Raw genomic sequence first — 72,089 nt, forward strand, 5'->3', positions numbered from 1 at the left:
CAAGAGTAGGGGGCCTCTGGGATCCCCATAGCTGTGCAATATTACGTTTGGCGATCATAGCCCCTAGGGTCACCCATTGAGTTTAAGCCACATTATGGTCGGTGGGCTCCCAAACATTTAGCAAGCAGCGCCTGGCTTCTGGCAAGAGAGCCACACCCGTGACCTCCTGAATAACCTTGTGGACGTTCCTCCAATAAACAGCAACTTCCCTACACTCCCAGATGATGTGGAGAAACGTACCCAACTGTCCGCAACCCTGTTGGCACAGACCCTCTTCAGAAAAGCCCATTCGAACTAAATGGGGACCCGTGACATATACTCTGTGAAATATTTTGAGTTGAACGAATCTGAGTCGTGCCGGAATCACGACCTCCTTGGGAGAGAATATCTCCGATTGCCAGTCCTCATCATCAAGCTCTAAGCCGTCACGGGTCCACTGATCTCGCAATTTCGACAGTAGGTCTTCCCTATGGTTAATCAATTTTTTATACATCAGGGAGATGGTACTGTCCGGCATATGACCATCCAACACTTGGTCCTCCAGTGGGGTAGATTCCGGTATCTCCTCCCTAACCGGGAAGACTAAAGTCAATGCATGACGAACCTGGGCATAACGGAAATACTCAGACCCACCCAAATCAAACTCAACCTGCAGGGCCGCAAACAACTTTACCTTCCCCTTGGCCTAGAGGTCTCCCACCTTGTTGATGCCAATAAGATCCCACTTGTCAAACCCCTTAGTGTTCCACAATTTACCAAACCTATCAGATCCGAAAAGCGGGGTCGCCAAGGTCAAGCGATCTTTCCAACCTAATGCACTAGTGGCATCCTGCCAGACCTTTACGGCCGCCTCGTCGGCTCTGACAAAGACCTTACCACTGATTTAGAATATAGCGCTCTATAATAGTTGCCCCCGGCAAGTAACCACCTATCCATGGCGAAACCAGGGTTTAACTCTGGGCCATACATACCATGGTTGATGGCCCCTAACTGCGATGCCCAATAGTACCTTTTGATGTCTGGAAGGGCAATACCCCCGTCGTACCACGTGAGGGTCAATTTGGCAATCGCGATACGAGGCCTGCCATCCGACAACAGTTTCCTCTGTAGACCCTCAACTACCCAAAAGTAACTAGCAGGAACTATGTCAAGCGTGTTCTGAAGGGCGTACAAAAAACGTGGAAGAGACATCATCTTAAAAAGGGCCGATCACCCAAGCAACGAAAGCGGAAGCTTCCGCCAGCCCGCAACATCTCGTTTCAACCGATTCAAGGGAGGGAGAAGGTTTTGCTCATACCGAACCAGGGGGTCCATCGAAACATAAATTCCAAGATATTTAAACCCCTCTTGCGCTATCTGAATGGGACAGTTACGCGGCAAAACAGGAGTATCACCACAGAGGACGTAAAGATAGGATTTAGCCCGGTTGATTATCAGGCCCGAGTTTTTACCGAAGGAAGTCAAAACATCACACAAAACTATCAGAGACTTCCAAGCGCCCCCCTTAGGTCCCTATGGGGGTGTCTATCGAGCAATCCGGAAACCACAGCGTTGAAATCCCCACCCAGTATCAGAGATCCCCCGGGGAGATTGAGCAAAACCCGTCCTAAATCAGCAAAGGCAGTAGATTGTAGGCCAGAAGGAACATAAACAGAGAATAGTGAAAGCGTGCGGCCCTCCCACCGTCCCGAAATAGCCACATAGCGTCCCTTATCGCCAAGGACCGCGGAGTCCACCTCAAGTGGGAAAGCGTTCTTAATAAGGATTCCAGCACCCCTGGACCTAGAGGAGAACACAGCATGGCACCTAGACAATACCCTTTCCTGTTAATGGCATGACATGTATTCCCTACCAAGTGGGTCTCCTGTAGTAGAACAACATCAGGGGAGTGACGTTTCAGGAGCTGCAGTACTACCCCACGCCTAATCTTATTCCCCAGCCCATTAACATTCCAACTCACCAGGCAAATGGCACTGATTCCTGCCTCTCAAGTCCTCCCTCTGCTCCGCCAGGCTGACTCTCTGGTTCCTGTCGGGCTGTCAGAGTGTCCAACCAGTCGGCCACCACATTGGGCTTATCAAAGAAGTGGACCCGTTCGTTATATTCGATCCTCAGCTTGGCCGGGAAAAGCATGGCATATTTGAGTCCCATATCTCGTAGTCTCCTTTTTACCCCCAGAAAACCGAGTCTCTGTTTCTGGACCGCCTGCGTGAAGTCCGGGTAGAAACTGAAAGAAGAATTCTCAAACTTCAAGGGTCAACCCGCCCGCGAAGCCTGTAGGATAGCATCTCTGTCCCGAAAGTTGAAAATCTGCGCTTTCATAGGCCTCGGCGGGGCTCCCACTTTCGGTCTGCCACCCGGGATCCTATGGGCCTGTTCCACCGTAAAAAACTTGCCCAGTCCCTTGGGGGCTAGATGTTTGATGATGAGGTCCTCAACAAAAAGGTCAGCCGCTTGTTCCTCCGTCTGTTCCGGAACACCAATTTTGCAGACATTGTTCCCCCGAGCCCTTCCTTCAAATTCCTCCAGGCGACGGATAGCAATGTCATTGGAGGATTTCAGGTTACGGACCTCGGTCTGCAGGTTAACAACATCAGCGGTTAAGCTCGACGTTTTCATGTCCAATGATTTGACCCTTTCATTGGTTTTTGTAAGGTCCGTACGGATCAAATTTACATCGATCGCCACTGTATCTAGCTTATGAGCAAGGGTCTCCATTTGCTTTCCGAGGGAAGACTTGATACCATCGATGGCGGCCATCACATCCTGTAAAGTCGGTTCCGTTGCCGGAGTCGATGAATCCCCCGCTTCCTCCAGTGGTCCACTAGGTCCACTGGGCGACCCCTTAACCTGAGCATAGCGATCCATCACGTTGGTTTGGCTATAGCCACCTCGTCTGGTAGTTTTCAACCTCTGTTTGTCCCCCTCCGATTTGTTCGCCATCTCAGAATAATCCTAGGTATTATCCAAACAGAGCAGGGGGGGACACAATCAGGCCAACCAGAAAGCGGTAGTCAGCAACCAACTGTAAGGGATGTCGACCAAGATGTTAGAGCAGCATGGAGTGGAGAAAGCGAAAGTCCAAAAAGGCCCTCGGGGAATGAACAAAAATGGACAAAGGAGAGTTTATAGTGCAGACCAAGGCCAAAACTCTGATCAGGATACAGGCTTTTGAAGCAATTGAGGCATACTAAGGCCCGGGATCCAACCCAGATGACAAAAATGAAAGCGAAAGTGGAACCAGACCGACTGCCTCAGCTGCCGTAGGCCGTTGTTGTTCAATTACGTCCTGGGCACCGTGCCAACTCAGGTGCCGGGGATCCAAGAGGCGAAGGCCGCAAACTTTCCAGCGCCACAACTCCGGTCTCCGTGGTCCGATCGGGAAATAAATTTCAGTTTTCGCTTCTCCTGTGGTTCATCCACACGAAGACGTCAACAGCGAACACGATAAGTGACAGGATATATTCGGGAGGTTACGTGGGTCTCGGGAGCCCTGTGCTCACGTGGCCATCTTGGTTGCGCGTAAAGCTCCTCGCTATTTTGTTATCTTGATAACTTTTAATTTAGAAATGGTATTGCCTTAGCCTTCTCCCATTTGATTTCCTTTACTTCCCCCTGCATCTCCATCCAACTTGCACTGCTCCTAAGGATTCTTCCAGAAAGCAGTTCCTTGGTGATCGTAGCTCACAGAAGATACATGTGTTGGTGTGAACCTATTAAAGTGTAAGGCAGCAGATGGTTGTTTGTCTTGTTCTAATGCCAAAAAGTAATTGTTATTGGTCCCTAACGTGAGATACCAATCAGAAACAAAGATTCATAGAGGTTTAACATACAACATTGTTAAGGTCCAAAAGACAGTTGTTAAAGCACGACTTTGAGGGCATGACAGAATTGCAGAATGTAGATGCAGGTTAAAGTACACATGCCCTACAACTGTCCCATAATTCAATGTAATATATCTCTCCCAAACAATCACTAGCCTGAGGCAATTGAAGACAACGCTGAAGGAATTTCAAGTACCAAAAGCAGAATCCTTCTGGGAAGATTTCCTCATCATCTGGCTGGCAGATAATCTCAACTGGTGAGCCAACAAGTGCAGAGCCAAAACAGAATAACACAGGTGAAGCGTGGAGTTGAACCACAGGAAGCCAAGGATCTGGCTCTAAGTGTTGCTTTTAAAGATTGTGGGGTGTTTGAAACCTGCAGTAGATAACCACATCTCAAAATCGTTTAATACTGGTGTACATCCTCAAATCCCATTGTGCCCTATTGCTCAGATGGGACTTACAATCTCATCTTTTGGGATGCCCTCATGTGAACGGGACTGACTATGCTAGTAATGAAGTGCTATCAACTGGGTAGCACATATGTGACAGCCACTGACTGCTGACTCCTGCCACAACAAACACAACATCATAAGTGACAATTACCTAAGCAAGGAGTTGATGGGAAGGCCAATAGTAGAGTGTAAGGGGAGGCCAATAATGCCCAAAGACCAGATGTGGATAGGAGTAGAGGGGAGCACTTATGAGAAGCCATGCAATAGTAATGTTATTATCTAAGTGTCTCTTGTCCTCATCCTAGTTATTATTTATGAGGGCTAAACGACCTATCTTAGAAAGGAACTACAGGAAACAGATGCTGAAATGTCATCCCGGCCCCATCCAGCCATGAGTCATAAAAGGGCTTGGTATAAGCTCATCCTTCTGATTTGTCCTGTCTCTGATAGAGTTGGGGATAAGGAAAATTAAAGCTTATGAAGTCACTGCTTAGCTTTAACTTGCAACCATGTTGCTCTGGATCTCCCCTTTTTGGTATTGGAGATTTTGAGGTGGAAAGATTTCACAAATAAGGGCTACTATAGATAATTGGGTAACTACTTGCCAATCAAGGAATTAGATCCTGGGCATTCTTCTGCCAACATTGGGAGGCATTACTGTTCAGGAGTTGTTATCACACATATATGCATTTTCATTTTGCCAGAAAGCACAGGAAATGTGGGCTAATCAGTTTAAAAGTGTTGTTTATGCCAGAAAGTTGTTCAGTTGGAGTATTTCTGGCTGGCATTGATCTGATGATTAAAAAGGTTAGTAACCAGTTCCTGTCAACTCCTTCATGCTGGGAAATCATAAACAAAAAAGAGGCATTATACTTACTCCTCTTTAAGTTTTAGATTTCATCTCCTGCTAAAAAGAGATCTAAGCATGATTTCAGTGATGATGAGAGGCTGAGGAAGATTGTATTTGAAACAGTAGCCTTTCGGGAGGACAATATAGCACATTTCTCATTCTCGTACATCCAAAACACTCAAGTGATCCTCACCTGATTCTCTGAGTCTAGGGGATGCAGAGGTGGAGACTTCTCCTACAGACCAGATGATAAAATATATTGGCAAAGATCTATTTCCACAGATTCTAGCTCATATTCACAAGAACATGGAGTTACTTCTGCAAGAGAATCCAGGACCTTTATCTGAAATCTTGCTGTGCTAGTTTAAAAAATCTCTCCATGTGATAAATGTAGTGCAGAGGGAATGGAAAGACACAGAAAAGATTAATATTCCTCAGTTCACTAAATTATGGGATTGCCCGCCGTACAACTATATTATGAGTCTGCTGTGAATTGAATGAACAACCTGTGCAACGGTAAAATGCCACTCTCCGCTAAGTGATGCTTGCTTAGTATTTGGGCTGTAACTGATCTGAACCACATGGAACAGACCTAGGCCTGGCAGTAGCCAAGTGCAATATTGCATGTCAGTGGGGAGAAGAGATGGCACCAAGCCTAAGAGCCAGGAAATGGGACATGGACTGGTGCATGGTGGCCTAAAAAGTATATTAGAACATAATTGGGAGAATATCTGGGGTAAATGGAATGACTATAGAGGGGGTCTTTGAGGTTCACTTGCTCTAGAGAGTGCGACCAGGGTTCACCCTTAAAACTGTATTGCTGAAACACTGAGGCTGGGGCATGGAAGAAAGAGAATGTGTCCAATGTGTACTGCAGTTTATTTGGTACCTATCCATTTAAGATGATGATGAGATGAGGTGTATTAACCCCGTTTTATTAAAAAGACCTATATTCCTTAGTTCATGACTAACTTGTACGTCTTTGGGAAGATGGGGAAATCAATCCCTGCCTGTGGATTTATTGGTAGTAAGTCTTGTATGAAGAATCTCAAATGCCAGTTGGAAGAACTGCCTATCTTGCAAACAAGCTAATGCGTTACATACCACCTTGCTCCCTTCGCCCCGAAGGGAAGGGCCTGCTCATTGTCCCACGCATAAGGCGAACCATGTTGGGAGGAAAATCTTTCTCCTACCTGGCCCCCAAACTGTGGAATCAACTGCCTCCTGAGATCTGTCTCACTACTAATTACCTAAGCTTAAGAAAGAAGCTCAAAACGCTACTTTTCTAATTTTGTTACTCACTCCAACTGCTGTCCTCAGCGTGGAGATTCCCCATTTGGGGTGATTCAGGCACTTTATAAATGATGTAAATAAAATAAATTAATAAGAAAACATTGTGAAAAATAGATCGAAAAGGAAATATAGACTATTCCCTGAAGGGAGTGTAGGGGGCTCATTTCTGGGCATGGGGGCATGGGGGCATAGGGGCAGGTATTTATGGAACCTTTACTGCTCCATTTCTCATTTCACGATTCAAGCAACTATTCAATGTTTTTTGAAAGTGGGGCAAAATATTCAGTTCTGCTGGAGATGATAGAGAGAAAAATTGAGTTCCTCACTGACATTCCCTTTGATATAAGAAATCCTTCTGCTCTAGCAAGTGTATATCCTATTTAAGCAGAAAGAATACTGTTGTTTAAGGACTGTCATATAGACTTAGCTTAAAAACTACTGGTCTCAGAACACTTTTTCGTGAACTCACTTTATCTGTTCAGTGTTGGAAGAGATGATGCAATACATTTTCAAGGAAAATAAACATTATTCTTGCTTTCTTCAACAGTCTTTATTGGACTCCAGCACAAACATTTTTTATCAACTGTTTAGTGGGCAGAATCATTTTCTCAGTCCAACATAGCCAGAGGAAAGTCCTTTATTACTAAATGGCTCCAAAAACAAATGCAAGGATCTCCTGGAAAGCCTGTATTGTGACTAAGAAAAGAACGTTGCAATTTACCAGTTGGAAATTAAGACTTTCAATCAGTCATTTGTTAAGCGCACTACATACCCGCGAGGGTCTCAAGGCACTGGGGGGGAGGTGGGGGCCGCTACTGATCGAACAGTCAGATCTTTAGTATCCTCCTGAATGTCAGCAGGTCTTGGGTCTGTCGTAGGCTCAGTGGGAGGGTGTTCCATGTCTTGGTGGCGAGGTGGGAGAAGGATCTCCCGCTGGTGGTTGTTCTTTGGATCCGAGGGAAGGTGGCGAGTGAGAGGTTGGCGGTGCATAGCTGGCTTTTGGGGGTGTAAAAGAAGAACCGTCTGTTGAGGTAGGCTGGGACGGTCTTGTGGAATCCCTTGTGTGCATGGATGAGGAGCTTGAAGGATATCCTCTTGTTGACGGGGAGCCAGTGCAGGTTTCTCAGGTGGGGGGTGATGTGGCTGTGTTGTGGTACATCGAGGATCAGTTGTGCCGAGGCGTTTTGGATGCGTTGTAGTCGATTGATGAGCTTGGTCGGGGCTCCCGCTTAGAGGGCATTTCCGTAGTTGAGTCTGCTGCTGACAATGGCCTGGGTGACTGTCTTTCTTGTATCTGTCGGGATCCATCTGTGAATCTTGCGGAGCATGCAGAGGGTGTTGAAGCAAGAGGAGGAGATAGCATTGACTTGCTTGGTCATTGAGAGCGTTGAGTCGAGGATGATTCCCAGGTTGCGTGCGTGGTCGTTGGGGGTCGGGGCTGCCACCAGTGCCGTTGGCCACCAGGAGTCGTCCCAGGCTGACGGGTTGGAGCCGAGGATGAGGACCTCCATCTTGTCCAAGTTCAGCTTCAGACAGCTGATCTTTATCCAGTCTTCGAAAGCCTTCATTTCTTCATGGAGGTTGGCTTTGGCGGTGATGGGGTCCTTGGTGAGGGAGAGATCAGTTAAGTGTCGTCGGCATATGAGATTATGTTGAGGTCGTGCTGTCGGGCGACGTGTTCGAGCGGGGCCATGTAAATGTTAAACAGTGTCGGGCTGAGGGATGATCCTTGGGGTACGCCGCAGATGATCTCTGAGGCTTCGGAATGGAACGGGGGGAGGCAGACACTCTGGGTTCTGCCGGAGAGGAAGGAGGTGGTCCATTCCAGAGCCTGGTTTCAGATCCCTGCGGCGTGAAGGTGTGCGCGTAGTGTGCGGTGGCAGACAGTGTCGAAGGCGGTGGAGAGGTCTAGGAGAATGAGTGCTGCAGTCTCTCCGCTGTCTAGCAGGGTTCTGATGTCATCGGTGGCGGCGATGAGGGCGGTCTCGCTGCAGTGGTTGCTATGAAACCCTGACTGGGAAGGGTCCAGGATTCTGTTCTCTTCAAGGTATCGGGTTAGCTGTCTGTTAACGATTTTCTTGATGACTTTGACCGGGAAGGGGAGCAGAGAGATGGGTTTGAAGTTCTTGAGGTCTCTTAGGTCTGCCCTAGGTTTTTTGAGTAGAGCGTTGATCTCGGCATGTTTCCAGCTGTCTGGGAAGGTCGCGGTCTCAAGGGAGAGATTGATGACGTTGCATAGGTGGGGTGCGATGGAGCTGCTTTCTTTGTTGAAGACGTGGTGTGGGAATGGGTCTGATCCGGAGTGGATTGTGCTCATGGTCTTGATGGTGTCATCGAGGCTCACACTGGTCCAGGCTAGCAAGGGGACGTGGTCGATGGTGGGTGGAAGGTCTGTTGTGTTGCTGTCTGTCGGGGACTTCTGGGTGCTGAAGCTGTTGTGGATGTCTGCGATCTTGCGGTGGAAGAGAGTTCCTTCATGATGTTGAAGAGCTCCTTGCTGTCGTGTAGATTATTGTCGAGGCAGTCTTTGAAGGAGGTCTTCTTGGCAGCCCTGATGAGGTGGTGGTGATTGCGGACCGCGTCCTTGTGTGCTGCGTGGCTGTCACAAGTTTGTTCACTATGCCATTTCTTCTCTAGTTTCCGGCAGGCTTGCTTGGAATCTAGGAGTTCTGGGGTGAACCAGCTGGCCCTCTTGCTGGTGTCTCTTTGGGGGGGTTTCTTCAGTGGGGCGAGGGCGTTGGCGCAGTCCTTGATCCAGCGCCTGAGGTTGTGGGCAGCGACGTCAGTGTTGGAGGGTTCGGTGGGTGGGCTGAGAGCAAGGTTTGCATGTAGTTGGTCTTCGGTGATTTTGCTCCAGCGGCGGCGGGGGATCTGTTGGATGCTGTGGTGTGTGGTGGGTTTCTGGAAGGTGAAGTGAATGCAGCGGTGGTCGGTCCAGAGGAGTTCAGTGGTGTGGCTGACAGAGACGTGTGGCCTTGAGGAGAAGACAGGGTTGAGCGTGTAGCCGGCGGAGTGGATGGGCGTTGTGACGAGTTGCTTCAGTCCGAGGTTGGCGAGATGGCGATCAGGGTGGTGGAGTTGCTGTCATTATTGTTCTCAAGGTGAAAGTTCAGGTCTCCGAGTAGGATGTAGTTGGTGGAGGTCAGGGCGTGCGTGCTGATGAAGTCGGAGATGGAGTCGCTGAACTGGGGGTGGGGTCCGGGGGGTCGGTAGACGATGGTGCCTCTGAGGGTGGAGTTGGGGTCTGTGCGGATCTGGAAATGCATGTGTTCGGTGGTGCTGAGCGCGTCATCAGTGCTAGTCGAGACCCTGATGCTGTTCTTGTGGACAATGGCTATTCCTCCTCTGACTCCATTGGTGCGATCTCTGAGGGTGATCTTGTAGCCGTCTGGGATGGCTATGGCGATGATGGGTGCAGAGGAGTTGTTCAACCAGGCCCCTGTCAGGAAGGCGACGTCCGGAGAGGTTGTCTTGAGCAGGTCCCAGAGCTCGACGGAGTGCTTGCATGCGGAGCGGGTGTTCAGTAGTATGCATCGGAGGGGGTTGAGGTCTTTCTTGGCGGGTGGTTCGTCGGCTCTGTGGCTGCTGTATAAGACTATATCAGAAGCATGGGTCCTGCAATTGGCTTGGGGTTTATTTAATTGTCGTGGTAATGCAAAAAACCATCAAGAGCTTTCAGTACTCTATTAGATTTCAAGATGCTGAATCAAGGCTGAATCTTTAGTTTATGTTTAATACGTGCAAGATTTATACTGTCAAAAGTTAATTCCTTTATTGATCCAGGAGATTTCATGATTATGATTGATAAGCATGGAGGCCTTTAGGGGCATGTATAATTTTCATAATTTTCTATTGCAGAGTTAGCATTTTGCATTGAATGCTATATTTTAGAACAAAATGCATAATTGTTTCCATTTTGGAAATGAGGGTGCAAAAAGTGTGTAAAAAGCAATGGTTCGGTGAACAGCAGATGCCGAAGTGCTGGCTGTTTATATAACAGGTGTAACATGAAATTCTTGACATTATATGAGATTACGTAGGCATAACAGAACTTTTACTGAGGGTTCCTTTCCATATTCCTGTAGTAAAATATCTTCAATGCTTCATCACATCCTCTATCTAGAACAACCATTATCAGTTCCATGTACTTCTGTTTCACCAAAAGTCTGCAAACTGAGCATTCAAAAAGATAGTGGCACCAATAATTGTTTTACTTCTTCTTCAGGTTGGACAGTATACCCCTATCTGTACAACTGGCTAATTCATGCACCTTTGGCGCAGAAGACATTGTATATCTGAGGAGGGTAAATGAAGGCCTCTGTCATCATGGATTTTTGCTCAATCTCTTGAAATGCCAGATGATTCCACTCCAAACTTGGATCTTCATGATAGCATGCTTCAGGGCAGACCTTCAGGGGTTATTTCTGCATTCTTTATTCACCTCCCCTCTGACAAAGAAGTGGCACCCGCAATGATTGGCTAATGGTACGGGCAGATATGGCATTTGTGCAGTGCACATTTCTCCATACTTTACATGTAACACACATGTCACAACTTCATAACAGATACATGACATGAATTTGCATTTAACACATGATTTTTATATGGTCTAATAATATTGAAGGTAATTGTTGCATTGACATTATAACTAAGGTGTATTTATTGCAGGACTAGTGAATTCACTGGAACTATGTGTTTAAACGTATTACTTGAGAAATAAATAAACCATTCTTACTTAATAGACAGGTATTAAATACAAAGACGAAAATTCGACTTTCATCATCTGTGAATTAATACATTGAATAACATTTACTGTTTGATAGCTGGATAAGAATCATCCTCATTTATATACAATGTGATTACACTAGAAACGATAAAGAGTTCATGTAATGTGTGCACTTATGTTTCATACATAACATTTAAATGTACATGATTATCTAAAAGATTTTCTGTCTGCCATATGTAATCTGAATCTACATCTCTAGTGTTCATATTCATTTGTGTTTAAATGTGTGCACGCATATTAAATTCTTCATGCTGCATAAACACTGGTTTTAATTTTCTGCTAACATGACATTTTTTTCAGGTAATCTCATGCATTGTTAGTTGAGGAATAATACATTACTGTGCTAGTGACAGAGAGAAAGAGTCTTCGAAGAAGACCTTGACAAAAGATCATGGAGAGCCAGAGCATTAACTGAAAGGCTTATTAGCAATGTTACAACCTGGCCTGTGTATGAGAAGACGATGTTGTTCCCATGTACAGTGTGGGATACTCGGAAATTGTTGCCGTCTACAACTTGATAAGTGTAGAACAACTACAGACCCCTGATGTTGCGTGCAAAGGGGTATTGCCCAAGGAGACTTTTGTTTGTTATAATTTAGTGTTCACACAGTTCCAATGCCATTTTGAATCTATCTTCCTAGATACTTTTCAGATTCCTTGCAGATCCCTTCAGGTTCCGTAAAAGACTTTTTCCATGGGCTTTGAGAGTTTTAGACCTCTATGCTTTCCTTGATTCTTTGCTAAGTGTGGCATAGGCTAACACTTACTTCCCTGTATCAAGAAGTCTCTTGACTGAGCTTCTGAAATGCTGACACCTTATTACTTTATTTTCCCTTGTCCAGTTTTATTTTCCTTTATGGAAATTCCTGATTTATAGAATCTTCCTTTTAGAAGGATTTCACTTTAGTTGATTTAGATTTACCCCTCTATAGACAACAAAACCTGAGACTCTTCTCTGAGCATCAGAATCTTTTACTACTCTTTTGTATTACTGTGACTGAACTTCTTGTTTGCCTTATATTGGTCTGCCTCAATTTCTTCTGTAGATTGGGCCGTCCTGTTACTATTCTGTACATTTATAGAATGGTGTTAAGAGTTGTGTATCTTAATTTGATTCTTAATTTCTAATAAGCCTTCTTAACCCTAGCTACTGATTCAGGGCCTTCATTGTGTAGCCAAATGGGTCCCAATGTTAATTGATATTGATTGTTATAAATGGTAACTCCCATCATCTCTGAGGGGGAAATAAAAAATCCATTAGAGGACCAATGGTAATTGAGTGGGCCAAGAAAAGGCTACATCAAAACCATGCCTTCTCTTGGTTCCATAAGCACATCTACATCTATAGCCTTTAACGGATCATTTACATTCCTATGCACAAATAGAATGCCTGCATCACAGAATTCCCAATTATGCCAGACATAAAACATAATCTTTAATGGTGAATTACCAGGTCTTTGTCAAAGGGCCTTTCTCTTCATCCACAATTTCCACAACTTGTGAGATGGCTTCATAAACATCTGGCAATTTCTAAATTGAGTACGCAGTGGATGACTGTAAGAACCATCTAGGAACCATGGGCCAATTTGGGAGAGCCCATGGGTTTCCCTTGGGGAATTATTGTGGCCCCCAGGGAATTAAATTTCCCCCACAAATGCAAAGAAATGTTAGTAGGGGGTCGACAATCAGTACATGGTTTGACCTCCTTTGGGTGCCTTTATATATTTTTTTCAAATGTGTATTTCCCCTGGGTGGCTGATTGTGCCCCCAGAAGAAAACCCATATAAATAATGTATACTGCACATGCCACTTAAATCTACCATCTGCAGGTTATGCAGCAGATGCTCGTTTGATGTGGTATATGCAGTATACTGCAAAGGAATCAATGTAGTCCCACGCAATGGAAGGGCGTGCACAAAGGTGAATAGACATATTTTAGCTGCCTATTCCTGCATTTGGTTGGTAAAATGGAACTTAATAAAGTTAAATGTTTGCCCAGACAGTATTTCCATGTTTGCAAATCATGAAGTAATGAAGTCATATCCTCAAATAGGAACTGCAATAAGCTGCATAATTTGCTTTTCCTTACTGCATAATTTAGTCAACCCTGTCTCATAATTTGGTGCGCTCCTGCAGCGTAATACCACTGACCATGGTGACAGTACTGTGAGTTTTCACAAGGTGCACGCCTGCACACACATTTGATGGGGCTACTATATGAATGTGTGCTTCTTGAGATCAACAGTAGATTTGTAGCTTTGTATGCTGTTGTATTGGGTATGTGGCAAGCTGAAGAAATACTGTGTTTTTTTTCTTCTTTAGTGTTTTTGGAGAACATGCAGATTCCTATGCAGAAAATAAATATTCCATGTCCCAGTCCAACGTTAATGCAGTGCCAAGCCCAAATTGCATGCAACAACACCATTTTTTTAATGTATTAGACAAAAAATTATTTTGTGCCTATTATTGTTTACTTATTATTTCACAAATTCATGATGTCACACTAAAGCATCAAACATTATTCTTTTCATATATTGCACCCATCAAACTTTCCCAACCTCATGCCCTCATTCCCATCTACACTTACATTGTTAAAACCCACCTCTACTGTTTCTCATTCATTCTGTGTTGCATTTCTTTATTAACATTTTTAAGGAGTTACATCAGAAGAGCAACAACAGCATCGGCCACACAAATACAATGGCTGGGGAGAGCGGCTTAGTAACAACTCGTGTGGTGTTTGTTTCTTAAGAACATTTAGAATTAAGGAGTGTGTAGGAGGTGTGAGGTAGAGGGAGGGCTGGGTAGGTGATGGGGGTAGGTACCTATATCATGGGGAGCATGCAGGTGAGAGTATCTCTGTTGGTATCCATATTCTATCCAAGTGTGAAGGGGGTGTGGTCGTGCAGTAGTGGTGAACTCATAGTAAGTCCAGAGGGCTGTAGTTAATTTCATAGGGCTGGGGCCAGAGGGGCCCCTAGGCGTATTGAGTGGTATGCAGGGAATGCTTGTTAGTACCTGGGTGGGTCTTGAGAGCCATGAGTGAGTGGTCTATGAGGCCGGTCGCCTACGGGGCTGCATTGCCGGGGGAAAGAGCAGGGGGGAGAAGGGGAGTGGAGTGAGGAAGAGGGTGGGAGGAGGTGGGCTAGAGGGGGAGGGGGAGCGAGAGGGGAATGTCAAGGCAAGGTTATGTGGAGCATGGTCACAGACAGGAGGGTGTGGGAGGGGAGGGATATGATGTTAGAGGGGGCAGGAGGGTATGGTGAATTTGTGTGGAGGAAGAGAAGACTGTGACGATGTCAGGATGAATGGATTGATGGATGTCAGGGGATGCAGGGAGGTCGAAGACGGAGAGTGAGTGACACAGGGTAGGCTGTACATGTCTAGGCTATAAGAGATTGATGCGGTGGAAAGAGGGTGGGTGGCTGGCACCGTACGTGTAGGCAGGGGTGCTGGTAGGGTGGGAGTGAAGGGGGAGTGGCGCTAGTGCATGGGAATGTCACTCATGCTATATTTCACACATCGTCGTCTGATGTCCTTGCTGTGGCCCGAACTGGGTTCTCTCTTGTAAGGTTCTCTTCGTTGTTGCCCTCCATGTGCATGAAGGGTGCCCACACTTGAAGGAACTGGTCAGATTGATCCTGGAGGTTGTAAATGACTCGCTTGTGGGTTGGCAGTGAGGATCGAGGCCATTAGTCAGGCCTCCAGCGAAGGCTGGGTGGTTGACCTCCATTGTCATAGGATACAAATTTAAGCCATGGCCAGTGCCATGTGGAGGAGATGGCGTTATGGTTTCGAAAGCTCTGGGGAGTGCCACAGATCATGCAGAACAATGACGGCGGGGGCAAGTGGTAAGTGCAGGGGCATAGTGGCACACAGAACCAGGCTCACATAGGACAAGAAGGTTTGCACCAATGGGCATTCGCCCATCCCAATCCCCGCCGATAAGATACTGTGAGGCTCTTACCTCCACCAGTAGGCAAGTCTGTAGGAGGAGTAACAATTTATGCGCTCCGGTCTGGTTATAAACCAATCCTACTCAGATGTGGGTGTCCCCTAGTTGCAGCTTGGCAAAAGCATATCGTCCACCAGGATCCGTCCACATACCTGTCACCTTGGCCGGCACCTTGGAGGTTTGCATATGAGGATTGCTACCCCACATTTGCGGGTAGGTCCCGAGTCAAGGGTATCACTCCCTGGTACACTACTGTGAATCACCTTTCCCACCCAGTCTCCGCACAGTTTATTGGACTCTAGGGCATATAGGTGTGTTTCATGTAGTAGTGCTATGTCCACCTGTTTTGTTTGGAGGTAGGAGAGAATTTATTTCCTTTTGATATAATACGTAATTCTGTGGATGTATCCATGTTACCACATTGAGTGGGTGGGTGGCATATATGCTGAGGGAACCGGGCAATGACAAGTGGTCACAGGGAAGCAGGGGTGAGTCCCATCTTCTGTGTATGTGTAGGAAGCTGGGTGTTAGAAATGGTATGCAGGAGGGGGGATAGGGTTCCAAGGCAGAGAGGCTCAGGCTTATGCATTGAGAAGGAAATGGGGGAAATAAGTTGTAACGAGAGAGCAGGTAGGAAGACAGGGGGTGAGTGAAGTAGGTAGGGTGGGAGAGGTGCCGGAGGCCACGCTGGTATGATAGGGGAGAAAAGAGGGAGGTTATGGAGGATGGTGCAGGCAAGCAGCTGAGGTGGGATGGTCCGCGGAGGAGACCAAGGCTGGCTTTATCTGAGATGTGGGCCTGGAAGTGGATCTTAAGAGGTATGATGCAGCTTAGTAAGGGAGGGCAGTGGGGAAGTGATTAGAAGGGAGGGACTGCTGGCTGCTATGTGGCACTGGTGATCCTAAACTTTCTAACACAGGTATAAACTCGCTGGAGTGCCACTCTGCGGTAGGGGCCCCATCAGAAGAACTGGGTAAAATATGGGGCCAAACAGAAGGGTTACTGTGCTACATGGGCCAGGGTGTTTGCAGTGTTGGTGAGTGGGAGACCAGAGAGGGTTGTGGGAGATCACCGGAAGGAGCTTCTGGAAAAGGCATGACAGCACACTGGGTGCACCCAGAGACAAGAGGAGAGTCAGGGATATACGTCAGATAGAAGGAAGTCAAAAGAGGTGATGTCCATTACATTGTATAGACCAAGGGTCATGGGAACCACATCTGCAGGTAATATGCAATGCATATATAACTATTCAAACTGTTAACACAATGAGAGTGATACTCAGCTGGTCATCGACTGGGAGATTGCGTTCTTCTCATCAGAGTGTCCACATCTCATTCTCTCTGTGGGAGGGTAGGTCTCTACAAACTCAGTCTGCCCCTGAAGGAGGTTTTATGGGAGAGCGGGACTTGTCTCTGTGTTGCTCCTGTAAGATGGAAGCTACTGTTTGAAGGACAGAGGCCTGTCCACGTGAGTGCGGGCAGACCTCTCAATGTCCCTGATTCGGTGCCTCGTACCACTGGTGTTCCATATTCTGCAGTCCAGCACCAGAAAACAGGAGTCGATTGCGCCTGCTCAAGGGCAGCATGTTGAGTGTCCATGTTCTGTGGGTCTGTGTGATCCAGGAATAGGTACAGGTCCTCTGGGTCATAGAAGTCCCTGGAGTCCCCATCTTTAGTGATACCAAAGCGGGCAGGCACAAAGAGGCCGTATTTGATGTTCCTTTGGAGAAGTTGGGACCTCAGAGAGAGGAATGCCTTGAAGCGGTCACTGGTCTCCCTGGAGAAGTCCACTGCCATACATATGTTGTGCCCTTCATATATGAATGGGCCATTGGTGCGCGCAACAGGCAGCAGCTGCCTTGCCTGATCAAAAACGAAGCAATGAATGGTCGTGGACGTATGGCAGAATCCTTGCAGCGAGTACCAATGCGGTGAGCATGTTGCCTTTCCAGTGGTGGGGCAAAAGAGATGCCGAACAGTTTCGGTAGGGTGTCACTGAGGAACGCTCTGACATTCTAGCCTTTGATTTCCTACGGGAACCCAAAGAAACTGACCTGGTCTCTCTGACTGCGGTCTTCCAAATCGACCATCTTCCGGCAGAGAAATAGAAGTTCTTGGTCCCGGCTTTGTACGGATTCGAGGTGGCCCTCTACTGCTGTCAGCCTTTGGTCCAGTCCTTCCGCTTGTGTATGGAAGCTTGCAGCGTCTTCTCTTATCGACTTTGCTTCCTCCCCCAGGGAGGAAATATTAGTGTCCATCCCTTTAAGATGCCGGCTGACAGCTAAGATTTCATGGAGAATGTGGTCCACAGTCTCACCTTGTGTGGAGGCTTTAGCGTTCTGGGGGTGTCACCAGTAGGAGCAGTGGTGCCCTTCGTGGACATATTGTGTGGTTGCTTGAGTGCTTCCTCGAATAGAAGTTTCCTTGAGGCCTTATTTCCATGCTTGTTGGTGGACATTCACCTCTAGTCCCAGGTCAAGGTGCTATGTTACCGCATAGGCACAGAGAGAATCTGAAGGGCCAAGCCTGTGGAATGTCAGGTCAGTAGTGGCTATGTGCTGGGGGCGATCCAGGCATGAATAGCGGGAGGCACGCAGCGCCACAGCTCTCTCAGGCAGTCAGCCCCTTGTGCAGTCCAGATGGCCAACTTGATATCAGGGATAAGTCTGTGTTGCTATCCGGGATCAGTGCTGGAGCTTTCTCGTCTTCGGTGTCCGGCCTGCAGGTGGGGGAGGGGGGCTGCAGGGCAGTTAGCAGGGGTGCTTACCTCCCTCTCTGCAGCACAAAGCAGGGTTCATTGTGGTAGGGGAATCTGTGTTAGTTCCTGCCATGCCAGGATACCCCCTTTGCACTGGTCCTCACACTCTGCCGGGTGGCAGTCTGCAGGAATAGTGGGGGGAGGTACAACACAGGTAGCTCCCAGGTCCACCCCTCAACTCCCATCTGATGCTGGGGCGGCAGGCAGCGGCCTGCTCTGGTGTGCTGATTTCGGGGCCTACTGGGCTCCCCCAGTGTCTTGTGGTGCCTATGTGGCTTGCTAGAGAAGAAGTGGTGACTCTGCCACCCCTATTGCAGGTGTGGGTGACCGCTGCTCACTTGGGTCAATGAGCTGTGTCCAGCCAAGTCGTGATGAAGGACCCATTGATGTCAGGCCACGGGCCGCTCATTGGGTTTGAGTGCCTAGTTGGAGCAGGGCCCAGAGATCTCCTTCCCCCTGTTCAATGTTATCCCACTGTGTATGTGGGACCTTTTCTTTTTTATTTATTTTTTGTTCCCCCTAACCCGCTTGCCTCATCTCAGGGTCCAGCCTTCATTGGGGAGCTGAGGCAGGGATCTGGCTGTTATTCCTGGCATGCCTGAAGTCATCGGGCTGCGTGTTGCATTTTGGAGCCCAGATTCGGGCACCCGGCTGTGATAGGATCTCAGAAGGCACCTTCTTGGGGGGTCATGTTCAGGCTCCCCTGGCAGTGTTCGGGTGCTTGATGTTGTCCCTGCTATTCACTGATGCACTTTCCGCATCGTGGGCCTGCCAGTGCTTGAGGCACCAGAACGGTACCTGGGAGGCTGGGTCAACCGTATATGCAGTAGCCGAGGCATCATGCATGCCTCTAGGCCCAGTCCTCTCACCCACTTCCTGGGATGCCCGGAGCCTGTCTCGGAGTGGAGCTCACAGATCAGGTGGCCATCATCGATCGTGGCCAAACCATGCCCCTCCCCTCCTATTCCTTTTGCATTCATACCACAATTACAAAAAATGTCACACTCAACAAAAACCACAGAATCAAAAAAGCCACCTACTCAATTCATGTATGTACTCAGCATTAATTGGTACAGAGGATCAATAGAAATCACCACCATGTACACCTGTGATACACATCTAGTGACACCCAAACCAACTAGGTGCAGAAACATAATTGATCGTCTTAACCAAAGAAATATATAGGGACTGAACATACATTTGTTCAAGATTACCTGGGGAAAGCACACCTTTGCATTGTGCAATGCTGTGTGCTTTTCTTGAGTAATACACTGCTCGTTTTACTTTGCTGGCATTGCTGTCTAGCAATACTCTTGTATGGATGGTCACTTTTTTCACACAATACAAAGGCGAACTTCTCCAGAACTATTTGTTCACTGTACTGGAACTATGAGACTAACAGAGAAGTGCAGTATACATTATACTAAAAAAATGACAATTCCCTTTTCATGTATTTGAAGTAAAGAAGCAAAAGTCTCTGAGGGGTTTTAAACCAAAGATAAAGGGTGATTCATATGTTGTATCCAAGGTTGCATAGAGATTGACAAATTTACAATTGTTAATATCAAAAGGAAGGGAAGAGGATAAGGAGTCCATTCGGTTCCCCTATGCAAGTTACTGATAATCAAAAAGAGAATGGACACTAGTTTCTGCAAAAAACCATTCGTTTTTATCGAGAACCCTCATAGACTTCCTGGAATTATCGTAGCGGTATATCTTTTTTCCGCCCCATCAGGAGTCCTGGCATAGTCATTGGGTCAACGATTAACGTGCAGGATGCCTGCCTCACCCGAGGCTACTTCTGGTGTATACAGAAGTGTCCAGAAATAAAAAAGGGGGCACATTTTTTAAAAAAAAATAATGACTTAGTCAGGACTGAAAAATTTAATATCAAAAAAAGGACTAGTCACTATCATTAAGAACCATTGTGATATGTAGGTAGTTGAGTTATTGGGCTACCATATCATTTTGAAAGAGTGTCGACATGTTTCAGCTCTCAGGGCCCACAGGGGTCGGGGGAGCTTTCGTCAGGACAGTAACAAGAACAAACACACATAAAGAAAAAACGCACACCTTCTGTGTGTGTTGCAAAAGTAGTAAATTGGAATTTCCAAGCTTATGTGTTCAATATTTTGGCATCAACGGGGACTGGGAGTGGCTTCTGGATTTTTACCATGCGGCGCGGATTTTGTGCCTTGTGCTGACTCACATAAGCTTGGAAATTCCAATTTACTACTTTTGCAACACACACAGAAGGTGTGCGTTTTTTCTTTATGTGTGTTTGTTCTTGTTACTGTCCTGACGAAAGCTCCCCCGACCCCTGTGGGCCCTGAGAGCTGAAACATGTCGACACTCTTTCAAAATGATATGGTAGCCCAATAACTCAACTACCTACATATCACAATGGTTCTTAATGATAGTGACTAGTCCTTTTTTTGATATTAAAATTTTCAGTCCTAAGTCATTATTTTTTTTTTTTTTTAATTCCCCCCTTTTTTATTTCTGGACACTTCTGTATACACCAGAAGTAGCCTCGGGTGAGGCAGGCATCCTGCACGTTAATCGTTGACCCAATGACTATGCCAGGACTCCTGATGGGGCGGAAAAAAGATATACCGCTACGATAATTCCAGGAAGTCTATGAGGGTTCTCGATAAAAACTAATGGTTTTTTGCAGAAACTAGTGTCCATTCTCTTTTTGATTATCAGAAATTTACAATTGTAACAACTTTAAAAACAATACGTCAAAAAACAGACTGATGAGAATGTGCACACACAAAGGGATTTTTTCTTTCAAGAATTTATTGTATATTGGTGCAAAATGTTGAGTTTTAAAATTTTCACATTTATTCATAAAAAAACATTAAAAACTTTGTACATGAAAGTATAGCAAAATATGTCGACGCGGCGTTCCGGTGATGTGAGTCGTCACCTTCTTCAGGACAATATTTCATTTAAAACCACTATGAATTTAAAAACACTAAATATACAGTTACTTCGTATCAAATGTCAAGGTAGTTATGTTGCGAAACAGAACTCAACAATTTTAAGCTAACCAACACATAGATTCGTATTCTTTTATCTGTGTCTGACATCAAAGTTCATAACATACACATTCCCATCAATTATTTATCCGTACAGAAAAAAACTTATTTATTTAAAAAAAGAGACAAAAACATTTCTAAATTGGACAAATTTGTATAACAGGCCTATACCGCATTTGTTAGTCTCACAACCTACTATGGTCATACCCTTCTTTGGCATCCCTCACAAAATTATTGCAACTGTTGGGGGCTGAGATACTTATTATTCATCTCCCCTTCACATGTTACACATTCATGGGCGATTGGTTTTACTAGGTTTTCATTTCATCCATGACCTGGGGTGTATTCCTTTCCCCTCTAACCACAGATTTTATTAGTTAGACCTGTCCTGGTTAGTATTTATTTTTAAATCAGGTGGATACCATACATACCTAAAAAAGCTGTTGGTTGGTCGCTTTGGTCAATGGGCGATTCCAAAATCTTTCAACTTTATCATGATTTCTACAAATTACAAGAAAGGTGTCATCAATTCACCTGACACTATCTCTTCTCAATGAGCTGCTTTTCTATATTTGCTGTAGGTTTACCTTGTTCCTAAGAATATTCCTCTTAGTAGGAGTAGATTTTGATTGTTCTCTTCACTATTGAGCCCTCTGGGTAAAATTGTCAATGTTCCTATATGGCAAATGGAGTCATTTTATTAAATTTTATTGTCTAAGTTACCCGCTTATTCTGCATTTTTATTTTCTGCACTTTGACCAATGTTTTTTAATACATACTACTTTTAAAGTTAAAGTCCACAAAAAATGGGAATTGTGGCAAGGTCTGTTTATGTTTCTTGACCTTAACACACATGCTATTTACTTGGATTTGCCCTTATGCTTTGATTTGGTTGTGACTACCTCTTATTGGTTTTCATATTGCTAGTTGGTTACCATTGCCTACTTCTCTTACATTATTAATCTGGTTATTACCAGTGGTAAAAGCAAGTAATTAATTACCTGGATTTCGTTTCAATTAAATCCTGAGGAGGACGGTCGTTCTTTTCTTTGCCCAATAAGATTTAAGGTATATTCTCCTGTTAAATAGGAAAGGGTTCATTACGGTCCCTGTTTCTTTAAGATTTCTGTTGTGCATCTAATCTCATTACATGTCGATCTTACCTTGCACACTGTCTTTAGGGTGCCTGCTTTTATTCTTTGGCGGCAACTTCCGTTATCAACAGTACTCCCTTTCAGTTCTATCAGAAAAAAGAAATGATACCTATTACCTACTCTTAACTGCTTAAGGCAGTAGTTTAAGAGGTATATATCTGCCGAATAGGGATTTAAGGGTTCTAACTTCTCTGTTTCCTGTCCCGGGCACTAGGCTTACCCAACAGAAGTGAGATATAATTTTTATTGGAAGACTTGTGGGAGCATACAATAGTGGAACGGGTGTTATTACAGATTAGAATTTGCTGCATTTGTGCTTTCCAAATGTAAACCAGTGTATAAGAAAGAAAACATTTTGAAAAATACAAAGTCATATGCCAGTACAGGCACCCTCAAATTCAGAGCTGTACAAATAACCACTGCTCCTAAACTCAATGGGCCATATCATCAAGAACGGCGATAACATTATCGCCGCTTATCACAGCTTTAGCGGCAGGAAACTGCTTCTAAAGCAGCGATAAGGGGCTTGATAATATTCCCTTGAGAATTCCCATAAAAGCCCAGGTTCTGGTGTGAAGGACATCAAACCTTGGCTTCTATGGGAATTTACAGGGGCATATTATCAAGCCCCTTATTGCCGCTTTAGCAGCAGTTTCCTGCCGCTAAAGCAGCAATAATGTTATCGCCGTTTTTGATAATATGGCCCCATATCTTATTCCCATTTCAGAAATGCATAGGTTTCCCTGAGACCCATTTTTCACTCTACATTTTTCACCATATGAATTGGTCTATACTTGGTACAATGAAAAAACATTGTATGGTGCAGTTCAGTTGTAGGCAATGGGTACCTTGGGTTCTTGGAGAACCTACAAAAACAGCAGATGTAATGGTATATTGATTTTGTAATTTGGCCATTGTGACACAAAGTTACAGATGAAAACTTTGTCACAAATGGGGACCTTTAGAATTCTCAGGATGTTGGAAAAAAGGATGCAAATTTGGCATGGATACCTTATTCAGAAAATAGTTATGCAGCTCTAAGAGCAAACTGCCCCAGATAGCCAAAAAAGCGCTCAGTACTGATGGAAAAGGACTAGCAGTAAATGGGTTAAAAATTGGGTAAATATATTGAATTGGTTATATCCAGCAATATGTTTGATTTTCCATACATATTTAAGTTCAAAATAATAATATCATTATAAATAAAGAATAATGATGTTAAAATTATTAGAATATAAAATGATGCTCTTGCAGGTCTGAGGTAATGGCTTGCCTCAAAGCAGAACATCCAATCCTGGCAGCAAGATTTGTGAAATACAAGCAGTCAGCACAAAAATGACCGATCACTGAAGTTCCTACTGAATGGTTGTATTTTTAGAGGTTTTATTTCTTGCTTTTGACCTCTACCCATACTCCTGTAATGAAACGGGTGATACTACCGATTCATAAACTACCATCTTGGTACTATGCTCTTTGGGTCCATCTCACTTCAGCACTGATGAATTGGAGGACACACTGATCATATTGCCATGATTAACTATATTCCGCGATGGAACTTTGAAACAACTGTTTGACTCCTCTTTTATATCATTTTTATTCATGTTTAAATTAAGTTTTGCAGTCCTTTTAGATAATTGCACAGAATGGTGTTTGCACTTTCTCTTGCATATGTGGTTTAAAATATACTAAGCCATATATAAACTTGAATCTTGAAATAAACCAATTAAATTTTCCATCTTGAAATGATAGTGTATTAATCTTAAGAGCCAGCATTCAATTCGAGGTGCCGGACACTCTTTTCCTTTCGTACTGAAGACATTAACATACTGTTTGTGGTCAGTTCTTACAATAAATGGAAACCTCAACAAATAGAATCTTAAATCGGGTATTTCCCGATAACATGTTTGGGCTTCTCACTCAATAACTGTGCAAATTATCTTCGACTTTTAAAATGATCGGCATAAATAAACTACAGCTTGTTTATTGTTCACAATGCACTTTAAGGAAGGGCACTGGTGTCGGTGGCCATCATTTTTCTTCTTTCTGCATCAAAACAATTAAGCTACGTTATCAATTTTGTATTTTTTTTTACTAAATATAATTTGACATTCACTATTGTTAAACCAAACGCCTGTTTTCAGTAATGCTGTAAGACAATCCACGATAGACCAAAGGTTTTTCACAAATCTAGAGTAATATGATGCTAATCCCAAGACAGACTTTAGTTCCTCCTTGTCTTGAGATGTAGGAGCTATTTTCACAGCTTCAACCACTGCATACTTCAGTGTCACTATTCACTTTATCTTCAGCAATGGTAAGTCTCATATATGTGACCAGACCAAATCCAATTTGACATTTGTTTCTCTTTACGGTAAATCAGCATCCCTTAAATCCTGGAGAATGTTTCTTAAATTATGGTCCTTTTCCTGATTATTTCTTCCAAAGCCTAAACTACTGTCCTTGAAACACAATATATTTGGAAGCCCCTTAAATATGTGTTGCCTAGTGCTCTGAAAAATATCTGCCACAAAGGCCAGATGAAAGGGCTCGTGACAAAATCGATATGACTATGACAAGACAAACATCAGTTTTCCTAATGTGGAGGGAGATACAAGTTTACACAAATAGCCCACATGAAATGGAAACAAGCTACCATCTAAGTTTTATTCTTTAATATTTTATTTTTATTCTCTCCTGGTTTTTCTAAATGTTTTGTATTGCATCAGCACAATTAAGATATGTGCTTTATGTATTGCACTTTCAACAGGACCATCAAAATATTGCAGACTTAGCTAATATTGTTCAGCAGTAGAGTGTGGAATCATGCTGATGGAACAAATGGACAACACTATGGTAAAGAGTTGAGAAAATCATGGTCTGGGTCCTGAAGAGGTGTGGCGCTGCGGCCAGTGAGTCTGACTCCAAACACGAGGTCTCACCATTCGATCGCAGGCGGCAGTTAAGACCTGCACTATGAGACTCAGGGCTATAGCTCGCTCAATCTTCCGGACGGCCCCCCAGCTCCTTGATACCCTTAGGTGAAATTGTTTGTGCTTTACAAATACCGGATAAGAAAGGCTGGAACCCTTTGTAGGGCCATTGTGAAGACTGAAGCAAGCCAACCTATTCTGGTGCATAAATACTAGGCAGTCCCATGTATCGCTATCATTTTTATCATCTCTTATGCCCACCCTAATGAAATTAATTCATTGTTTTTTGGGGATAGAGATTTTCATGCTCTTCATGTCCTGGTTCTGTATATACCCAACTACAAAAAGACTCCCTGCAACAATAGGGAAACCCTTTTACCATTAGAATTTTCTCTAGTGAATGCGGTGATATCATTGATGAAACATGGCATCCAGGGCAGGGGGGTGATGCCATGCCTATGAATTATTTGATCCATTTTTTTTTATCTACATGTCAATATTTTATTTACAAAATTTAGGAGGGTGAATAGTAAATCTGATCCCTCCAAAGCCGAAATATCTTCCATATTTTTGCATACAATAGTGGGAATAGTAAATCTGACCCCGCTAAAATCCAACACTATTCCTAATTTAGCTAATTATTAAGGACAAATCAAGTAATATTTAGTATTTTTTCATATGTAATGTTTTTAATTTTGTAAAAATAAATTGCTATTTTTTGCTATTTATGTGAATATAACATTTTTCTTCTTATTTTTATTATTTTTAATGTAAATACATTTTATTTTATATTTTAGCCATTCTATTCTTTCTTTATATTAGATTATTTTTCAACTAAAATATGTTTAGAAAATCAAATATAATTCTGGATGTAAGGATTTCATTATATTTATATGATTTTTAACCCCTTTACTTCAGGACCTTTCCCCCAGTACTGAACCCTTTTTTGTCTACCTGGGGTAGTTTGCGCTTAGGGCGGCATAACTCTTTTCCACATAAGTTATCCGTCCCAAATCTGTGATCCTTTTTCCCAAAATCCTGAGTAGTCTAAAGGTACCCATGGTTTGTGGATTTTCCTGGAGGGGACCGAGAAAATACGCAAAATATAGCATATTGAGCGATATTGGGGACAAATAGGAAAAAAGTGCTTCGGAGTAAAGTTGCTTTTTTTCCCTCTAAAATGGGATCAATGAACGATTTGCTAAGCTAAAGTCACCATCTTCCCAGTTTTCTGGGGCATGCAGAGCTGAATCAAAAATCTACTTTTGTACCACAGTTTTGCCATTTTTCATAGAGGTAGCTAATTTTTCCTTTTTTTGTGCTCTCAGCCTACTTGCAGTTTGTGGCTGGAAACCAGTGTGGAACCAGTAAAGAGATTTATATTTCTGAAACGTAGAAAACATTCTAAATTCAGCAAGGGTTCATATGTGTGGATCCCTCAAGGTTTTCCCAAAGAAACCAACAGTTAAATTAAAGAAATAATGAAAATGAGTAGGAAAACATGGCCATTTGTGACAAAATTTTTACCTGTAACTTAGCATCACGATGGCCAGATTAGAAAAGCAATCTACTATTACATCTTTTGGACCCTTCTGGTTGTGGGGCTATATTGGGTCTGTACGTTCTACAAGAGCCCAAGGTACCCAGAGCCAACAATGTTTTTTCATTGTGTACAGAGTAAAGACCAAGTCAAATATTGAAATATGTAGAGTGTAACCTATGTATTTCTAAATAAGATATGGAGTTTGGAGCAGTGGTTATTTGTACATACATCTCTGAATTTGATGTCACCCATACTAGCATATGATTCAGAATTTTTCAAAGTGCCTTCTTTCTCATACACTGGCTGACATTTGGAAGGCACAGATGCAAAAAAATCGAATTGGTAATAACACATGTTTCACTTTTTATATTCACCCAAAAGGCTTGCATAATATTTGGCCTCCTTGACTAGCAAAGAGATTTGTTGATAATGTCCCAGATGTGAGCTTTTCCCTCCTGTGAGGTTTTTCCTCCTCCTCACTATGCAGCGATTGTAAAATGGTGTTAAGAGGGTTGCCCAAAAATTCAGGTTTAGCTTCAAAAAGTTGTAGGGACAGGCCATTTGGGCCTTGGGCACCATCTTGTTGACTCCTGTTAATCACTTTGAGGAACTGCTTAGTGTTGAAACCTACTGTCTCCGTGCTTGGCAGAGCAAACATAAGGAGATGATGGACGGAGCGCTGAAGCTTTTCAGACACTCACCCCCAGTCACTGATCTGGGTTGAATCCATCATTGGTCTTTAGCTCACTTCGCCACCTCCGTTCAGACCCAGCTATATGCAAATCAGTCTTGACCCTGTGCCTCATGGGAGCAGTTCAGCCGCAACTGCCAATACAGGTCTTCACTAAACCGGAAACAAGCATCCTGGGACAGGTTTCGGGGTAACACCCCTCATCAGCCAGGTTAACATGAATCCAGTGTCAAAGTGAGCAAAATACCCACGTCTGGGCATACCCTGCCAACTTGGGGAGAACAAAGGAAAGACAAGGAGATGATGAACCGAGTGCTGAAACGTTTCAGACACTCACCCCCTGTCACAGATCTGGGTTGAATACATCATCTTTCTTTAGTTCACTTAGGCACCTCAGTTCAGACCCAGCTATATGCAAATCAGTCTTGACCCGGTGCCTCATGGGAACTGTCCAGCCCGAACTGCCAAGCCAGGCCTTCCCTGAACTGGAAACAAGCATCCTGTGACTGGTGTTGGGGTAACGCCCCTCATCAGCCAGATTAGCTTGAATCAACAGGGACTTCAGACATTGGACCTATAAAATCCAAACAATCCATGCTCCAAGATTTTCCAGGGTACGCAATTTGTCCCATGCTGCTCTGACATCCAACCTTCAATCTCTTCTCGCTGTCTTTACACAAGGAACATTCTTCCACCCATCTCCTAATCTGACCATCCTTCCCAGGCCACCAAAAGTCCTCTTTCACTCTCCTGATGGTAATGCCTTGTCCTAAATGTCCTTCGTGAGCGAGTCTGAAGATGTTAAGTCTTAAATCGGCAGGAGGAACGAAGCGATCCCCTCGTCAGGATTACATCAGACCCACACAGAGACAGTTCATCAATTATTTTGCAAAATGGTCTAAAAGAAACAAGTCCTTTATGAGTCCATCTCGCACTCAAGAATCAAAAGTTAATTATTCCTCTAAAGTTCATTCAGTTCGTTGTAGTGCAACATTAACCAAGTGTTTAGTCTGGGAACACTTTGATACTATAGACAAAAATAGGAGACAGCGGAAACTCGCGCTGGCTGGGTGGTAATATTGTGCACACTTCCACTTGAACCTCCTCGGTTCTCCTCTTGTACTTTATGACAATGATACTTCATTCAGCGTTTTTTTAAATTCAATCATTGATATTTATTTCATCATCATGATCATCAATATAAATCCTTTACTCAGGACACTTCATTTTTACATTTTCCATCTACCCAATGCATTTCTATAGACCCGAAATGCATTGGGTAGATGGAAAATGTAAAAATGAAGTGTCCTGAGTAAAGGATTTATATTGATGATCATGATGATGAAATAAATATCAATGATTGAATTTAAAAAAACGCTGAATGAAGTATCATTGTCATAAAGTACAAGAGGAGAACCGAGGAGGTTCAAGTGGAAGTGTGCACAATATTACCACCCAGCCAGCGGGAGTTAAAAGAAACAAGCACAGAGCTCTCTCTGCGCACACCCAACTTAAGCATGCTAATCACTTCCTTAAGCAGACTGACTGCATATCACCTTGCCATTGCAGTCTGGAAAACGCACCAAAATTACGGTCCTGTATATCACAAATAGAGGCCACAGCCTCTTCAGAATCAAACCTCTTCACAACATTTTGTCAACATGTTCCCAATCCAAGGACATAAGGGAAGTCAATCCGCTTGAAAATTTCTCCAACCCTGAATGAATTTTACAACATACAAAATACTCTTGTAGCCTGGCAGCAAACCTAGCTAATCGTGCAGAACCCTTGCCAGCACCCCGAGCAGATAAAACTTTGATAAGTGCTTTGTGATCTGTCCTTAACATGAATCTGTTTCCCCACAATTACACTCTGAATTACTCCGTACCCCATGCAGCAGCCAAAGCTTCTCGTTCAATTACTGAGTAGTTCTTCTCAGCTTGGGTGAGGGTACGTGAAGCAAAGGCTATTTTCTTTTCCATACCATGCTGGAGTTGAGAAAACACTACACCAATGACAGTTATACTGGCGTCTACATTAAGAAAAGAGTTACAGGTCATGTTGAATATAGCTAATATACCAGCATTACAAATTTCAGTCTTGATAAGCGCGAGCCTCCAACTGTCCCAACGCTGCAATAAATTTCCAAAAGAAGACCAAAAAAACACAGTACCTAAGCACAGTGGCGAAGAGCAGATCGTAGCAGACTTGAACGTGATCCCATGACAGGAACACTCAGATAACTGTTGGGCTGCAAATGCCGCCAGGTCGTGTCTCTCTAAAGGCAGGACCTGCCAAAAAAAAATCAAAAATCATTGCTAAAATGTTAAGCTGGAGCGACGGAATGACACCAGAGACACAGGTAAGTTGAAGAAAGTACTTTAGTCAGAGAAACAACCTGGCGTCCGACCAACTAGGGAAGACAGCTGCAACTGCCCAACCTTGAGTGCCGTCGGCCTGATATTCTAGAGTCATCCTGGACATTCCAGGTAAGTTTCATCTTCATAACAAGTATCGATCCACCAAACTCTACATTAGGTCCTAAATGAGTTGCAGCGAGGGTAGTGAAGTAAAGAGCACATTCTTGAAGGAGGGTGCACCTGAAATTCTTCATAAAGATTCAAATGATGTCTACGTCTTCCCTAAAACAGTCTTTTATTGCCTTAGGTTAAATAGAATGCTATAGAGACTGAATAGAATGCTGAGCGAGTGTTTACAGCTGGCCAGGGCCCTTTCTAATACATGGAAGGTAGCATTACAAATATGATAGAGGCATGTTGCACTATTCCCAACTCCATCACTGGGTTTGTCTTTTTGTTGCACAAAAAAGGTGACAATAATCCATAGTCAAGTCACAATACTTTATTTTCAAGAAATAGATTCTTATAGAAATATACACACTTTGCAATTCATAAAATTAGACAATTTTGTTTTATAAAAGGCCTACAACAACAATTCCTGATTGATTGTTTCTTTCAATCATACATACTTGCAAATCATAAAATTACAAGTATATAAACATTAAAGTTTCTCCATACCAAAACTCAATACAGGTCACAGCCCAAAATCTTACATATGTTTAAAGCACTTTAGGAAGAATAATAAAAATGTAACCAATGACAAAAAATAAATTTTGCCCCATTAAGCAACAAGCTCTAAAGTTGCTCCATCATTGTTGTATAAAGATGTTTCAATACTATTTGACAGAACACCCATTCTACTAAAAGTACCTGAACATCAAAGTATGTAAACATCCAGGTGTGGTTTAATCTGGAGTGGCCTTTGCAAGTAAGAGCGGTGGGGCAAGAGGAGTGGGAGTCGACAGATCAGGTAAAATAAAAGAAAAGAAATAGAAAACCCCTTACCTTGCACTCGCGACATTGCCGAGTCAGCGATGCAGCAATCGCAAGGTAAGTTGATTTCTTTTTAAAAAAATGTTTTACCTCATCGTCATCGCTTGACTTTAACTCCCATCCACCGCCCCCGGCTCCCGCCTCACCACTCTAACCTGCACGGGCTGCTCCTGGGTTTGAGGCAAAGCATAAAGAATATGAAATAGCTGGTCGGGAATCTTGAACATGTTGCGGAGTCAGAAAAATGTTGAGGTAAAATGTCTGTATTTTTTAGTCCCTCCTTTAACAATTAAGGAGGTGAGCAAAACTGCACTAGAAGGCGGTCATTGTTGGACCGTGGGTGAAGTTTGAAGTGCGACGGAGGTTCCTCTAATTGAGAATCCTTCTTCTCACTAATGGCGTGCTTCATGGGTCCATAAACATGTATGCACAGTATCATAAAGAACAACCTAACACACACATGCATAGAACTGTGACTTTGAGGAAATTTAGGCTAGGACATGCGGCAAGGTGATGCTCCTAAAAATAGTAGATCAAGATATCTCTGACAGGAAATATAAAATGAAGCAGACACAATGACGCCAGTTTACCACCCAGAGAGGCAACAAGAGCCGATGACTCAGTCACAATCTGCTAAAGTGCATGGCATGTCTGGAGATTTTTATATTGCTCAGGAAAGTAGGTCAAACAAGCATTAGAACATTATTATGTTTGCTGCTCTGGCTAATTAGCAAATGCACCTTATCACAGCACACGAATTCAACTGAAAAATATGTTGAAATGGGTGGATTTCTAAAAGCCACCACCAATCAAGTAAAATGTGGCTGAAAATATTAAACTGCTTCATCAGTAGAAATGACTCATAATTCATTATTCAGTCTATTGATTAGCTCATTTGAGCTTGTAGGTTTAATTCAGTAATGTTATTGAATTATTCATGAGATAAACTTACAATTCCCATCGCACATAAAGATCCATTTAGAAAAGTATAGTGTAAAATGTTGGGTTGAAAGTGCAGTGAGCAGACTGACACACTGGATCATTCTTTTTAAAGTAGAGTCGATTGACCCCATCACAGATGGAGCACAGGAAGGTCATGCTGCGTCAGCCAAGACCTAATAAAAAGTTCATTTGGGTGTAGAGAAAGCACGAGAACCACTGTTTATGAATGTCTTTCCCCACGTCATACTTAGCTTGCTTTAGTACCACAAGAATCGAATGCAGTAAAACCAAATCTGGTTGTTTTATTACCACAATTTTTGCGAACTACTCTGAATTAGGGCGATGGCATTCTTTTTGCTGGTAAGTAGCTTGTATGGAATGTAGTAACTAATAAATGACTGAAACATAGATGCAATAGTTCAGATATGCATTTTACAGAGGTGCTTTGGATACAAAAATCAGAACAATAGAAATTTTAGTCAGTTGCAAATGAGACTAAGGGCCTGCAACCCTCTCCACGTTCCCCCTCTCCTTACGACTCCCCTTTCCTCTTTCTTCTCTCTCCTTCACCTTCCCTGCCTCCTCTAATGCCCCTCCTGTTCCTCTCCAATACCTTTGACTCTCCTCACCTTGTCCTTTTACTCTTTTACCCTCTTCTCTCTGCCAACCCTTTACACATCCATGCGGGGATCACATCTCCTACTCTGACTTTGGACCACAGTACGCACCGGCCTGATGGCAAAGAGCCCCTCCACACTGCCAGTGTGCGTCCTCCCTCTCAATCCTGCTGTACATGCCTCCAATCTACGATGGGACGCGCCTTCTCCCCCTTCTCTCCTCACATGGCCGCGGCTGACTGACCGCCCCCACAAGGAACAATGGCCCAAAGGCTCTTAGACACAAACTACCTGGAGGGATTTGCAGCTTTATATATGCACCATTTGACCTTCCCCTCCACCCCCTTTCTTCCTCTCCTCCCCTTTTCCCTCTTCTACTAAATTGTATTGCTAAAATTCTTTTGTACCAACATGTGAACATGCTCTCTGATCCCGTTTCAATAAAAAATTACGACACAAAAAAAGACAGATGGCCCTCTATACCGCCTGATGGATGGACCCTCAAGTCCATTTGTGTGTGGTGGAGATCCATCGGTGCCGAAGTTGCACTGAAGGCAGGGCAATACACTTTAGGTTTTTGGCTCTGCTTGAAAAAATATTTATTTTTCCAAAGCAAACTCCCAAAGGGATGGTGTGTTTTTGAAAAAAATAAATATACGGCCTTTATACTTAGAGATTTGTCCCCCTGGATGTGGGTCCATTGATTCATTTTTCTGCTTGATACCACGGTGCCTTGCGTGGCTGTCTCAGGAAGTGATATCCAGTGACAGTTGCACTGGCCTATTTAGGGCCGGACTACACCAACAAGACTATCGTTTTGCTGACAAGCACCCAAGGCAAGGGTTTCTGCAGGAGAAATTTGCAGTAAAGGCCGAAATAAATTGTCAGTTCTCCCACACATAAATGAGGTGTGAGAAAAGTAATTTTGGTAAGGAGGTCTTCTGTCATTTTTTGGCTCCATGATGCTCATATACCAAACTCTGGATGGCTGCCTTGGTGACTTATTGCCACCTCAACAAATTAGGTCCACATATATTGCTGATGCATAGTAAATAACTCAACTTGAAAATTGCCTCAGATTCACCATTTATGACTCTGTAATGTTTCATTGGCTGAGTTATTTGAAAACTATTTTTTTTCTTCTAACGGACAATTTAAAATGAAATATATTGCTATAAATGTAGTAGATATTGAAAAAAATGTTCACAGTTACTAATATAACACAATGAGATGTATTTCAGTAAAACAACGTTCTGGAAAGCAGGTTGCTATCTGCCAATATCATTAGGTCTGGACTTTGACATGTCTTTCTGGAGTATTGTTTAAAAAAAATGTTATACACATACATAGAGGAGCTTATGGTTAATGGGTTTAGTCTGTTGTCCAGTTAAAGTGTCATTCCCGTTTTACTTGCACCCACCACACCTGATAGTATAGGGTAACAGTTCGGGCCACATTACCCGCTGTCTCTCTTCACTTTGAGTGACTGTAGTAGACAGCCTGTGCACATTGTTCACATCCACCTATGAGTAGTTCCTCTCTCTCTTCATGGACAAACTTAGGGGCAATTTGCGGCGCTGGAGCATCGCTTTTTATATAGGGAATAAAATGCTAACAGGTGTATTTAAAAAACATCACTAGTAACAGCGGCACTCTATGTATATTTTGAAATAATTTTTATTGCACACATATATGACGACCTTATTTGGTGGCTCTGTGTTACTTTTCACAGCGTGAATGTGCTGCAATCGCTTTGCGAGGCGTGCAGTATATACTGTAGCATGAAAGCTTCATGAAAGCTTCACCCATTCTCTGCCCATTGGCTTTTGTCTTGATGGGCACTTGGGGGGGGGCGGCTGACCAGCGGGAGGCCTGCCTCCCCCAGGGGTTTTTGGGGCAGTAGGGGAGAGGGGGGGGGGCACAAGCAAACAGCGGAAGGATTTGGGCTGGTTGTGCTGAGGGAGGGTTTTTGGGCTGTTTGGGCTGGGGGGTCTTCAAAGCCGGACATTTTGTGTCACTGTCCATCATTTTGGTGTGCAGTGACACAGCAGCCGGTCAGGGACAGTTGGGGGCACAAGCTTTTTTCGTTGGAGCTTTGGTGCGGGGCTTTTGGCGGTGGTGTGGCGGACGGGAGCTTGGCGGTGCTCGGTACCTGGTGGTTCTGTGGATTGCTGGCTGATGCTGCGGTGTCATGGTGCTTCGGGGACATAGCGGCCTTGGCTGATCCCCGAGTCCAGGAGGTGTTGCGGCTGCTGGGCGAGGCGGGCCGCATGGACCTGGTGCGGCCCGACCTCCAGGTAAGACCGCCGCTGCGTGCTGTGAGCGTCATCACGGCGGCGGTGTTGGCCTGTGAGCCTCTGCGGTCTCGGCCACAGAAGGCTCCTGGCGGAGGGAGGGGGTCGGGGGCACGGGGGACGGAGGGCGGCAAGGCCGGGCCGCGAAGCGGCGGTGCGCAAAGAGAGGGGAGGGGGGAGCAAGGGGCCGAGGGGACGCCCGATGTTGACATTTGTGGGTGGGGCCGGGGGGCGGGAGGGGCCAGCTGGGGGAAACGCAGGAGGACATGGTATGGGGGCTGGGGGCACTGCAGGGGGCATAGTGGGGGACTCAGGGGTGGGGTGAGATGACAGGGTTGCAAGGGACAGTGGGGTTCTGAGGGGGGCACAGTGGTGGCATGGGAGCAGGGAGGGGGAGAGGAGAGCTGAGGGGGAGGGGAGGGATGCTGGGGGGCAGGGTCCCCACTTTTGGTGGAGGAGTCAGACCTGGAGGAAGGAGGGGATGGGGTGCGGATGAGGGACAAAGAGTATGTGGAGAGCGAGCTGGACTGGGCAGTCTTCTTCGGGGGAGGGGATGAGTATGGTAGGCCCGAGCAGGTCTCTGTCGCTGGGGAGGGCGCAGGGGGGTGCTGGAGGGGGTTGGGGCACAAGGGGGGGTGAGCTGGGGCCAGGGCTGGGGGGGGGAGCTGGACGTCAGTGGGGGATGGGGGTGAGGCAGGGGGGGCTGGGGGGTTGTTGGTGGAGGGGTGGTGTCGGGTTGGGGGGACGGTGGGTGGTGGGGACTGGTGGGGCCGCAGTGGTTGGGTTGGGGGAGGGGTTGGAGGGGGAGCGGGCGGGGGCCTTGGGCACCTGGCGCGGCAGGGGACACACTCCACAGGGTGGGGTCAGGGCGCACCGCGCGGCTGGGGGGGCAGCGCGTGGGAGGGACGAGGGGCGTTTTTTCCCCGGCATGCTGGACTCCACCTTTTGTCATTGGCAGGAACTGTTGGCGAGGCGCTCGGGTGAGCAGCTCCTACGTGGGACATATCAGTACTGAGAGGGAAGGGGTCCCAGTGAGAAATAACTAATTACCACAATTTAAAAAGTAATAGTAGTACACTTAATGAATCTACAATGTTTTATTCACAATGTAGTTATAACCAGGATATAGTATCCAACAATAATCATTTCAAAAAAGTTGAATAGTGCCCCTGGGAGTAAGGGAGAAGTGATAAAGTGAGGATGGTGTAGGTAGGGATTTGTGACATAAAATCAGGCAATAATCTGACACATTTATAAGTTAATTGAAATGTACAGATGATCAGGTCCCAGTGACTATCTTTGGGTAAACCCCCTCTTTATACCCTACGTGGGACATGGCATGGGACGGCATTGGTCGGAGGCGGGACAGATCCCCGCCAGCCCCCAGCAGGGTCGCGACGGACGCAATTGCCTCAGCTTTTGGTGTGAGTGCAGCGGCGGGGCGGGGGGAGAGTGTGGATCTGGTTGACTTGATTCGGGTGTGCAGAAGGAAAGCGGGGTTGAGCCGGCTGCAGTCCCTAGGGGGCGGCCAGGAGTTGCAGGATGTTGGTATGGGGGAGAAGGAGGAGAAAGGGAGATACGGGAGGGGGAGGGGGGGGAATGAGTAATCTTGTTGACTGTGTGTTGCAGGTACAGTTACGGCAGGACGCGGCCAGAGTGACGGCCCCCTCAGCTCCACTGGTTAGGCGGCGGGATCCATCGGGGACGCCGACCTTGACGCCAGGTAAGGTTGGAGACGGAGTGCTGTGGTGCAGTCAAGCAGCACTGCGCTCAGGTGTCGGTAGGGATGGATACTGGAGGTGAGGATTAGGGGCGGCTGGTGGGAGGCAGCTATGTAAAGGACACAGGCGTGGGCACGGAAGGTGAGGCGCCCGCAGGCGGCGTCTGGTTGCGCGCTGGTGGGGAGACGGCGACGGGGGCGCAAAGGCCGGGGAGTGACCGGCAGGGTAGAAGGAGAGTTATGTGGTGCTGGTGCGCAAGCTCCTGTACATGGGGGTGACCAAGCCACTGGGGGCTCACCTGTCACTGGCTACGAAGGAGAAGATTTGGAAGGGGGAGTACGTAGACATTTTGAAGCTGTTGCACAGGGTGCTGACTTCTAAGGAGGGGTCTAAGGAGGATGAGCAGGAGTTAGCGAGGTGCCCCAAAGTGCCCTTGACGATTGACACTTGGTCGGCGGCATTCCTAATATACACCAGCGTATATTGTGAGAAGTTTTCGGATCGGGCCATCGCGCTGTTTAAGTACATGGACGTGGTGCGGAGGGTACAGGTGACATACGGTGGGTACGCTTGGTCCTACTATGATAAGGAGTTCCGGGCGCACATGGCGACCGACCCTGACTCAAAATGGGGGGAGCTGGACTCTGACCTGTCCCAGCAGACCAAGTTTGGGCGCACCGTCTATACGGCCAGCGGTCTGCCGCTCGTGCCGACCCCTTTTTTGGCCCAACTCACCCATGGGGGGTGGGGCAGAGTGAGTCAGACGGCCAGAGCACGGTCGGGGCTTGCTGGGATTTTAACAAGGGGGCGTGTGGCCGGCATGTGTGCCGTTTTCAGCATGAGAGTTCAAAATGCGGGCGGCTTCACCCGGTGGTTCGCTGCTGGGGTGTCTGGGGTCCGCAGGAGCAGCGGCCCGCGCCAGGAGGAGCTCAGGGCGGTGGGACACAGAGTGGGGGGCGGGGGGAGGTCTGGATCATTGGGAAAAGGGTCCTACGCCGGTTAGACTGGAGTGGATGGAACATTGGCTGGCGGCGTATCCGCGGTGCGGATGATGCAGCCGTTTTGCGTCGAGGCTTCCGGGAGGGATTTCGGTTGGGCTATGAGGGCCCACGGATTGCGCGCTGGGCGGACAATCTGAAGTCAGTGAATGCCCACAAGGGGATTGTGCGGGAGAAGCTGTTCAAGGAGGTCAAGGAGGGCCGGATGGTGGACCCCTTTGAAGAGCCGCCTCTGCCGGGTTTGATCATCTCCCCGATTGGGGTGGTGCCCAAAAAGGAACCGGGGCAATTCCGGCTGATACAGCACCTGTCATGGCCGGAGGGTGCGTCGGTGAACGATTTCATCTCGGCTGACCTCGCGTCGGTGTCCTACTCGTCTGTGGATGTGGTGCGAAGCTCGTGGCGGCGGTCAGGACGGGCGCTATGAAGGCGAAGTGTGACATTAAGTCGGCATTTCGCTTACTCCCGGTGCACCCGGAGGATCACCAGCTGCTGGGGATTCAGTTTGACGGTGGCATTTTTGTTGACAAGGCGTAGCCTATGGTGTGCTCCATCTCCTGTGCATTGTTTGAGCGGTTCAGTTCCTTTCTGCTGTGGGGTTTTTTGAGGCGCACAGGCTCTGATACGGTGACGCACTACCTGGATGACTTCTTTCTGGTGGGGCGGCCCAGTTCGACAGACTGCCGGCAGCAGTTGGACAGTTTGACAGAGATACTGGGTGAATTTGGGGTTCCCCTGGCGTCAGAGAAGACTTACGGTCCCAGTACGGTGTTGTCCTTTCTCAGCATAGAGCTCGACTCTGCCGCCATGGAAGCACGTCTACCGGAGGACAAGAGGTCGGCAATGTTGGCTTTGGTGGACGGCATGATGGAAAAATGGAAGGTGACGGTGCGGGAGGTTCAGGTCCTGTTGGGGCATCTCAACTTTGCGTGTCGTGTGGTGCGAGCGGGCCGTACATTCTGCAGGAGGTTGGCTTTGGCCTTGTCAGGTTTGACTCTGCCCCTTCATCATGTGCGCTTGTTGGCGGGAACAAAAGAGGACTTGCGGATGTGGCGGGCGTTCCTGGGGCATTTCAATGCCGTGCCCATGGCGCCGCCGGAGGACTGGGGGTGGGACCTCACTCTGTATTCGGATGCGGCGGGAGTTGAAGGTTTCGGACTGTACTGGGCCGGTAGATGGTGTGCGGAGCAATGGCCGACGCATTGGCAGGCAGGGGGATGTACCATCACTTTCCTGGACTTGTTTCCGGTGGTGGTGGCGGTCACGGTGTGGGGGCTCGAGCTGGCCCACAAGAGGGTCTTGTTCCGGGTTGACAACATGTTAGTCGCACAGATGGTGAACAGGCAGTCGGCTCAGGACCCGCAGGTAATGAAGTTGATGAGAATGTTTGTGCTGCGCTGCTTGGAGAATGACATTTTGTTTCACGTTCGCCACATCCCGGGGGTGGACAATGACATTGCGGATGCTTAGTCTCATTCACAGGGGCAGAGGTTCCATGGGTTAGCCACGGAGGCGGAGAAGGTCAAGACGCCGGTCCCGAGGGAACTTTGATCGGTGGAAGACGCCGGTCGTTCAGCTGGTGGGGGCGTCGTGTCTGCGTCCACCTGGAAGGTGTATGTGCAGGCTTGGGAGGAATTTAGATGGTCTGGTGTGGGAAGACATCGGGATCGGTGGCAGCGGGAGGAGCAGGTGGTAAGGTTCATGTTCACTTTGATGGACAAGGGTTTGTCGCGGGTGACGATTGCGGGCAAGTTGTCGGCGGTAGCGTTCATGGGGAAGCTGTGTTAGGGGTACCCTCCGTCCGCGGGTGAGTTGGGGGCTCGATTGCTGGAAGGGTGGGCGAGAGAGAGGGGAGCGAGGGTGAGTCAGCATTAGCCGATCACGGTGGGCTTACTGGGGGGTCTGATTGGTGTGTTGCCATCGGTGTGCCGAGATGGGGGAGAGACGGTCTTGTTTTCCACACTCATGTCATGGCTTTTCTTTGGAGCGTTTCGGGTGTCCGAGTTGATGGGCCCAAAAGGGGGGTCGGGGATTTTGTGGGAGGATGTGGATATACAGGCCTGGGAAGTGGCGGTGCCCCTAAGTCACCCCAAGATGGATAAACGGGAGTGGGGGAATGGGTGGTGTTGGGCCCAGGGGGCTGGGATGGGGTCAAGCAGATGAAGCGGGACCTGTTGGAGATACGGAGGCAATACTCAGGCTGTCACGTGATTTGGTCAGAGTTTATTCCTAGACGGTTTTGGAGGGGAGCTGAGCGCCCAGGGGCCATTGATAGGACTAGGTGGAAGATCAACAGGGAGATGAGGGATTTCTGTGCCAAGGAGGGTATAGGTAGGATGGAGCATCCTGAGCTTAGGTACAGGGCGGTGTATTTCTTTAGGGAGGATGGGTTTCACCTCTCTCGGTATGGGATGGAGCTGTACATCGTTCAGTTGAAGGAGGCACTGGATGTGGCTTTGGGGGTGCGCAGGTATCCACGGGGGCTGGAGTCCTATGGGGGGGGTCGAAAGTCGTTAGGTGGCTTTCGAGTGGCGCTTCTCCTGGGGTATTTGCAGGAGGCCTGGGCTGTTCAGTAGGTGGTGGGGGACACTGGGGTCATTTACAGTTAGTTAGGTAGGGGGGTATGTTGCAGATGGGATGTTGTGTTGATGTTGCAATTTTTGGGTATCCATTTAGGGGGTGAGGTTGGGGGCTGTCAGGCATTCTCTTATTAGTGAGGTCTAGTTTTGTTCGGCACAGGCCAAGGTTGGGAATTCGCAGGGTGCACCTGATTCCAATAAAGCGGCCTTTGTCACACTATTCTGGTGTCTGTGGTCAGTGCTTCCCCCCCCTACTGGTGGGCCCCAATTGGGACTTGGGGGGCGGCTGACCAGCGGGAGGCCTGCCTCCCCCAGGGTTTTTTGGGGCAGTTGGGGGAGGGGGGGCACAAGTAAACAGCAGAAGGATTTGGGCTGGTTGGGCTGGGGGAGGGTTTTTGGGCTGTTTTTGGGCTGTTTGGGCTGGGGGGTCTTCAAAGCCCGACATTTTGTGTCACTGTCCACCATTTTGGTGTGCAGTGACACAGCAGCCGGTCAGGGACAGTTGGGGGCACAAGCTTTTTCCCACCCTCCCTCCCATTTTTTAGTGGGGGCTTCTTGTATGGTGTGCGGGATTTCTGTTGGTCAAGGGGGGTTTTCTTGGGAGATGGTGAACCGGAGGTTTGATGGTCATGGAGGGGAAGTTTTGTCGTGTCACTGGAACAGGTGCTGGTGTGCTGCGCTTGACTTGGCGCTACTCCTATTTAAGAAAGGGGCATATTTGCAGGAGGTCTTGGCTGTTCGGTAGATGGTGGGGGACACTGAGGTCATTTACAGTTAGTTAGGGGGGTATGTTGCAGATGGGATGTTGTGTTGATGTTGCAATTTTGGGGATCCATTTAGGGGTGGAGGTGGGGTGCTGTCAGGCATTCTCTTAATAGTGAGGTCTAGTTTTGTTCGGCACAGGCCAAGGTTGGGAATTCACAGGGTGCACCTGATTCCAATAAAGCGGCCTTTGTCACACTATTCTGGTGTTTCTGTGGTCAGTGCTTCCCCCCCCCTAGTGGTGGGCCCCAAATGCTGCCTTCCGATTGGTTTGAGGCTTGTTAGTGCCTCCTCATTCATCATTTGCATCCTTCGACTCCTACCGGACCCTTTACTTCCAACAGTGTTTTTCTTCCACTGCCTTCCCTCCTCCTCTCCCGCAGTCCTTGACTTCTCAGACCACATCAGCCCCCTACTCCGTTCGTGCCTTCTTCCCACCCGCACTTCCGATTCTAATGCAATAGGTCTAGCGTAAATGTGAGTCCTATTGCATTTTCAATTCTTGCTTATAACGTCCTTTCTGTGACGTACGAGGCGGATTGGATATCCCGGCATGCTTCTATACGCACTTGCGTCATGCTGGTTTTATAAAGAGCTTGTTCAAATATGCTCCCTCCTAGCTTTACGGCTGGCTGCAGCACTTTCATTGCAGTGGATCAGGATCCACAATAGCCCTATGCGTGAGCGGTACCAGCAGCGGCACTCTTGTGGCCTGGGAAGGGCATGTCTCCACTTTGTGTGCAGAAGTTGCAAAGACTGCTACAGCGAGGTGTACTACAAGGTATTCCGAAGCTCCTTGGGCTATAGCTGCCTCCTTCCCTCTCGTTTCAGTTAAGTGTTTTTTCCTTAACCTGTGCTTTCTGGTTCACGGCAACAGTATGCTTTTCTTTGTATGCGGCTTGTTGTATTTACCGTAGAGTCTTTTTTTTATAGAGCTGCCCCAAGCTTTCACTTTAACCACTATTACGTTTTAATTATGCTCTTTGCACCCCCCAGACGCCACACAAAGCTGGCGGCGTGTTAATTAAATTAATCTGCAGAGGCCATTGTTCCCCTCCCTCCCCCATCTTTGACCCTCGTGTGCCTTTTTTTCCGGAAGAGGTGTACGCTTTATAGTGTTTGCGTTTTTTGTTGTTGTTTTACCTATGTTGGGGCAGGCCTCGCCGTCTGCGCCTCTGCAGCAAACGTGGCACTACCTCAACTCTGGTTGCTGCCAGTGAACCTGCTGCCCAAGACCCGCCTTTGCTCCTTTCAGGCTCGCAGCGTGGCAAACGGATTCTGCAAACACGCCTTTGTGGTGTTGCGCTCTAGTCTACGAGAGTGAACGCGGTGAAGCGTCACGCTATGGACAAGAGCGAAGCGCATGCGCAGCGTAGAGCATAAGTAGAAAGGCGCGAAGGCGTGAGCGCCATTGGTGACCGAAGCAGCACATAGCTAGACGCTCGCCGCTCTTTAACGATTTCGAGCTGTGTTGATGTTCAATAAAGCAGGTTGAACTCTACCACGTCTCCGAGCATTGTGTCACGATAGGGGAGCACATAACGAACATTACAGTGGCGACGAGGATTGGGATTTCCCCACGTGCACACATGGCTAAAGCGAGAGTCGAGTCCGGAGGCGGAGAGGAACTCCCTCGTCGAGACATCACCGGACGAGAAACGCCAGCAACACGAAATCGTAGAGCGCGGCAGAAGCGCACCACCACCACTTGGCAGCGGACCAGCCACGGGCCACACCTCAGGTCAGTGTGGTCCCGGAGAAGAGGGGTTCCCCAGCCTGCACGCTGGCAACTAAAGGCACTGTCCAGACTCCAGACGAGGGCGAGCCGAACTCCAACCCTCCACGAGGCACAGAGGACAACACCCCAGGCAGTCCCAGAAGCCAAGGAGAAGCTGCAAGTAGGGCAGAAGACCCGAGTGCAACGAACGACCCCAGGGCCCAAACAGAAGCGCCCAAAGACGTACCCAAGATGGCAAGCCAAGCATCCGCGCTGATGGCGACCATCCCCTTCCTACCCAGGCCAGGTGAACCCCAAATGAAATGGGAAGACTGGAGGGAGTACTTCAGGAACTACATAGAAGCACTCGAAGACGAGAACGGGGCACCATACGCCCCAGCGAGAAAAAAGAGACTGCTGCTCCACAACTTAGGCCCGGAGGGGGTGAGAGTGTTCGCCAACATAGTTCCTAAGGAACGCGAAGCAACAGAGGACGACGTGTTCCAAAATGCGCTGGAAGATCTAGACAACCACTTTTGTCCTGCAGTGTGTGTTTCCATAGACCGCTACAATTTCCAACAAAGGAAACAAGAAACGGGGGAGTCAATCGACGACTACGTGGCCGCCCTACGGCGCCTGGCCATCACGTGCAAGTACGGGACATTGCAAGATGAGTACATAAAAGACCAGATTGTGATGCACACCACCAACAAATCGATCCAGGACAAACTATGGGCACAAAGCGAAACATCACTCAAAGACGTCATAGCCATGGTGAAAAATGCAGAGATGTCGAAGCGCTGCGCGGATGCGGCCAAACGAGAAAACACACAGAAACAAATGGTCAGCAAAATCGACGAAGCCCCGACCATGCACAAACAAAAAAACTCCTATGGAGACCAGAAGCAAGAAACCAGATGGACAGGGAAACAGACAAGTCACCTGCCCACAGAAGGCAAGTTCTCATGTTACAGGTGCGGCAGCACGGCCCACTCGGCACAAGACAAACGTTGCCCAGCGTTTCGCGCCAGATGCGCGTTCTGCGGCCTGGACGGCCATTTTGAAAAAGTCTCCCGGAAAAAGGGAAGAAGGTCCACCGTGAAATGTGTCGAGTCAGCACCGTCCGAGGTCGGAGTGGAGGAAGACCCAGAAGACAGCAACATGGTACTGTGCATCGAAGGGCAAGTACTAGAAGTGTCGGGAAGACGCACGGACAAACCGCGCACAGACATGTTCATTGGCGGGGTGAAAGTGCACGTGGCAGTGGACTCGGGATCCCCCTGGACGATAGTACAACGATCCATTTGGGAAGGAGACTTCGTGCCCACAGTAGGGCCGGAGCTACACCCTCCTGACATCCGAGCAATATCCTACACAGAAAACGCCATACCCATGATTGGGTTCCGACCACTGAAATTTGAATTCCGAGGCAGAACGGCGACCTGCAAGTTATACGTGGCCGAAAAAGGTCCCTCAGTCCTGGGGTGGAGAGATGCAGGAAACTTGGGAATAAGACTGGATCCTGGGGGCAAGGAACAAATCCTCCTGACGGAAGAACAGCCCATTACGAACGGCGAAGAGTGGAAAGAATCCTACCCTAAAGTGTTCGATGGCACGGTAGGAAAATTGGACAAGTTCGTCCACAAAATAATACTCAAAGAAGGAGCGACACCAGTAACACACAAAGTCAGGAACATTCCCATATCCACGATGGAGGCTGTACAAGTAGAACTCCAGAGACTAGAGAAACAGGGCATCATAGAGCCCATAGACAGTTCGGAGTGGTTGGCCCCCCTGGTGGTGGCCAAGAAACCCAATGGCAAGGTCCGTCTGTGCGTAGACCTCCGTGAACTTAACAAGTGCCTCATTGTGGAAAAGTTCCCTCTGCCCAGAATAGATGAAATGTTAGCGAAAACCAAAGGCATCACCCACTTTTCCACCATCGACCTCACGTCGGCATACCACCAAATCGACCTGCACCCGGCAAGCAGAAAGTACACCTCTTTCATCACACCCTTTGGTGGCTACCAATTTCACCGTATGCCCTTTGGCCTGGCATCGGCCGCCGCAGTCTTCCAGAAGTTAATGCATCGCTTATTCAAAGACATTCCCGGGGTCCAGTACTTTCAAGATGACATCCTGGTCATGGGAACCAACAGAGAAGATCATGATAGTAAACTGACCAAGGTGCTCACGGTGCTGCAAAACAGAGGCCTCACAGCGGAATGGAGCAAATGTAAAATAGGGTTACCCTCCGTAACCTATTTGGGACATGAAATCGGAAGCCAAGGAATTTCACCAAAAGGGGCGAACGTGAGGGCCATCAAAGAGGCCGAGGCTCCAAAATCCAAGGAAGAGGTACGGTCGTTCCTTGGAATGGCAGAGTATCACAGCCGGTTTGTGAGACAATTTGCGACAAAAATGTACAGGATGCGTCTACTCATCCGAGACAAGTTGAAGTTCGAATGGAATGCAGAAGCCCAGAGAGAGTTCGAAATGGTGAAGAAAGACATTAGTGAAGCCATCCCGTTGCAGGGCTATGATCCCTCAGGGAACACCATCCTGACAACAGACGCAAGTGACAAGGGCTTAGGAGCAGTGCTGGCACAACTTAGGGAGAACGGCTCTGTAGATACTATCAGTTTTGCGTCAAGGGCCCTATCCCCCACTGAACAAAGATACAGCGTCATAGAAAAAGAGATGCTGGCAGTCACGTGGGCAATGAGCACATTTCGGCAATTCATCTGGGGCACCAGGTTCAAACTCCAAACAGATCACAAACCCTTAGTCAAAGTCTTGACGTCCTCGGGCCATGACACAGCCACCCCACGCATTGCGAAGATGACGCTCAAATTGCTGGACTATACCTATGATGTCGAGTACCTGCCGGGCACCCAGAACAAAGTAGCGGACTACCTCAGCAGGGCGTCTGCCATGGAGGAAGCCCCGGTAGCAGCGCCGGAAACAGATGAGATGGTAGCGATCATGATGGACAATGAGACGTCGATAAGCAGTCAGGAATGGGCTGCAGCCTATGAGCGAGACCCAGAGATGTCAGAAGTCAAAAAACACCTCACATCCGGCTGGCCGGACAGACGGAAGCTCAGAGTGGAAATGAGAAAGTTCTATGAAATTCGGGAAGAACTGTCCTTGAGCGACTCTGGAGTTTTCCTATACCGAGGGGAGAGAGTAGTTCCACCCGAAGGCCTCATACCAACGTTGCTGAGGCAACTGCACGAAGGGCACCTAGGCATTGTGAAGACCAAAGCCCGGGTGAAGCAGATGTACTGGTGGCCGGGCATGGACACCCAGATCGAAAGACAGGTGAGGGAGTGTGAACAATGCCAAGGAGCAGACAAAATACTCCGACCCCTCAGACCGGCGCTAGGAAAATTCGAGAACCCCCAAAATCCATGGGAAGACATAGCCATCGACATCCTGGGGCCAGTGCTAGACAACAGGGGAGTGAACAAATTCCTGTGTGTGGTTATTGACAAGTACTCTAAGTGGCCTGAAGTGGACGTGCAGGAAGCCATGGACACCGAGACTATTCTGAAATTCTTGACCTCTTTGTTCTTAAGAGAAGGCATACCTAAAAGTATACTTAGTGACAATGGACCCCAGTTTGTCTCAGAAAAATGGTCCCGATTCATGAAGAGGAATGGAATCACTTCTAAGCACACTGCGATATACCACCCAGCAAGTAATGGCCATGTGGAGAGGTTAAACCGCGTGCTGATGGGCTCTATACAAGCGGCCATCACACAAGGTAAGGACTGGGAAGCAGAAGTACATAGCATGTTGTGGGCATACAGGATCACCCCCACTGTGGTGGGATACAGCCCCTTCCAAATCCTAAGAGGCTGATTCCCGTTCACACGGGACAACGTAGCTTGGAGAGAAAAGACTGTAACCAGCAAATGGTCCCCAGCAGTAGTGCAGCACAACTTGGACAAGACCCAAAAGGTATACGCGGCCCACTATGATAGACAGCGCAATGTAAAAGAGACGGTGTTGGAGGAAGGAGAATGGGTTAGAGTCAAACTACCCACCCTACAGAAGAAGGGAGATAGCAAATATAGCCCACCCTTGCAGGTCAAGGAAGTCCGAGGTAGGGCTGCGCTACTCAGCGACGGAAAAGTGTGGTCCCAAGATCGCATGGCGAGAGTCAACAGGATCATAAATTGGCCAAAATCTGAGGAAGAGGAGATATGCATAGGAGGAGAAGAGGAAACTCCTGTGAGTGAGGAAAGCTTGAGAGAAACTAATAAGGACAGAGAAGAAGGAGGAGGAAGTGAGACAAGTAGAACAGAATGTACAAAAGACCACTCCAACCTCGAAACTGCTAAGGAGAGAGACAATGGTAGAGACATTGGGGATCTTCCTGGAGTAGATGGAGGTGAGGAGAACAACCTGGTAAGGCGGACCCGCACGGGCAGAACTGTCGCCTTACCCGCAAAGTATAGAGACTATGATATGAGCGGACTTTAGAGTTTCCTCCCCAGTTCACTTAATAAAATTGTTGTGCCAAAAGGGGGGAGATATGTGGTGTTGCGCTCTAGTCTACGAGCGTGAACGCGGTGACGCGTCACACTATGGACAAGAGCGAAGCGCATGCGCAGCGTAGAGCATAAGTAGAAAGGCGCGAAGGCGTGAGCGCCATTGGTGACCGAAGCAGCACATAGCTAGACGCTCGGCGCTCTTTAACGATTTCGAGCTGTGTTGATATTCAATAAAGCAGGTTGAACTCTACCACGTCTCCGAGCATTGTGTCACGATAGGGGAGCACATAACGTACATTACAGCCTTCTAATTGACATTAATTCATCTGTTCAAAAGAATACATTCAGAGTTTCTCACAGGCTGGCCGCGTTCAAGAACCCGGCTGTTCTCCCCATTGATAATCTGATCATGGGTATTTCTCAGTTTGCAGTAATGAGAGTTGGGACATGCTTGCAAGTTGTGGGACTGCCACGTTTAACTCTCAAGTGAGCGCAGAGATAAGCAGGTCTGTCATTGCATGCTCTCTGACACCTTGCACAATTCTGTCCAGAGTTTTCGTTTAAGTTGCAGCCTTCCAAATAATGTCATTTTTATTTAAACTACATACTAAAACACTGATATATCTTTACTTGTTTTACTGGTATGTTATGCATTGATTAGGTAAGATATTATTAAATAGCACATATTAAGAATTATCGATTAATAAATATGTAATTTCTTTTTTTAAGCCGGCACTATAAATAACAATACCCTGTGAATCTTTATATATCGGATGCAATAAACACACATTTTCAATGCTGACCCAGAAGTAGCAAACGTCGATTTTGGTGCTTCTAGCATCTAAAACCTTCAAGTCCATGTATTCAAAGGGCATTTTTCATACGTTACATTTCTGCAGGCTTGATCTGCCTTAATTTATCATGTGAAAAACCGACCATTAGACTTTACGGACAAACGTATAATTAGGACATATGTGCAAGCAGAGGTTTGCTCTCTGCCCTGCCCATCATTCAAGAAAATCCCCCAGCTTCCCCGTTCTTTTTTTGAGGTACAACTTTTAAACACCTCAGACAGACAGACACGCATGGCAGTGGCAATCCTCAATGCATCTGACATTTCAGTTATTTGCATACTTTAATTTGAAGACAGTCCTCAACAATTTGACAGCGTTTGAGAAGAGTGATTGCACTTCTGCACTGCAGCAGGTGTAGTGCAGACAAGCTATCCGTCACCCGTGTGTAAAGCCAGCTTCAAGAATGAAGAAAAAAGATCAAATGGTCACTTCAGAATAAATCTGTACAGTTGCGTGATAAACTAAATAAACTCTGTCAAAGAGCCTTTGACTCTGAGTTTTGGATAAAAAGGAACATTCATAAAAAGCAAGTCTTGCATTTCGTAGTTCATAGACTGTGCGATGCTTATGCCCTTGCCAGATGGAAACCTCAGGGGACCTTGAGGTCTGCTTGGGTTTGAGCAGAGAACAGAACATGATGTACTGTTGGATTTTGTATAGTGGTCAGGAAAATGCGAAAACTAAACTAGGGTATCAAAGATTGGACTGCAAAAAGAAGAGGGAAAGTCAGAAGAGTAATTTGCTCCATCTAGGCTCCCAGGTTTTGGACCAACATCCCATCAACATTAGAACTGTCCCAATCCTGTTACAGCACACACGTGATCCAAAAATCTACCCCTTCAGTAAATATGGCTTTGCTACCCTCGAACATTCTGCTTGACTGTAATCATTCCTGAATCTTAAATCAGGGCTCCCACCCTTACTCAACACCCCTTTGCACTGCAGCAAGCATTGCGCTTTATATATCCCTATGAATGCAAACATGCATACACATTTAAATAGAGAAAATGTAAAAGATACATTTATAACTGAAAGGTATTTATCTGCATTGTATGTACTCGTATGAACAAAGTGGCATGGGCCACTGGTCTCTCAATTCAGATATGTCTTTAACACTCCCTCCCTTTAATTTTAGGACATTATTACCTTATTAATTTAACCAACCCTTCGATAGTTGGCATTTTGCACACAGCTGGTCCTCGAGAGGGGACACATTGTTTCGCTTCCCTGCATCCATGTGGAACCGCTACTGGCCCCCATCTGCAGAAAATATGCTGCATGGCTAAATACTTATAAGGCCCCAAACGCGAGACAGATTGCATTGCAAATGCTTGTTTTTATTGGCGTATTCTTGCAACAATAATAAAAAGATGTAACCATTGTCCCACTCTGACCTATTGTTTTCCCAATGCTTGATTGTACACCGGTGATACAAAATTAATTTTCTGCAATACTGGAAAAGTAATTAAGGCTCTAAGTGTGTTAGTTCATTTTCAGCTGTCATTACCACTTTGAAAACATCAATACCGGTTTCCATTATTCGCTCCTAAAATCACCTTTCAGATACCAAAGGTAGTTTAAGGTTCTGAAAAATACATGCTAACTTTTCAAAGCAGCCTGAAGCCTCCATTAACAAATGGCATTGATCTTCTTATGCCTTCGGAGTGGATCCGAAACTTGTCGGATAGTCGATTATCATATTGCACTGGGCAGACTTCACTTTGAAAGCATTTTTCAAATAACCAAAGCAGCAAAAGTGTCTTTGTTTAATGTGAAAAGGAGTTTTCTCGTCCTAGTTTATCTTTAAAACTTAAAAAGACGGTCCGTTTCGCAAAGGACAAATAGAATATTATGCTTGGACAACTACCATGCACAGTATTCAATTACCCTCATTGACAAATACTTTGAGTATATGTAGGTGCATGCCAGTTTGCCCCTATTTGCATATGCATCTCAAGGATATGTCATTGCGCATTAGAATTTGCGAACCTGAGTATCTGACTCATAAAACCGTCGGCAGAAAGTCTGCGACAACAGCAAAGTTCCCTTCATACTCAGCTTGGGCGGAACTGCCCCCTTGTTTGTTTGCCCCATTAAATCATGTTTGCTGACTGCTTTTATTTAGTTTCTTTAGCCGCACTACGCGGCATCTCCAGGCATTATTTTCCATTAACAGGAATGCGAGGTCAGCGGACTGGTGGGGGATAGGGGCGGATGGGCGGGGAGCTGCTCGAGTGATTGGCAGATCAGCTCAGCTGCTGGGCCGCCTTGCGGCAAAGTGCACATGTTGGGTTGGACAGGTGCCTTGCTCTGCACAGCCCGACATGCGCACTTGAACCCTCGCCTATATGCACTATGTAAGGAGCCCGGGGGTTTGCTACCACAGCCTCCAAGTCTCCTTTGGAGCGTTGTCAGCACATTACCAAGCCAGTCCTCACGCTGCTCCCATGCTGCTTCCTAATATAAACAGCAAGGGAGCAGCATCTAGATTAGCTCAGGAGTCGCGGAGGGGGTGGGGCTGAAGGCTGAGCTGGTGATCACGTCATTCACAAGTTTAGTTTGAAGCACGCCTGGAGGTTCAAGGCACCTACCGAGTCGAGGAGTGTTCTTCGCTGTCTCTGATTGTACAGGACGGGACTACCAGACAGTCAGTGAATGTGTGTTTTAACCCCTCCCCTGCTGGTGATGGAACCACTCCGTCATCAGCCGCGGTTGCGCTGTGCTGATGACGGAGCGGTTCCACCACGGCCCGCTTGGCACGCCTTAGCAGCACGGATTCTGCCCCTGCGCTGAGCGTTCCATTGAGCGGCTGGGGCCATGACGGAACCGCTCCGTCATGAGCACAGCGCAACCGCGGCTGGTGACGGAGCGGTTCCGTCACCAGCATGGGCGCGCCGCGCGGCCCCCCGCCCCCTTTGCACTGCGGCGGAATAGCCGCCGCAGTGAAGGGGTTAAATAACATTGGCGCAGTAGAACTGCAAGCAATAACCAGAGAAGCTGATCAAGCAGTATTACATGTTGGATTCATTTCTGCACTTCTGGGCTTTCGCTGTCCTCAACGAACATGTATGCCCTCAACGAACATGTATGCCAAAGTATGTACATATGATCTCTGCACACATTCGTTTCATTAACAGTATGAATACTGTGCGTTTTGCAAAATAACACAATCACAATAGGTGATAGATGAATTCTTTTTGTTTAGTTTATTTCAGATGCCCAGCCAAAATGTGTTTCGTCAGGGTGTAACCCAAGACTTCTTCAGGGCTATAAAAATGCATAATGGTAACAGGTTACACAATTGTAATCGTATCAAACACATCACATAGTGGTATGCTGATGAACTGTGACTTAAAATGTAAAATTCACCCATAGTGAAGACCAATTTCACCCAAAAGTCACTATTTGAAGACAGAAAATAAGTTTCTCCTTAGTGACCAATAGTAGCATGGTATCTCTATTTTTGTGTTTACAGAGCACATCAAAAACAAGGTGGTATATCCTTTAATCGGTCACACATATCTGCATCCTAAAAATAATATGATAGTGCGGTGTGTCACCATCTACACCCACACATAATACTGGCCGATTCTTGGCCTTAATTAATCAGGACAAAGCTCCCAAGTGATCCCTGATAAGAACAAAGAGTAGAACAGTGAGAAGTGAAGAAAATAGATTAGGAATCGCGGAATAGCTCAACCGCTGCAGGCTCATCTTACCTATAGGACAGGTGGCTAAAGTTAGGTGTGTACTGCACAGAAAAAAGGGAAACAGAGAACGAAATGCCGTAAGTAACTACTCTGGAAAAATTAAAAGCAGATGTACAAAGAAGTGAGATAATGATTGGCTAATCAGCTCACCTCTCCGCCGGTTGTACTTCCGTCCTGGCTGTAGCGTAATTCAATAAAACTTTCAAATTCGACTGTGAAACACTCCCCCAGGGGCCTAAAACTCCAAAAGGCCGAACACTCACTCAGAGCCTTGAAGATGTAGCAATTGTGATCTCTGCTTAGCTGCTTTGGGCCTTGGGTCGGGCCTAAGGTATTATCAGTGCCACTTAATGTATGGTGGAAGCCCTCCTGCTCTGCCTCTGGGCTGGTCGAGAGACCCTCCGCGCCTTCCAGCGCCAGTGGGCAGTTGTGTTGTCTTGGCCTCCAAACGGTGCCTGTCCTCCAAACTGTGCCTGTCCTCTGGCCCTCATCTCAGGGTCACAGAGCCCAGTCAGAGATGAGGTCATCTTGGTTGTGCCAAAGCTCCATCCTCCTTCCAGGTCCTATTAGAGGGAGCTAGAACTCTAACTCACACGCTGCTCCCTGTGTCCCATCTGCTTGCCCATCAGCAGGCACTGCACAGCCAACTGCTGTACTGGCGGGTGCATTTCCGAGAACCCCAGCTCGATCAGCAAGTTTAGGTTAATTCAGGATATCTAAGACACCTCCCTCACTAGCATTAAGAATTTAATCTGTGATTTGAGTGAACTGGTAACAGAGAGACTGGAATCAAGCATTATTTTTAATTAATGTGACTAATCTGATATCTCAATTTTTCTTGTGTATTTTAACACCCACGGCCACTTGAGATTCCTGCTGATGTTTTAAGGCTTCCTCGGGCCAGCTCATGAGTTTTCTTTTTTAATTTCTTAATAGTTTCAGTGTTGAAGGGATCTTCTTCCTGTAAAACGCATGTGTTTCCATCAATGCGCTTACCCCATTCTTAATACAGTTGCCCATGCTGTTAAAGCATATTTTATATATTAAAAGGGGGTAGGACACCCCATGAGTTGAACCTTGGCCATTTTGTACCTCCATGTTCCTATTTTCACATACCCACACTCTTTCCAAACAAACAGGATGTGGGTAGAATGACCCTAACCCTGCTACTCATCCCAGTGGTGGAAGAACTAATTTTTTCTAGTCAACTGCTGTTGGCCATTAGTGTATTTGTGTTAAATAGTCTTGAACATTCACTGCAATCAAGGAGGTTCCAGGTGTGGGTTGTGTGATGCATACCGACACCAAGGCGATGACTGCCACACCCACGCATGTGCCTGTCTTTGTAAAGAGCCACAGACATTGTTGCACAAACATGGCCCCTCCTCATTCTTTGCCCCTTATTTGCCATGGTTAATATGCAAAAATTAGGGTTTTTTACATATGTAATGAAATGACATTCTGCTCTAAAGTTAAATTCAAGTGTTCAAGAGTAACTTTTGAGCCTGGCCCTTGGTGATAGGGGACTGGTGGTCCTGCTCTGTGACTTGCCTGGCCTCTGAGTACAGGTGGCAACCCTGCAAACCAGCACAGTCAGTAAATGCCATGGTGTGCACAAACAGCAAGTCACTGAAGGAAGCTGTGTTATGCTCCCATGCATGCCAGTTGACCTGAACTCCTGATGTTTAAAGCTAAAAAGGGCTTCAGTTTTGCTGCCTCCCGCCTGATATTTCCTCTAGTTCAATTGAAGTAGGAGGAGATGCCTACTCTGACCGCGTCCACATATAGCTCTGGAATGCCTTACGGTAGCTGTGCGCTCTATAAATGCTTATTCATTCATTCACTCATTCAATCAAGTCAATTGGAGAAATGTATTCTTCTGATTATAATCTGGGTATCTGAATTCAGAAAAGTAAAACTGCCATTTACATACTTTCATCATAAGAGGCCTGTAGTTTGGGTGGCAGATTAAAGTGCCCGAATGGATTGACCCGACCCGATCGGACCACCTCACAAAGCAGTGCCACAGTCAATCCTGTCTTCAGCTCCTTGCACTGGTCGATCACATTGTGACTGTGTCACCTCTCTCACATGTTGCCTATCTTCACTGCTATGCCTAAGTCACACGTGGGCTGCTGAGGTCACCTACATGTTACCCCAGGTGTCATAGCTCAAAACACCACATTTCATGGTGCAAACATCATACATTTGAGAACACGTCGATTTGGATGACGTAGTGGAGCATCAGAGCATGTACCCTGCAGTTCAGCCCTTTGGCTATGTCTTGTCAGCAATTCTGAAACATACCCTGACCCTGTTAAAAAAGAAATGCTAATATGCCTAAAAATCGGCTGTGCCAATATGATAGCTGAATTTTAGTTATTTTCACTGGTTTGAGGTCCCTAGTTTAAGAAAGTAGCACTCTATGGATGTGACAAATAAGGATCAGGACTTTGCTACCCAGTCAATATGAAGCAGCACTGGGGAGCCATGATCAATATGAACAGCACTGTGGAGCTATCATTGGTTAGACATGAGCCTTGCACTATCTGTGCCCATGGAAGGCTGGCAGCAGGCCTCTGTAGTCGGTACACAATGCACTTTCACACCCAGAGTATCAATGACATAAGCAGATAGAGCTACACACAGTCTCACAAGCATTTCATGTTCTCGTCTTTGCCCCCTGATTAGTTGTGGTTAGGTGTGTGCCTTGCACTATTTGCCCGGGCCAGAAACTGAGTTTCCACTTTAAATGCCGGCAGTAGGCCACACACGCACAACCCAGGCTGAAAAAAGATACAGTGTCACTAACACTCAACACACAATGGCACCAACATAAACAGAAAAAGTCTAGCCACATCTGACAAAGCGGCACAAACATAAAATTTCACACATTCCATCTTGTGTCTTGACTTTATGAAGTTCTGTGGGTTTACTGAATAAGCAGCTGCATACATCATTATCATATGAAATCCCTTTATTGATGTCATAACTAAAGTTTCACAATTGCCTTAATAACCTTCTTGCTTTCTAAAATCTGATAAAAATACACTATTTGCCCACCCTTTGCACACTCGCAACAGGTCACTCATTTCAAACTTTTACACCTCTCCACTTTCAAATGTCACAAGCTGCCACTTTGTTGCACACACATACACTGTGAAAAATTCCAAAGTTCAGCATAATAATATCACCCTCAAGAAGCAGCCTCTGAAATCCTCCATCCCCATCAGCTGCTTGGCTTGTTTGATCCTGTGACAATACCAACCTGTTAAGGCCAGCTAACGAACAGTAATTCAAACAAGGAACAACATGTTTGCTTCATCTAATGTGCCATCAACTGCAACACTCATGCCCATCAATCAGACAGCCGGAAGCGCCTCACACACTCAACACAATAAATGCATTCACCCAAATATGAGACAGCACCTGAATGAGAATCCTTAACTTAATATGCATGCACAAATAGAAAAGTTCATATAGTGAGCCCGATTCACAAAAGTAATCTGAGAAAAAATCCTAACTTTACGACTTTCGGTATTCACAAAAGTCATTTTGGAGTAGTAAAGTTAGGATTCCTAACTTTACTACTCCTAAACTCAGACAAAATTCTTAACTTTACGACTTTCGGTATTCACAAAAGGCATTTAGGAGTAGTAGAGTTAGGAATCCTACCTTTACTGCTCCTAAATGCCTTTTGTGAGAACGGAAAGTCATAAAGCTAGGATTTTGTCTAAGTTTATGAGTAGTAAAGCTAGGAATCCTAACTTTACTACTCTTAAATGCCTTTTGTGAATACTGAAAGTTGTTAAAAGTAGGATTTTGTCTCAATTTAGGAGTAGTAAAGTTAGGAATCCTAACTTTACTTCTCCCAGATGCCTTTTGTGAATACCGAAATTCGTAAAGTTAGGATTTTGTCTCAGATTACGTTTTATATTTATTTTCTAGATACAATGTGTGCAGTATTGCGAACAACACTAGGCAGTAACTTTGGGGTACTTTTGCAACACCATTTTGTGACACAGCGGCAGCGTAAACAATGCACCATATTGTGGCCCATTTACAACTGACACATCTAGGGAGATGCATCACATTGTAAAGCTCAGCATCACATTAAACCTGCGTGAGGTATAATGTATGCAGGGTGGATGTTCCCACGCAAAAGCCATGTAGAACTGACGCAGTGAAATTTACATTTCACTGCTTCCCTCTGCTCCTTCACTGCATCAAAATGACTATGCCTGCTCAGACTAGGCGTAAGGAATGATGCAAGGCTTTTTAAATGGGACTCCCCTATCTGTTGTGGCACATTGCTGGAGTTGTGTCACTTTCATGAGCAGCTTCAGCAATGCGTCACTTTTGGGTCAAAAGATGCGTCAGAATTTCAGACGCATCTGTTATTCCTTGTGCCATGGCGCATCCATGGTGCGGGCAAGGGTTTTGTATGAAGGTGCAGGGAAACTCCTGCATCTGTGCAGTTGGGGTAGTTTCTTGTAAATCTCTCCCAGAGTGTGTGAAGGGAAAAACCCACACTGCCACACAACCTATCCCCATTTTTGTGCCACATAGGGGTGTCCCTAACATACACCAAATATGGGTGGTAGATATTTGTTCTAGTCAAATCTGAACAGCAACCTGTTCACTGCACTTACCATCTTGTCCTACCCCAGACGTTCCTGCATCTTAATAGTTAAATGTTTCCTGCAATGTATAATGCCATCATTACAATACTTCTGCTACCAGCACCTAGACATCTACCAACTCTATCACTGGTGTAATTGTTAGCAAGCATGGGCGAATTTTGCGAATCTGGCGTTCGCGAATTTGCGTATTTGCGAACTCGCAATCTGCAAAATCCACAAATTCTCGCGAATTTGCGGATATTTTTTTGTGTTCGCAAGGGTTTCTGCCTGTTCGCGAGGGTTTTGTACCAGTTCGCAATTGCGAACTTACTTGTCGGCTCGCAACTGTCGCAACTATGTTGTTTCTACGTCTGGTTCATCATCACAGGTTCACAGCACCCTCTGTTTCACCACTGCCATCCTCTGTTTCACCCATGCCACCCTCTGGGACATCAATGCCACCCTCTGGTTCATCACTGTAGATCATGGGGGGGAAAAGCAAGCACACCTGCCCTGCTTCAACTGACATTAATTCATTTGGGGTTGATTTATTAATGTGTCACTGTTTTAAAATTCCAGTCTGGCACCTGCTTCCTTATCTGTAATTTGCTTTCTGTTGCAGTGCAATTTTTTTCCCCAGGACCTTTGTGGCCTACTTGTAGCTGTTCTATGAGCCTGCTGTGAGGGTCAGAGCAGGGTCATAGAATAGTTGCAAGTAGGCAACTGAACTCTGGAGGGGCACCTCAGGAAGCACTACAGGGAATGGTTACTAATGATGAGTTTGAACTTTTGCACCTGCTGAGTGCTTTCAGTTTTGCAAAACTCGTTTTTCTGCAATTTCGCGGGATTCGCCGGGCGCGAACTTGCACGAGATCAAATTCGGAAGCCGCAAATTCGTGCGAATATGCGATTTGTTTTTTTGCGGTGTGTTAGTTCGCAAGGTTTTGTGCGTTTTAGCCAGCCGCTTGTAGCGCAACGGCGCGAAGTTACCCTGACGGTCGTTGTTTGCATGACGTATTTCCGTTTCCGGGCACGATGTGTAATCTCGCAAAGTGTGCGGCTCACCAGTACAATTTCGCGTGTGATCGCAAGGAAAATCTCACGCAAACTTACCCACGCAGTCGTGAACGGGCGCGGCCATCTTGTTTCTCATTCATTGCTATGGTTCTGGGCATGCTTTCAGTATCCTCTCTGAATCTCTGCCATCCTTTGCTTGTTTGAAGTTTTTTTGTATCTATTTTACTTATTATCTATCCCTCTATTTTTCTAGCTCTATATTTTTGTGTTTACTGCTACTTTTGGTTAATTTTAAGCTACTTTTTTAAACTCTTTTCTTTTCTTCTTCCCTATTCTATTTCTTCTTTATTATTTAGCTTCCTTTCTGCCCAGACCATGGTAAAGGGAGCCAGGAAGCATCCTGAGAAGGGGAAGGGTCCCGCACCCCGTGCCCGGCTCCCGTGTGGGCGTTTGAGAGGGAGACAGTCACAGCCCGGGAGATCTTTAGCGCGGAGGAGGTGGCCGCACTAGTCATTTATATCCAGCGCCGCCTCCCCAGGACCATCATGGCAGGCGGCAAGATCGCTAGCGGCTACGGGATCCGGGAGCACCGGAAGCGGTGGGAGAAGGTGTGCCGGGCCATGTACCAACACTCTCGGGTCCGGCGCACCTACAACCAGGCCACCCACCGTTGGACGGATCTCCTGGACCGGAAACACGATCTGCTCGACCTGCTCGGCCTTGAGATCCCCGGGCTTGGTGAGTAGTAGTAGCTATTTCTTTACTACTCTGTTTTCTCCTGCTCTGTGTGTTATTATCTTGCAAATTTTTGTTTTTTACCAAGAGCAATAATGCTGCTGATTACAGTGTAGGTAAATTATATTTCAAAATCTTCTGTGCATTTCTGGTGCACTGCTCTCCTTCTCAGTAGCGCTGCTACTATGTTTATTTGTTTTCGATTTTGTGTTCATTTCATTGGCCTGTGAAATTATACATGAGTGTAGTTTAAAGAACTGCGTAATGCTAGACACTAAGGGTCAGATTTTTAATTACCGTCGCATCCCTGCAAATTAACAGGGATGCGCCAATAATTGTGCGCCATGCCACCACCACCCATGGTGCGCCGTATTTACAATGCGGCGCACAATGGCCCCAAAACGTCACCGAAGCGTTACGCTTCTGTGCCGTAAAGGCGGCGCATTGCTGGAGTTGCGTCGCAACGATGGCGCAGCTCCAGCAATGCTCTGGGCTGCCCTATCTCTCCAATGCTGCGTCAAGCCGTACGTCTGCTGCAAGCAGGCGCAGGGTTTGAGTCATGCATCATTGTCCTCAAAGTGACTGATTGAAATCTTGTAGATTTCCCTCAGCCACTTTTAGGATGCGTTCCTGCGCAGGAACGCCCTCCCTTGCGCCGGAACACCCCCTGATGGCGCAGGGCTTTACAACGTGATGCATCTCCCATATGCCTCACGTTGTTAATGTACGCCGCACCATAGCGCCTCTTTTGTTCTGCCGCGGCGTCACAAAAGTCACGCAACAATGGAGCAAAAGAGCTGCAAGGGTCTTCTAAATCAGCCCCTACAGACTCAAGTCCAGTCCTTCCTTTGTACACCTGGCAATAAGAAGAAATAGTGGTGGTGGATTGATAGTTTGAGTATTTTAATGACTGGTTAATGTAATAGGAAACGTTTTAGTGTTGTCGCTGATCTGCAATCACGATGGACTTTGTCTGTCACTTCGCGTGCTGCGGACTGCTGCCTGCCAGTCCTAGGCGAACCTTTTTAGTAGTTTGTTTAGTGAGTTACATAAGAACTTTCCAAGTCGACGGTCCGCAAATCAAGCAATACTAATAACGTAGTAGACCATATGAGATAGGTCAATATATCCTGTGGAATAGTTGTCTATTTGCTATTTCGCCAAAATATTTGTTATTGTTCTTTTGAAATGTTTGATTTTGGTTGACAAATATCATCCATGTTTTTTTGGTCTTTCTTCCTTTCATGTTGTACATCAGCTCCCCCCAGGGGCAAGAGGGCATTGGAGGAGGCTGCTGCTGCTGCTGAACAGGATCGGTCAGGCGAGGGCTCCTTTGCTGGCCCGGTAAGTTTTAATTTTAATATAGAGTACCTATTTTTTCCTAGCGTTCCTCATTCGATTTTTTCTAAATCGTCTTTGATCTTCTTGTAGACTGTATCTAAATTCTTATCCTGCCTCGACAATGACTCCCTGTGGTATTACTAGGTTATGGATGCACCATGTTACAATGCATACCATTACAACTACCTACCATTACAACGCTACCATCACAACGCATACCATTACAACGCATAGCGCTTAGAGGTGCTGGATAGTGGTAAGTATAATTTACTATTCCAACTCCAGTCCCTGTGGACACTAGGGAAGGTGTTGGATAGTAAATTAAACTTATTCCCTATCCTAGAGCGCCCCCCAGCGCAATGCGTTGTAATGGTATGCGTTGTAAAAGTTGCGTTGTAATAGTAGGTAGTTGTAAAAGTTGCGTTGTAACAGGTGTATACCCTAGATTATTCTTATTAGTCTGTCTGTGTAGCTAACTAAGATTGCACATTTGGCAATTCCATTGGACTCCCATTCTAGTCAGCAATAGATCTATGCACTGAGTGCAGTCCTCAGGGATTGTCCATAATGTCTTTTCAAGTCTTCTAAATGTTTATGCTTTGACAATTGCCAACAATAAAAAGGTGAATGACCACCAACAAAGAATTAGATACTACTTTACTCTTGGTTTGGATAGGATGACAATCCATTCTACTACTGTTGCAGGGACAAATCTGCACAAACAGAACTATGGACACTAAATAGTGCATTGTTTATCAATTATATTAGGCGCAGTAAGACCTTCTTTCCACATACCTCAGTGATATCAGACTTTGAAGAACCCCCAATCTCCTTACTGACTAGATAGTGTGGCAGAGTAATTAGCTTCCAAATTCATCGATGATTGATCCCCAATGATGATTATCCAACGCAGGACAAGAGTATGGAGTCAGAGTCCAGAAGTGTCCGAGGCACGGACTCATGCTTGCAAATTGCAAAACCTTTTGCTCATTCACTCATGACCAAAAACCACAGAGTCTATTTAAGTTTTAAAGCTTTATTAAAAGTAAAAATATTTATTAAAATGAAGCTTGTCATAAAACATAAACGGTTGATTAAAAATGGAAAAGTGCTTATACTCAGTTTTTATTTCACACATTTATTGTGGGCGAGCCGAGCCCTCACCTGTTTTGAACTTTCATTTTTCTTTTTGGTGCTGAATCATTGGTCCTTCCCTTCGTCCTAATGATTTCTTCTTAGAAGTGAAGCTTCTGTCTGTTATGAGGAAAATGGTGCGTGTTAAAAAGCAAGCATTCATCAGTTGTGCCAAATAATGCTGCAAGACAACAAACCCTTCCATGGAAAAAGGGACATTTTTACTTTAGAGTAGACAGTCACAATTTATTAGATTGGTTTCTGTATTCACATTTCTTCATTCCTAGACAAAATACTAGTGAGTCGTGTATGTCTATGACATCTAACATTCTTAAATGTACTTTGTAGGTGGAACATCTGGTGCTGGGCCCAGCGCGGAGGTGGAGGGAAGCTCTGGGGAGGAGGCGGTGGCAGTGCCGGACCAAACTGCTGTGCAGGTTGCCACGGTAGTGGCGGGCAGTGGTAAGCTCTTATATTCCTTACTTATTGAGATTGCAGACTGCATAGTGTGCTGCTCCCCGTGAGAAAACGTAAGGTTTGTCCAGATGAGAGACAGGAAGGAGAATGATTGACATTTAGGGGCCTATTATGATGGCGGATGTACCTGAGTCCGTCCGCCACCATAGAGTAGGAGGGACCGTCCGTAGGGGCAGCGGCGGTCCCTCCATGGTAATTAGGATGTGACTGCCACCCTGGCGGTCACATCCTGTATTTTTATCATTGCGGTGGGTGCTGCTTGAAGCAGCACCTGCCGCAATGATAAAAAATTTAAGTTGTGCATTTGCATCCACATTGCGGCAGGCACCGTGCGGTGCCTGCCGCTTTGTGCAGGCAAATGGGCCTGGGCCCCCCCACCCACCCTTCACCTCTGGGGGCCCGCAAAGGGCCCCCAAACAAAAATCTGTATGCCTTTGCACGTCAGAAATGCCGCCGTGTAAAGGCATGCTCCTCCAGACATCCTAATATGACTGGCGGTGTCTAATAGACACCGCCAGCCATGTTAGTGCTTTTCCGCCGCGGACAGGAGGCGACCGCGGCGGAAAAGCTGCGGACTGAAAAACGATCCCCCAGCCATCCTAATCTTGCGGGGGGTCTTTTTCTGTCCGCTGCGGATTTCCCGCATCCTCCGGCCCGGCGGTGGATTCCGCCGGCCTGGAGGATGTGGGAAATCCACAATCCTAATCTGCCCCATAGTTTGAATGGATGGATGTCTGGATCATGGTACTATCTGACTCTTAGATAGCATATGTGTATCTAGAGAGAGTAGACGGTCACTGGATGAACTAAATGTTACTTTGAAGAGCATGTAACACCACACCCGCACGTCCGTACCAGGGTAGGAAAGGCAAGGAAAATAAGTTGTAATGTTGTCCGAATACTACCATGAATAGTAGCAGTAGTTTGTATTGCAAGCACCGCATATATCCGGCTATTACGATGGCCACTCACTACCTCTGTTAATAAGTTTAGTAGAACTCGGTCATTCATGTGTGGATGTATCACTGTTCACTCAATAAAAAGCAAAGCACCTAAAGTCATCCCATATGTAAGTAAATACATACCATATGCAGTGATAGATAATCAGATTATTTATCTTCTTCATTTTCCTTTTCTAGTATTCGTTGGCACTGTAGGGTGAAAGTTAAATTAATTAAGCAGTAGCCCTTGTAACAGAGTATTCTCAGTGCCACCCGTAATAGAAAAGTAAGAGCATCACCACCTGCATGTACTGGACTGGTACAGTAACGCAAGTCTGTCTCACTCATCATGGCAGGCGTCTGTTTTCCTCGGGTGCAAGTTGACTGCGCTGGCATTATGTCGGCTTGCAGAAGTTAACGTACCAATTTTGCTAAACAAGAGAGAAGAAGAAGAATAAGACTGGTGTACTGTCATAGTCGACTCTAATGGAGTGAGTCCATAGTGCTCGTAGAATTGATTCATTAAACTCCCACTAACGTTAGAGCAAGGGTGAAGAAGTGGGAGGTTAGATAGATACTGGCCACAGTAGTTATGTACTGCACTTGCAAGTTTCTAGTTCTACTGTGACACAACTTTCTGCTGAATCATTTTTTGTTAATCTTAAAGAGCAATGGTTACAGACTATGTCTTTCTTTCTTCATATAGATGCTCCTTCCAAACACACTCGGAAGGAGCTGGTTAGACGGGCCTGGCAACGGAGGCTGGAGGCCACTGTTGCTGAATATCGCCGGCTGGTGGCCCAGGAGGAGAGGGACACGCAGTCTACCACAACATCTACCGGGACAGCTGCATCCTCCTCCACGCTCCCTGGGTCACCCAGACGGCGCAGGTCTCCAGCGGTATGGAGCCGGGGTACCGCAGCCACCCGCCATCGCCGAGCAAAGAAATCAGCTGCCCCCCACAGCAGTTGCAAGAAACGCATGCACCACCTTTCCCTGAGGGTTTCCTACCTCGAGCAGGAGCTGCTCAACATGAAAACCCTGCTCGAGACCCTCCGCAAGGAGCATTCCGACCTGGCCCGGAAATTCAACCGCAGCAGGCAGCAGTAGGAGGAGACTGTCCCTTGCCCCTTTTTTAAAGACTTCTGGGTGGTGGGAATTGGGAGTTGGGTTTTTTCACTTTTTTGGACTTTTCACGGACATTCGTTGGGGTTAGGGAGTGGGGGTGGGTTGGGTCTTGTGGGAGATTATTTTTGTCAGGGATATAAATATACTTTAAACTTTATCTTAGCATACGTGTTTTTTTTACTGCTTTTGAGGCTGGTGGGTTGGGGTTTAACAGTAACTTTGTTTTGGTGACAGTTAAGTGGCATCTTGATTCAAGTTGTGTAATTAATTGCCCAAATGTTTTCAAAACTAAGTGCCTCTCACAGAGTAAGTGAATTCAATAGTCCTAGGATTTTACTAGTACTAGCGTCAGTCTCTCGTCTCTCCTAATACTCCATTATACTTCCTTCCCCCAAACGCTTATCTTACCTGTAATTTGTGTTTGGAAATAGGGCTAGGCACAGGGCTGGCTGCACGTCAAATGGCGATATGGCAATCCTGGGCGGATGAAATGTCATCATTGCGTTGGTACTAGTGGTGTAACACAGTGGCAGTTGCAGCATCTGAAAACTGAAAAAAAAGAAAATGAAACCTTGTTTGTCCTTACCGTAGAATTAGAACGGTACGATAGAGAATATAGCAGGTGACAGTACACTAGAACAGTGCCACAATGTAGCCTAACAAATGGTAAAGTATTGAAATTATAACTAGTACTTGCGTTGAATTTCTTTGACATTGGCTACTACTACAAGAAATAGTACTGAAGGTGAAGGACACAGCAGCGTAATAATTTGCCACTTCTAGGAGGAGGATGTTCTTGATGACCTATCAAGTTGATGGCGGCATGGCGCACATGAAAATCTGCTTTCATTTGCCAATGATGACTGAGTGTGAAGCGGAGTAAGTATAGAATATATCCTCGGATTCCTTCACCAGCCTGTTGCTATGACCTTATCCTCCCCAGCAAGTGTGTTGAATTATTGCTGTCATTTAGTCACACATCAATCAAAACCACACAGCCCGGGGGAAGAGGGTTAGGGTTTGTAAAATGGATGGGAATGGGGGATTTTGGGAAAGTTTTTTTGAGAGAAGAAAAAAAAGCACAGCATGGACAAACAATAATTGAAGATAAAGAAATCTTTGGGTACAAAGCTAACCATAAATCTTTTAAGTGACATAAAGGAAGTGCATGCACTACTGCATGCATTGTTACTGAAAAGTGAGTAGTACTTTCGACAACCGTGAATGACAGAATGCGACAGTACAGGGCTCCAGTGTTTTCACTTGCCTATCTCTGCACTCAGAGACACACTTCTTACATTAAATTTGGTTTAAAAAATAGCCAAACTAAAACCTATAGAATGGCTGTAGGGATCAATTTAGAAGCAGAGAGAGATCCAAGAAATGCAGAGTCACACTCATAGAAGTTCAGAGCAATAACATTACTTAAAAAATAATTAGAAAAGAATGGATACTGTATCTGTATGTTGTTGTAGTTGTCCTGTTGAATTTGGTAAGTAAGTTGCACGCATCAAACCATTCCTCTTATTAGCGGCACTCCTCCATTCCAGCTGACGCTTTGTCCATCAATGTTGGTGACCAGAAGACACCCTGTCCACTGCCTGCCTGGCAGATGCTGAATTGCGGCTCGCTAATGTGAAGCCTGACTTCATCCTTTTTTTTCCATTGCACAGACTGAAACCCGGCCTGTAATTATTGATGCAAAACAGGAAGTGATATTAGAACACCACTGACAAATAAATATAAGGTATGTCAGGCACTGCTCTCCTTCTCAGTAGCGCTGCTACTATGTTTATTTGTTTTCGATTTTGTGTTCATTTCATTGGCCTGTGAAATTATACATGAGTGTAGTTTAAAGAACTGCGTAATGCTAGACACTAAGGGTCAGATTTTTAATTACCGTCGCATCCCTGCAAATTAGCAGGGATGCGCCAATAATTGTGCGCCATGCCACCACCACCCATGGTGCGCCGTATTTACAATGCGGCGCACAATGGCCCCAAAACGTCACCGAAGCGTTACGCTTCTGTGCCGTAAAGGCGGCGCATTGCTGGAGTTGCGTCGCAACGATGGCGCAGCTCCAGCAATGCTCTGGGCTGCCCTATCTCTCCAATGCTGCGTCAAGCCGTACGTCTGCTGCAAGCAGGCGCAGGGTTTGAGTCATGCATCATTGTCCTCAAAGTGACTGATTGAAATCTTGTAGATTTCCCTCAGCCACTTTTAGGATGCGTTCCTGCGCAGGAACGCCCTCCCTTGCGCCGGAACACCCCCTGATGGCGCAGGGCTTTACAACGTGATGCATCTCCCATATGCCTCACGTTGTTAATGTACGCCGCACCATAGCGCCTCTTTTGTTCTGCCGCTGCGTCACAAAAGTCACGCAACAATGGAGCAAAAGAGCTGCAAGGGTCTTCTAAATCAGCCCCTACAGACTCAAGTCCAGTCCTTCCTTTGTACACCTGGCAATAAGAAGAAATAGTGGTGGTGGATTGATAGTTTGAGTATTTTAATGACTGGTTAATGTAATAGGAAACGTTTTAGTGTTGTCGCTGATCTGCAATCACGATGGACTTTGTCTGTCACTTCGCGTGCTGCGGACTGCTGCCTGCCAGTCCTAGGCGAACCTTTTTAGTAGTTTGTTTAGTGAGTTACATAAGAACTTTCCAAGTCGACGGTCCGCAAATCAAGCAATACTAATAACGTAGTAGACCATATGAGATAGGTCAATATATCCTGTGGAATAGTTGTCTATTTGCTATTTCGCCAAAATATTTGTTATTGTTCTTTTGAAATGTTTGATTTTGGTTGACAAATATCATCCATGTTTTTTTGGTCTTTCTTCCTTTCATGTTGTACATCAGCTCCCCCCAGGGGCAAGAGGGCATTGGAGGAGGCTGCTGCTGCTGCTGAACAGGATCGGTCAGGCGAGGGCTCCTTTGCTGGCCCGGTAAGTTTTAATTTTAATATAGAGTACCTATTTTTTCCTAGCGTTCCTCATTCGATTTTTTCTAAATCGTCTTTGATCTTCTTGTAGACTGTATCTAAATTCTTATCCTGCCTCGACAATGACTCCCTGTGGTATTACTAGGTTATGGATGCACCATGTTACAATGCATACCATTACAACTACCTACCATTACAACGCTACCATCACAACGCATACCATTACAACGCATAGCGCTTAGAGGTGCTGGATAGTGGTAAGTATAATTTACTATTCCAACTCCAGTCCCTGTGGACACTAGGGAAGGTGTTGGATAGTAAATTAAACTTATTCCCTATCCTAGAGCGCCCCCCAGCGCAATGCGTTGTAATGGTATGCGTTGTAAAAGTTGCGTTGTAATAGTAGGTAGTTGTAAAAGTTGCGTTGTAACAGGTGTATACCCTAGATTATTCTTATTAGTCTGTCTGTGTAGCTAACTAAGATTGCACATTTGGCAATTCCATTGGACTCCCATTCTAGTCAGCAATAGATCTATGCACTGAGTGCAGTCCTCAGGGATTGTCCATAATGTCTTTTCAAGTCTTCTAAATGTTTATGCTTTGACAATTGCCAACAATAAAAAGGTGAATGACCACCAACAAAGAATTAGATACTACTTTACTCTTGGTTTGGATAGGATGACAATCCATTCTACTACTGTTGCAGGGACAAATCTGCACAAACAGAACTATGGACACTAAATAGTGCATTGTTTATCAATTATATTAGGCGCAGTAAGACCTTCTTTCCACATACCTCAGTGATATCAGACTTTGAAGAACCCCCAATCTCCTTACTGACTAGATAGTGTGGCAGAGTAATTAGCTTCCAAATTCATCGATGATTGATCCCCAATGATGATTATCCAACGCAGGACAAGAGTATGGAGTCAGAGTCCAGAAGTGTCCGAGGCACGGACTCATGCTTGCAAATTGCAAAACCTTTTGCTCATTCACTCATGACCAAAAACCACAGAGTCTATTTAAGTTTTAAAGCTTTATTAAAAGTAAAAATATTTATTAAAATGAAGCTTGTCATAAAACATAAACGGTTGATTAAAAATGGAAAAGTGCTTATACTCAGTTTTTATTTCACACATTTATTGTGGGCGAGCCGAGCCCTCACCTGTTTTGAACTTTCATTTTTCTTTTTGGTGCTGAATCATTGGTCCTTCCCTTCGTCCTAATGATTTCTTCTTAGAAGTGAAGCTTCTGTCTGTTATGAGGAAAATGGTGCGTGTTAAAAAGCAAGCATTCATCAGTTGTGCCAAATAATGCTGCAAGACAACAAACCCTTCCATGGAAAAAGGGACATTTTTACTTTAGAGTAGACAGTCACAATTTATTAGATTGGTTTCTGTATTCACATTTCTTCATTCCTAGACAAAATACTAGTGAGTCGTGTATGTCTATGACATCTAACATTCTTAAATGTACTTTGTAGGTGGAACATCTGGTGCTGGGCCCAGCGCGGAGGTGGAGGGAAGCTCTGGGGAGGAGGCGGTGGCAGTGCCGGACCAAACTGCTGTGCAGGTTGCCACGGTAGTGGCGGGCAGTGGTAAGCTCTTATATTCCTTACTTATTGAGATTGCAGACTGCATAGTGTGCTGCTCCCCGTGAGAAAACGTAAGGTTTGTCCAGATGAGAGACATGAAGGAGAATGATTGACATTTAGGGGCCTATTATGATGGCGGATGTACCTGAGTCCGTCCGCCACCATAGAGTAGGAGGGACCGTCCGTAGGGGCAGCGGCGGTCCCTCCATGGTAATTAGGATGTGACTGCCACCCTGGCGGTCACATCCTGTATTTTTATCATTGCGGTGGGTGCTGCTTGAAGCAGCACCTGCCGCAATGATAAAAAATTTAAGTTGTGCATTTGCATCCACATTGCGGCAGGCACCGTGCGGTGCCTGCCGCTTTGTGCAGGCAAATGGGCCTGGGCCCCCCCACCCACCCTTCACCTCTGGGGGCCCGCAAAGGGCCCCCAAACAAAAATCTGTATGCCTTTGCACGTCAGAAATGCCGCCGTGTAAAGGCATGCTCCTCCAGACATCCTAATATGACTGGCGGTGTCTAATAGACACCGCCAGCCATGTTAGTGCTTTTCCGCCGCGGACAGGAGGCGACCGCGGCGGAAAAGCTGCGGACTGAAAAACGATCCCCCAGCCATCCTAATCTTGCGGGGGGTCTTTTTCTGTCCGCTGCGGATTTCCCGCATCCTCCGGCCCGGCGGTGGATTCCGCCGGCCCGGAGGATGTGGGAAATCCACAATCCTAATCTGCCCCATAGTTTGAATGGATGGATGTCTGGATCATGGTACTATCTGACTCTTAGATAGCATATGTGTATCTAGAGAGAGTAGACGGTCACTGGATGAACTAAATGTTACTTTGAAGAGCATGTAACACCACACCCGCACGTCCGTACCAGGGTAGGAAAGGCAAGGAAAATAAGTTGTAATGTTGTCCGAATACTACCATGAATAGTAGCAGTAGTTTGTATTGCAAGCACCGCATATATCCGGCTATTACGATGGCCACTCACTACCTCTGTTAATAAGTTTAGTAGAACTCGGTCATTCATGTGTGGATGTATCACTGTTCACTCAATAAAAAGCAAAGCACCTAAAGTCATCCCATATGTAAGTAAATACATACCATATGCAGTGATAGATAATCAGATTATTTATCTTCTTCATTTTCCTTTTCTAGTATTCGTTGGCACTGTAGGGTGAAAGTTAAATTAATTAAGCAGTAGCCCTTGTAACAGAGTATTCTCAGTGCCACCCGTAATAGAAAAGTAAGAGCATCACCACCTGCATGTACTGGACTGGTACAGTAACGCAAGTCTGTCTCACTCATCATGGCAGGCGTCTGTTTTCCTCGGGTGCAAGTTGACTGCGCTGGCATTATGTCGGCTTGCAGAAGTTAACGTACCAATTTTGCTAAACAAGAGAGAAGAAGAAGAATAAGACTGGTGTACTGTCATAGTCGACTCTAATGGAGTGAGTCCATAGTGCTCGTAGAATTGATTCATTAAACTCCCACTAACGTTAGAGCAAGGGTGAAGAAGTGGGAGGTTAGATAGATACTGGCCACAGTAGTTATGTACTGCACTTGCAAGTTTCTAGTTCTACTGTGACACAACTTTCTGCTGAATCATTTTTTGTTAATCTTAAAGAGCAATGGTTACAGACTATGTCTTTCTTTCTTCATATAGATGCTCCTTCCAAACACACTCGGAAGGAGCTGGTTAGACGGGCCTGGCAACGGAGGCTGGAGGCCACTGTTGCTGAATATCGCCGGCTGGTGGCCCAGGAGGAGGGGGACACGCAGTCTACCACAACATCTACCGGGACAGCTGCATCCTCCTCCACGCTCCCTGGGTCACCCAGACGGCGCAGGTCTCCAGCGGTATGGAGCCGGGGTACCGCAGCCACCCGCCATCGCCGAGCAAAGAAATCAGCTGCCCCCCACAGCAGTTGCAAGAAACGCATGCACCACCTTTCCCTGAGGGTTTCCTACCTCGAGCAGGAGCTGCTCAACATGAAAACCCTGCTCGAGACCCTCCGCAAGGAGCATTCCGACCTGGCCCGGAAATTCAACCGCAGCAGGCAGCAGTAGGAGGAGACTGTCCCTTGCCCCTTTTTTAAAGACTTCTGGGTGGTGGGAATTGGGAGTTGGGTTTTTTCACTTTTTTGGACTTTTCACGGACATTCGTTGGGGTTAGGGAGTGGGGGTGGGTTGGGTCTTGTGGGAGATTATTTTTGTCAGGGATATAAATATACTTTAAACTTTATCTTAGCATACGTGTTTTTTTTACTGCTTTTGAGGCTGGTGGGTTGGGGTTTAACAGTAACTTTGTTTTGGTGACAGTTAAGTGGCATCTTGATTCAAGTTGTGTAATTAATTGCCCAAATGTTTTCAAAACTAAGTGCCTCTCACAGAGTAAGTGAATTCAATAGTCCTAGGATTTTACTAGTACTAGCGTCAGTCTCTCGTCTCTCCTAATACTCCATTATACTTCCTTCCCCCAAACGCTTATCTTACCTGTAATTTGTGTTTGGAAATAGGGCTAGGCACAGGGCTGGCTGCACGTCAAATGGCGATATGGCAATCCTGGGCGGATGAAATGTCATCATTGCGTTGGTACTAGTGGTGTAACACAGTGGCAGTTGCAGCATCTGAAAACTGAAAAAAAAGAAAATGAAACCTTGTTTGTCCTTACCGTAGAATTAGAACGGTACGATAGAGAATATAGCAGGTGACAGTACACTAGAACAGTGCCACAATGTAGCCTAACAAATGGTAAAGTATTGAAATTATAACTAGTACTTGCGTTGAATTTCTTTGACATTGGCTACTACTACAAGAAATAGTACTGAAGGTGAAGGACACAGCAGCGTAATAATTTGCCACTTCTAGGAGGAGGATGTTCTTGATGACCTATCAAGTTGATGGCGGCATGGCGCACATGAAAATCTGCTTTCATTTGCCAATGATGACTGAGTGTGAAGCGGAGTAAGTATAGAATATATCCTCGGATTCCTTCACCAGCCTGTTGCTATGACCTTATCCTCCCCAGCAAGTGTGTTGAATTATTGCTGTCATTTAGTCACACATCAATCAAAACCACACAGCCCGGGGGAAGAGGGTTAGGGTTTGTAAAATGGATGGGAATGGGGGATTTTGGGAAAGTTTTTTTGAGAGAAGAAAAAAAAGCACAGCATGGACAAACAATAATTGAAGATAAAGAAATCTTTGGGTACAAAGCTAACCATAAATCTTTTAAGTGACATAAAGGAAGTGCATGCACTACTGCATGCATTGTTACTGAAAAGTGAGTAGTACTTTCGACAACCGTGAATGACAGAATGCGACAGTACAGGGCTCCAGTGTTTTCACTTGCCTATCTCTGCACTCAGAGACACACTTCTTACATTAAATTTGGTTTAAAAAATAGCCAAACTAAAACCTATAGAATGGCTGTAGGGATCAATTTAGAAGCAGAGAGAGATCCAAGAAATGCAGAGTCACACTCATAGAAGTTCAGAGCAATAACATTACTTAAAAAATAATTAGAAAAGAATGGATACTGTATCTGTATGTTGTTGTAGTTGTCCTGTTGAATTTGGTAAGTAAGTTGCACGCATCAAACCATTCCTCTTATTAGCGGCACTCCTCCATTCCAGCTGACGCTTTGTCCATCAATGTTGGTGACCAGAAGACACCCTGTCCACTGCCTGCCTGGCGGATGCTGAATTGCGGCTCGCTAATGTGAAGCCTGACTTCATCCTTTTTTTTCCATTGCACAGACTGAAACCCGGCCTGTAATTATTGATGCAAAACAGGAAGTGATATTAGAACACCACTGACAAATAAATATAAGGTATGTACGCTGTGTAGTGCAAAAAGTCACACTTTGAATTTCCTAATAGACAGTACAATATTTTTGAAAGGGCGTACTCTGTCTGAGTCTCCTTTTGAAGGATAAATTAGTATGGGCAAATTAATTTAGCGGATCTTTCCCCTCAAGCTAGGTGTACTGTAAACTGTGTTTTAGAACAAAATTAGACCTTCCCAGCAGTGCTCCCACCCAGACCCTTACTAAAGCCAGTCGCAAAAATGTAGAAGACCCCCAATCAGATCTCAAAAAACGAGGCCTAGTAGAAAACTGGTGACAAAACGTACTTTGAAATCATAAGTAGGCCCAAATCCCCCCTTACCCACCGTGGATTGTATTCAAACTACTTGCAAGCAAGCAAAAGTATCCATACCCAGCATCGCTCCAAGACTCGCAAACCCCCCCACAAACAGCCCCCCACCCAAACACATGCAATACAAATACTGCTAACCCTAACGAGCCCTAAGTTAAGAATAGTGGCAAACGCTTTCTTTAACTATGCCAAATCCCCCCTTTCCCACCATGGACTTTCTTCAAATCACTTGCAACCAAAATTACACATTCCTACGAGTGCTCTAAGACCCCAGAACTCAGTTGCAAAAATCTAGAACACCCCGAAACACATGCAATTCTGCTGCTAGGGCTAACCCTAACGAACCCTAAGTTACAAAAAGTGCCAAAAGGCTTTTCCGCATGGATTTTGTCCAAACCAGTTTTATCCGGTATTAGACCTTCCCAGCAATGCCCCAAGAGACCCGCCAACCCACCCGCAAAAAAGCACAACACCCCCAAACAGCCAAAAAGGAAAATCTCATACTTACAATATTTTTAGGCCTTCTGTCCAAACGCGCTGTGCAGCTAGGTCATAACTCCTGTTTTCCACCATGGATTTCCTGAAAAGCAAATGCAATCAAAATTAGATTGTGCCAGCAGTGCTCCCAGACCCCAAAACCCACCCACAAACACCCGGAACCCCC

Source organism: Lissotriton vulgaris, chromosome 6 (genome assembly GCF_964263255.1).
Source record: "Lissotriton vulgaris chromosome 6, aLisVul1.2, whole genome shotgun sequence".
Lineage (NCBI taxonomy): Eukaryota > Metazoa > Chordata > Amphibia > Caudata > Salamandridae > Lissotriton > Lissotriton vulgaris.